The following is a 71808-nucleotide window of genomic DNA, read 5'->3' as shown; positions in this document are numbered from 1 at the left end:
ACTCTCCAGCAGAGGGGGTGTGGTCAGGGAGCCATCATACGTCCAGTAGTCCAGGGAGCCAGGCAGGATGGTTTTGGGGTCAAAGTTTGCAAAGGTGGTCTGCTTTCCCTGGGGGAGGAATTAGTGGAATTTAGAGAATCTTGAGCAAACTGGTTAGCTGCATACTTAAAAAATGCTCTTCAAAATGTAGATTTTGTTATTTTCCATACCTTTGATTTGATAGCCTCCAGACTATCTAGGACCTTCTGCAGTCTAGGGTTTGCAGCTCCAATCTAGCAGAGAGAAGATTTGACCCAAACTTAGCAACAAGCAGGTATTGTCATTTGATCTACACACTAGAATGCAAAAACTAGATTGGTGCTAAACCATCAGTGAGGAGCTTCCAATAATGTACCTTTAGAAACACGCCCACCACAGCCAGTCCGTCCGGTTGGCTGGCAGCTTCGCCAAAGCTGGGGTACTTGGTGTTCCAGTGAACCAGGTGGAGCTGGTTGGTGGGGGAATTACAACATCAGCACACACAGATACTGTAGATAGGATACATAGATACTCAGGCAACATCCTATACTCATCCCTGTTGAGATTATATGTGAGACAGGAGCTCCATATCGGGTACCTCGCAGGGGAAATTGATCCCATTGACGGTGTGCTCAGATCCCCGCTCATCACTGGCCCCCCAGTGGAAGTGGAACTGCCTCAGTCTGTAGGTGCCAGCGATGGGGCCCCCAGTCAGGGCTGAGGAGAAGAACAGTTTACAACACACACACAAGACTCAGAACACACACTCAATCCAACTGAGCATGAACAGTCATAGTGGGTCAGAGTATTTCCTCATACTAACAATTATAAGAACAGTGCAACAGGTGTTGATGTTTAAAAGCATCAAAAAATGGCAGTGGTCCCTTACTAGAAGTGTCGCCATCATCCACAAAGTCCACCTGGAAGGAGTGCCCGTTGTTGAGGATGCCCTTTGAGTTTGAGGGATCATACTTCAGCTTGAGAGGCTTCAGAGAAGGGTCAAACTGGGCCTTTGTTGGGAGGATGTCAATTGGAGACTGCCTTGGGCCGTTGGCTACGGGAAAGCCCTCTGCCCATGTACCAGGCCCTGCAGACAAGAGAGAAATGTGTGAGTGTGTGAGTGTGTGTGTGTGTGTGTGTGTGTGTGTGTGTGCGTGTGTGTGTGTGTGTGTGTGTGTGTGTGTGTGTGTGTGTGTGCGTGCGTGTGCTAATAGAACAGGTAGGCTGCGGTTTTCCAAAGTAAAGCAGCATGTTTTTAAGGGGCTTGTACATATACGATGTTCAGTTTTGACTACTTTAAGAGAAGTGTGTTTATTAATAATAATTCCAACCATTCAATATGCGAACATTTGTTATTTAAAATGGTTTTCAATAGTAAGCACTGACAGGACATTCATTCATTGCGGACACATATTTGAATTGTTTGGTTTTGTCCAATGATTCAGTATAGCCTTAAACAGTATGAATAGCCAAAGCAAAAATATCCCTTACCGTTACTTGGTCCATATCCCCAGGCGTGTGACATGTTAACTGATATGTGCTCTTGTGTAATTAATGGTATATTCCAAACTGGAAGGCTTGCACCTCAAAGCAAGGCTCTACAATTTTGTGGTGAAACCTTGGACAGCAAGTGTCAGGGTTTATATAGACGACCAACCGGCAAGTCTCACACCTCAAGTCGGTGGGCTTGGCCTCGCTGTCGTAGAGCGGACCAGTCATCAGAGGAGGTGCTCCAGGGCCATCCGTAGATGATCAGCGTCATATAGTCTTGCACCTCCTCATCCCCGTCCTCGTGTTAGCAAAGCGCAGACGGAGATGGAATGAATAAAGTACACTGTGGACCCTGTAGACCGCGGGCAGTCGCTGAGCGCATTCCAAACATGTATCTTCGCCAGAGCTTTGATGTTAAATTACACACGTCTGTATGTGGTTGCTTTAGCACGGTCTCCTTGGCAGGCGTCTTATTGCAATATCCCGAGAATAGATTTTATTGTATTTTGAGAAGAAGGCATGCTGGTGTCACTGACCTTGGGATGTTCCCTGATGTATTTAGTTTTAGGCAGATAAAGAGGATATAGGCTATATAAACGTGCATATCGTGCACGAAATAACGGAAAATCAGTCGGGTTGCCGCGTTGATTTCTTCAGTGAACTATATATAATGTGCCGCTTCCAGACAGCGTATAACCCATATCTTAAAGCGCAATCGCCTTTCATCCGCCAGCGTATATTTTTTAAAGGGGCCATTACATGTTATATTCATATATTTTAAATTGAACATACTCCGGTCAACACGCCTACAGATAAAAAGACTTAAATACGTAAAAAGACTGAAATATGTCTATACTATTATATCATACTATTTTACTATACTAATGGTTACGGTTACTATTAAAAAAAATACATGAATTTATATTTGTGTAAATGACCACCAGTCGGTTTGGGTCGGATGCAAGCACAGAACACCGAGGTACCCTACGCATGTTCTGCCATCTAGTGGTAAAACATGCTATATGCAGCACGGCTCCGATTGGTTGAGAAATCCTTAGAACCTGTAATGATGGAGAGCGCAACTGTAGTCTACACAAGGACATTTAATCACTGGATTCAGAACACTTTCTCTGAATGAATCTGATTGTGAATCTGATTAGAGCAGCAGTAGCATTCCCCAAAACATCTAAGAGCAGATGTCCTGTATTCACCTCCCCAGGAGACTATGTTCGCTTCTGCATGGACAAATCAGCCACAACATCTCAGGAGCCAAGTCAATCAGATACATTCAGACTTGTGAAAAGATGTAAATGACTCTTTCATGCCACAGATGTGATTTTGTCCCTGGCGTGGGGAAGGATAAGATGGGGGAGCTGACAGCTCAGAGTGAAGCATCATACACCATGCACTAGCACTGGGGAGGTTAGAGTGTGAAACTAGCTCATTTAACACTTCTGCTCATTCATCTCTCTGACAGGATGGGATATGACGTCAGGAGTCTTGGTAAACCAATGTTGAGGTTACCGGGGTTGTTGTTATTACAAGGTATTAGGCCAAGCACTGGCCGAGCATTGGGTACGTTTCATAAAAGCAGCGATAACAATCAGTCATATTCATTGGTGACCTAGGAGAATGAGAAACGCAGGGAAAATTATGTTCATTCCTTCAATTTAGTCATTTCTGTGATTGTGTGGCATTTAGATTGGTTTGGTGTATATTAAGCATGCAGCACTTATAAATTACTTTGATATTATGAAATGGGTTTAAAACCATTTGCAGGGTAGCTCCAAACTTCCCACCATACAGTAAGAGAGCTGACTTTGGAGAGTGTGCCACACAATGCGTGACCAAGATACATAATAAGGTTCTGTCTCGTGCACAGTAGCCTACAATGAAACAGTAGTGGGTAGGCCTATTAGACCTTAGTGAGTGACGAATAGGCTGTCCATCAATTTTAACACTAACCAAGAAACACTCAGTATTTTCTGCTTCTATTGAGAAACTATATAGACAAGCTACATATTCTGATTCAGCGTGAATCTGTGGTACCTTAAATGACCACCTGAATACGCATTTGTTTTGTTGACCATCAACTCAGTCCAGTGAGTTGAGTGGTCCTCAATCTCGCGCTGGTCTAGATTGAGCGCCGCTCTTGTTGCAAGAACCAAAATCTGACCTGGATCACATTTTATAGTGGCACAGGTATTAACTACTAGCATAATTGTATCGCCGTCGATACAAAACTCCACGTCGGGTCTTGTTGGTATCTTGATTTCCGCTACATGCTTCCTCTCCTCTCCGCGCTGTCGCGCTGCAGTAGCAGCAACAGAGCGAGCCGTCAGGTGCGTGGATGGAACGGAGGCTCGTGCAATTTGATATCCACATACCATCAGTCGTTCTCTTTCATCATTTCAGATTCGATACAGACGTCATTTAGGATTTACTCCATTTCTCCCCATTCATGAATTATGATTTGACAAGGAACTGACGGTAAGAAAACAAAATATTTCTGAATTTTGAACGTCTTTCGAACGCATAACTGTTTCAGGCTCTGAACTGTATTTTTATATAGTTATCCTTATATTGACTGACTGAATGGCCTTCAATCAGACAACTACGTATGCCTAAACAATTACATTTTTATAGCAGAATAGCAGTCTACCCCTAAACACCGCAGCCACAGCCATACTCTTGTGCTGAACTGTAGGCTACATCCTTTTGCGCTCCAGATAGCATTCACAGCGCTGTGTGAGTCGTTTGTGATGATTAACACAAATGCAGGAACACAGTTGGAACATTAGTGTTGTATCGGGATTTTGTGACAAGCTTATTCTCATGTTTTCTGTTTTTTTCTGCTGGGGTGGAATTTAAGTGGAGAAAACCCATCTACAACGGTACTGTTTAATGAGTGAGGCAAGTTGTGAGCTTCATATTTTGCTATGGGCATGCAAGATAAAAGGCAGGCTCTAATGATCAATTTTCTGTCAATGGCAACTATTTTTCAACAAGGAATTCCCAAAAAACATTTAAGTGATGGTTACTGTTGGCTGATGGAGTTTGTAAAACGGATGTGGGCGTTCATCGCGTCTTATTCACTTCCCTGAAGCTAAACCCTTAAAAGTGTAACGAAACGAGACACATTTATTACACACCCACATTCAGAAATGCCATGTGCTGCAACTATATGTCAGAGCATAGGCCTGCTGTTTTTCTCCTGTGTGAGATTGGAAGAGAGATAAAGAGACATTGTGTGCGTGTAGGTGTGTGTGTGTAGGTGTGTGTGTGTGCGTGTATGTGTGTGTAGGTGTGTGTAGGTGTGTGTGTGTGTGTGTCTGGTGAGAGATTTAAAGAGAGAGAAGAGACTCAGAGAGAACTTGGGACCAGTGTAAGGTTATTGCCTCCTGACAGCCAGCTTGAATTGGAAAGGTATTTGATTTATGAGCTTAAAAATATTACATTGAAGTGAGACAAGGAAATTGACATAGGGGTTTGAAGTTAGATTTCATCTTGAGTGCTTTACCTAAGGAGTATTGTACGGTAGACATCAGGCCAGCAGTTGTCAGTTGAGTCCTTGTACCTGATTCCTCTGGGTTTCAAACCAGCAACCCTGAACTTATTGGTCAAACTCTACCGCGGGACAGAGATCCACAAGTATTTGTAAATTCTTTAAGAAAGGCCGCATTTCTGAGTCAGTCTTGACAAAGCTGCATTAGTATCATGGAGAGAAGTCAGGCGTCATATTCATCCTCCGCACAGTCCCGCGCTCGCTCGCTGTGTGTCAGAATTATTTAAGGATTACAGAGATGTCATTTGGAGATAAAGATAGACAGCATACGTACACAGACTGCCCCCACAGCCAATATGCTCTTTTTGTCGCTCGATCATCCAACACACACACACAGACACATACACGTACACACACACACACACACACACACACCTACACACAGACACATACAGACACACACACACACACGTACACATAAGACACACACATACACACATACATATACCCATACACTCTAAGCCTGTATCCACTCCTACCGACCAGTACCGTAACATTACGTAAGCCAGTTGATAAAAGAGAAAGCTCTGAGTAGGTTACACACTTTGTTGGAGTTGCATAATGTCGGTGAGCAGCACACTCAATTCGTTCTAAGGAATAAATGACAACCTGGTTCTGGAGGGGGGAAAGAAACGAATCAAACTATTTTGGAGGAGAGCAGAAAGGGGGGAAAGAAATGGGGGTGAAAGAAAGAGAGAGCGAGCCGAGAGAGACAGCAAGTGGGAGGGAGAAAGGGAGACCGGGAGAAGAAAAGAGAGAGAGGAAGAAGAGGAGGATAAGACTGGATGCATAATCATATTCATTAGAACCAGTCAGTCCACTGTGTCAAGTCAACTGGCACAATGTCGTTTCGTCTCTGAACAGCATGTCTTCACTATGCTCAGCCCGAAAAGAAGCTACATAACAGTACAACAGGGAGTCAAGTGGCTGAGCGGTTAGGGAATCGGCCTAGTAATCACAAGGTTGCCGGGCCAAAATGACGTGTCCTTGGGCAAGGCACTTCACCCTACTTGCCTCGGGAGAATGTGATTGTACTTACTGTAAGTCGCTCTGGATAAGAGCGTCTTTTAAATGACTAAATATAATATAGAACAATGCAGAAATAGCCTAGTGGCTGGACTTTGATTCAGACCTACAACCCCCCACCAGGATGGAATGTGATGTTCTAAGATAAGCTCTGAAGAGAGAGAGAGCAGCCCAGGCGGACACATGCAGCGTTTCACAATGTAGTCCTTTTTTGTTGTATTATTTAGTTGTATTATTTCATCTGAGGAAATATACTGGAGACAGCTACTACTATTCAATGCAACCAATGACACATAGAGAGAGCAAGATCCTGCTGTTGAATTGCTCCAAGGTTTTCTTCTGTAGGGATCGTTTTCATTGTCTTCTCTCACAGCTGGGTCTCTGGTGTTGGTCTCCGTTGGTTATTGTAAAGCCCTTTATGACATGGCTCAGTCTGATACTTTAACGGACCTCCTTGTCTTTCCTCCTCTGCTCTCTGGAGTGAGCAGCTATTGTCTGCTCCAACTCACTTCCCAAACAAAAGGTCACATGGAGGTGTCAGATCAAGTGTGGGCCACTTCCCTATCGTCCACCGGGAGGTGTGTTTACCTGTCCAGGGTTTTCTAAGCTCACATGTTTGACTGCTGCATTATGGGGGGTGAGGGGTTGCACCTGGGATGTCTAGGGAATGGAGGGACATAGAAAGACTACGGTTGGTTTGTACTGTAAAAGGAAAGCACTGTACAGGATGAATTTTACTGATGAACGGTAAAGAGAATAAAGTTCATTAATAGTGCATTCGAAGCATTCATGAGTGTCGTGAAGTTACATTTATACGTAAGTTATGACATACTATTTGATGTTCTTACGTAAGTATTTACAACTAGGAGGACATATGAAAAATGCCTCCTTGCATTCAGTGTTGTTCAGTATGATGGCTCAAGGTCTGAGATGAGCAGAACATGTGGTTGATTCCGAGTGATTAGCATAACCCACTGCCTTTTGCATGAGGTGTTACGGTATTCCTCTTCAGAAGCTTGTAAATGAGTGTACAACAACACACATAGTACCACCGTAGCTCTGCCTGTTGAAGCCGTACTGCTGCAGCTGCCGGGGTTTCCACGGTGACCAGTGGGAGGAGGGGCACGGCGTGAACATCAAGCCCAGCTGAGAAGCAGCTTTCACTGCAGCCCATCCAAATGCTCCCCATGTATGTTGCCTCAATCAACCAAATGCACATTATTTCCAGTGTACTGAGGAATGGTACAGCATTGAAGCTTCGCTTTTAGAATGTACAGTAACTCCAGAGCAGGATTCCGTCTGATATGTTCTTCACATGACAGGCAGGGTGATGACTCATGCTATAACCCGTAACAGGCAAGGGCAGAGGAAGTCAGGGCAATCAGAGTCTCCGCTTCTTTAAGGATGAAAGCAGTCAAGTGAAATGACCCCCAACTGAGACTGTTATGAACCTTCGTTCATCATGTCTTGATGTTTGAGTGTGTTTGAGTGTGTTTGAGTGTGTGTTTGAGTGTGTGTTTGAGTGTGTGTGTCAGTGAATCGTCTTCTTATATTGAACTGTGTGAGTGGAAACATTCACCCCCATGCCCTGTCTTTAGCCTTTCTCTGTATTAGAGAGCCAAACACTTTGATCTGTATTAAAATAAAGGGATTTTCCCCAATTGCTATTAAGTTATTTAACTTGTATCTAACAATCATGAGCGACTTCCTTGTAGGCAGATAGATTGGGGGTCAAAGTAAAGAGAAACCAGTCTTTGACTATCGTGCACCAGATTGTTTAGTCCCAGTCCTAATCTAATACACATACCATTTGAGATTGTTAAAGTAATTGGTTAAACTCTATGAACCAGGCTCCATCAGAGTGCAGGAAGCCAACCCTGTATTTGTGTCTGTGGTCTGTGAGGAGGGGTTAGTAGGTAACTGACCAGAGGGACGTGTGGAGGTTTTCACTGCTACATCTGAATCACAGCCAGTCTGGCTGTCACAGAGTTCATGGTTTGGCACCTTTACTAGTCTTTTCAATCCGGTGTCTTGTTTTTCCTCAAACCTCTGCTATTCTTAGTCGAGGAGACAGAAACCCCAGTTCTCATTTGACAGGTTGTGTACTTGTGTGTGTGTGTATATGTGTGTGTGTGTGAGAGAGAGAGAGAGAGAGAGAGAGAGAGAGAGAGAGAGAGAGAGAGAGAGAGAGAGAGAGAGAGAGAGAGAGAGAGAGAGAGATGGGGATGTGATTTTGTGTCAGTTCACCGAATGTTCACGTTTCCCACGACAATGAGTTGAGGAAGGATGGTAATTATGTGCAGTTATCCGTGACCTGTTGCAGGAGAAAAATAATATTTTAATTTGAGGCTCGTTCAATCATCTGAACACATCTAGAGTTTAGGGCAGTAAGTTTACCATAACATATCTAGTATCTTCTGCTTGCTCTGTCTGTATCTCTCCATCTCTATGAATGAACAAAATTAAGACCTGAAAGTGAAAAGCACTCACCCTAACCCTGCCTGCAAATTGAAAAACTGATGATGTTGTTTCAACCGATAGAATCAGACATTTGAATAAGTACTGTACCAGTCTTATCCTCAAACGCAAAAGCACAAAAAGTACATAGGGTAGGCTGCACAGTATGTACAGTTGGCAGTGTTGTTTACATGCTTGTTAAACATTAAAAGCAGTGGGCTGAGTGAAAGACCACGAGGGATACACAACTGAGCTTTGTAGAGAACCGTGCGTGCAGGCGAAGGGTTAGGGGAAAAGAGAGAGAGCAGGAGAGATAGAGATGGGGAGAAACAGAGAGAAACTGAAGGGGGAGACATAAAGGAGAGAGAGAGTGATTGAGGGAGAGGAGAAAGAGAAAGAGAGAGATTTGAGAACCTTATCAGGCTCCTGACAGCCTGAGCAATGGTATGTGGTATGTGACCTGTTTAGCAGCACTGGAGAGCTACACCTCTCTCTCTCCCTCTCTCTCTCTCCTTATCTCTCTCCCTCTCTCTCTCTGTTTCTCTCTCTCTCACACACACACACACACAGACAGATACACAAACACACGCAGACATACCGGCCACATACAAACACACACACACACACACACACACACACAGAAAGAGACACATGCAGCATGTAAAGAACATAAAGCTCCCCTCTAGACAAACATGAGAAAGAGGAAGCACAACTGCACATTGTGTCCTTGAAGATGGTGCACACCTAATGAAAGTATCCTCAGAGCCAAGCTCGCTCATGCTCCTGTCCACTTCAAGTGTGCTATTCCTGGAAGGCTTTCCTGAAACCCCCACTTATGTTTTTTCAGGCATAATAATGTATTATTGAGTAGTAATATTATTATTATCCCTTACAAGGGGGGTCAGATGGCTGAGCAGTTAGGGAGTTGGGCTATTAATCAGAAGTTTGTTGGTTCGATTCCCGTCCGTGCCAAATTACGTTGTGTCCTTGGGCAAGGCACTTCACCCTACTTGCCTCAGGGAGAATGTCCCTGTAGTTACTGTAAGTCGCTCTGGATAAGAGCGTCTGCTAAATGACTAAATGTAAATGTACAAAGGAAAGCTTTCATATAATAATAATAATATGGCGGTGTCAAGTATTTAACCTCTCTGTGGATAATATTATGTTATATTCTATATCATCAGTGAATAATAGTTTGTGATCTGAAACTGAGTTATGCTTGTTACAGTAATATTGTCAGATTATATGGTCTAGTCCGGTCTTCAAGACTAGGATCACAGTCTTCGTCATTGTCTGGTAAACTGCCAATCTATTAATCATGGTTTATCACTTACTGTAATCCATGCCACATATCTGTTTAACCAATGAGCTTTAAAAGATAAGACTTTATTTATATAGCACATTTCATACAAGAATTGCAGCTCAAAGTGCATAAAATCAATAAAAACAATATTATAAGTAATAAAGGTAATAAAGCCCTTCTGAACACAGGCCACAGTCTCTGCGGTAATCCAGAACACACAAGCCGCAGTCTTTTTTAGAGCAGTCCAGAACCTATGATTATAAAAAAGGGCAGAAGATTTTATTAGAAACATCCAACAATTGTTTTTTGCTATTAATGGTAATGTGTGTTGTCATGGCAGACGGGCGGAGGGCAGTTAAACGCAGGTCAGCATGGGAATCATGTGTATTTATTTGGTCTAGAACGCTACTACCCAATCCTACAATGCAACAATCCAATACTACAAGCCATGTTCTATGTATGTCTGTATTTCAGTCATTAGAAAATAACCTCTTGACTTAAGCCATTAGAAATATTCCACACTATGAAAGATGCGGTTCTATATTTTATTGGCAGTGCCGTTAAATTTCCAGACAGACATTCAAGCGCTAACATTGGCTTTGCCTCACAATCCTTACATTGAAGGTGAGAGGAGGACCATGTCAGTAGCAGGAGGAAACGCCAGTGCAGCAGCAATGGGTAATGAATCCAGGACCATGGACAGCTCCTTCCTCAGAAGCAGCACCACAGAGCTTGTGCTAGCGATAGTACAGCACAGCTTTAGAGGAAAAGTCACAGCTGCATTATTGATGGGAAATGGCTGCCCACAGAGAGAATTTCGTTTTTTTTTCCATTCTCAACATCTTTAGCTTTGTGCCAATCATATTAAACGGTTCCTTTCTCATACAGTATCACACAAAAGTAGCTGTTTAGATGAATTTGAAAAAAATAACTTTTAGTTCATGTGGAATTGCACTGCCATATATAAATTATGAATACAATATACAGTACTTCCAAACTATAGGTATTTTTGGTGTCATACTGACCTGATTCTCTGTAGGTTGTGCTTGTGTGTGCATGTGTGTCTTTGTGTAGTCAGGAGTGTTTGTAGGGAAAAAGAGCAAGCTGCATGGATGCTTGCACACACACACACACAGTGAATAAGAGACATGGGGCATTGTGTGACGTCGGCAGAGTGACAGCCTGAAGGAGCTTCGGGCTGGAGGAGCAGGAGGAGGTGGAGGACCAGGAGGAGGTGTAAGAGATGGAGGAGTACTCATCTGAAGGCTAAATGAATCGAGATGAAGTAAAGAATGAGGAAAAATGAGGGAGGAAGCAAAGTGTGAGAAAGAAGAAGGGATGGGGGAGTAGGAGTAGGAATGGAGGAGAGGCACAACGTGCGAGTTTCCAGAACATTCCACTTAGTTCTGAAGAGTGGCATCACCATCAGCAATGTTGAGTCATTCCATCTGACGTTGAGATTCTTCACGTCATGCAGAAAAGGATTAAACACCCCCACACACATCTGGATACCCTCAAAAGCACCCATAAACACACGCACATACATTTGAGAGCTCAGACAAGTTGTGTAAACTGGGTCTCCTGTAATCAGATCAGTCACCCTATGATAATATCGCGACAGCAAATTATGCACCTGCGCTTCCTGCGAGCGAGCAGGCAGACATCCTCCCTGCACAGCAGGGAGTCAGTGAGGGACAGGTGAGGCGGATGAAGGGAATAAGAGAGTCAAAGAGAGGGAGAAGTGAGGCAGGTGGAGACAGAAAAAAGGGATGGAGAGAAGGAGTGAGCCGTTGATGGAGGGAGAGACTAAAAGGTAGCTGTGAAGACAGAGTGTGTGGCACAGACAGGGAGACAAGGAAGAAGGGATAACAACAGAAAACAAAAAAGAGGGAGAGTTTATAGAGAAAGACTGTTTGAGAGAGAGAAATTATAAAAGCTGCTAATCTCGTCAGCATGGGGCAGAATGAGGTAAATTGCGATAATTGTTTTGTCAGCAGCACCCATCATACTATCCACGGAGCAGCATTTAGCAGAGGCTGGGAGGCAAAGTGAATTCTGCAGAGAAACAATAAAGACAACAGTGCATCGATCAATAAGACATCATATTTGAGTTCACTATCAGCATGCAAGGGAGCAGTTTTCTGGCTAAAGATCCGATTATGCATTTTTCAAGCACTTCTAATCTTTATCTAGGACACACTGGGATTAGAAGATGCCTGGGTAAAATCCTGCTCAGGTTGTGGAAACAATCAGTTTGGCTAAGACTGATTTGTCACAGTGAACTTCTCTAGTAGGATGGAGCAGTGACGAGAGACATCTCTAGATGTCTTTCTGTAGTAGGATGGAGCAGTGACGAGAGACATCTCTAGATGTCTTTCTGTAGTAGGATGGAGCAGTGACGACAGACATCTCTAGATGTCTTTCTGTAGTAGGATGGAGCAGTGACGAGAGACATCTCTAGATGTCTTTCTGTAGTAGGATGGAGCAGTGACGAGAGACATCTCTTGATGTCTTTCTGTAGTATCCAAGCTACTGTGACATTTACCGCCTCTTTTGAGAAAGGTCACGCAAATCCCAGAGCTGTAGGAAGAATCTAGAGCCAGGTGGATGTTTCCTTCATAACCAAACACAGCAGAACAGCAGCTAGGTTCTCTCCGTGGTCACTAACACTGTCTGGGATGCCGATGACCCCGGGATGCTGTGCTGTTGTCCTGACTCAGATCGCTGTGGAGCTGCTGTCTGATCCGACTGGAGGGTGGGGAAGGAGTGGGATGGATTGAAGAGGATGCTTCTTTGATGGAAAAGTCTGCCACACCTGTTGGATGGCTGTAGAATTACTCTTAAATCATAAATTATAAATTCACGTTTTCCAAGCTTGGTTATGCTCTCGTAGTTCATTTAACCGACTGGGTTCAAACTCGAGTTCTCCCCGGGCTACGAGACTAGAGTGCTATCATGTTAAACTAAAGCCTGAGGAAGCTGATACACCAGTCTTCAGTTCTCAAACAGGATAAGTCATCAGGTTTTGTAATGATGGTGTTGAACAAAATCTTTTTAGTCACACATAACACAAATACCAGCTAGCTTTTGCCCTACCCTGAAGCATTAGCTAGTCATCGCTGAAATATACTCACTGACAGGCTGACTGAGTCAAGACACAGTTTGGACAAGCCCACGGAGGCTAGCTCCATGACCTGGTGATTTATCATTCTGACTGTGCTATTCTGGGTTTCATTAGGTTTTGCAAAGGAATAAAAAAGATTAATATCCACAAAGCTTTTTTTAAATCCCCAACATGAAAGATGAAATGTAGTGTATTTAATCTTCCTGTGACGTCAGCTACTACACATGCATTGCTCCATTGTTCATTTGAGAAACAATCTGAAATTGGGAACTGTGTCAAAATACTCAGCAGAATCATTTCAATTTCAATTAGTCTGAGCAGACTTTCATTTGTCTGGTACAATGTAACCAATGGCCCATCAAAAACATCCCTCCCCCACTTGATACTCCATGCAGACGATGTGGGCCCAATTGTTCTCATCTTACTGTATAGCTCAGGGATTTGATCCTAAACAAACAATTATTTGTAACTAAGCTAAGTTTGGACCAGTCTATGGTCGCCAGGGTGAGGGGATACCATGTTGAGGAAGCTGATACACATTGGGATACCCCTCCTTCTGTGCAGCACAGCCCTGGTGATCTGTACCGGAAAGCAAGCCATGCACCTTATTCATCTCTTGAAGACATTGTGTGACCAAAACAGGAGTTGATTCAAAGCTAAAGATACATTCAGTTACTGGAGAAGCAGAGTTGTTTTTTATTTTTATTTCAAAGACCTAACTCGAATCCCATGCTGGCCAACTCTGGGAGTTTTTAATGAGGATCCACATCCTGCATGTTTTCTCATTATTCCTCTGCTGGTTCATGATCCAAATTTAATCTTTTGACAAAGGCCAAAAGATCGTCTGAGGCCCACACACATACACATTGCCATGAGTCATCCCTTCGCTGGGCTAGTCTCCCCCACTCTCCAAGAGAAGCAGAGGAGAGGAGGAGAGAGGATCAAAGATCATGAGAGATTCTAGTCTCTGCTGCACCTGCTGGTTAGGTGATGAAGAGGGCTTCTTCCACGACCATTGAACAGATGGAGTTACAGGTAGAGGAGAACACATCTCTATACAGAATAAAGGTCATTTGAACTCATTTTGGATGCAATTCGTTGGAGTCAGTCTGTACTGGATCATGTTTGGGTTTGAACGGCTTCTTCTATTGGTGTGCAACATGCTGTATGAGTTCTAAAGGTTTGAGAACTGAATCGCTAGCTGTGCTTACAGAGATGGCCTGACTTATGTCTGTGTAGTATAGGTGGTTTGGAACCATGTTCTGTCATGGTGAGGTAGCCTTGAGGGCCCTTATCAGGTCATTTATTTAGCTCCAGATATTTCTTAATGGGGGACTATTGGGAGAATTACCTAGTCAGTTGTTATGAGGCTCCTAAAGTCCCTTCCTGTAATCAGGCAGACTAATGTGTTTAAGCTATTACGTTTTGTGTTGGTCAGATGGTGTGTATTTGTCTGTCTGTACATGAGTGTGTGTGCCTGTGTGTGCGCACCTGTGTGCATGTGGGCGTACGCTTGTCTGTGTGTGACAGCGTGCGTGAGCGTGCGATTGCTTACTTGTGTTGAGAGTGTGTGCTCGCTTGTGTGTCGGTGTGTGCGAGTGTCTGTGTGAGTGGAAGTTGTGAGGCATTTGTAATGATGATTAAGCCTCACGAGCATCTTCAGGGACCAGGGGGTCTTTCTGAGTGCCACCTCTACAGACTGTGTGTGGGGGGCTCAGTGCTCATTGAGATTCCTCCTCAGGAAGGGAAACGAGGCTGTGAGGGAGTGATAGAGTCATCCTGGATCATGTTTGTGCCTGTCTTTTTGTCTGTCTGCTTGTCTGTGTGTCCGGAGGATTAGGCAACAGGGATTCAGTAGGAGAACGTCGTGCCAGAACACCCACAATCCTTCTCACTCGTCCATCTTGCTCTCTCTCTCTCTCTCTCTCTCTCTCTCTCTCTCTCTCTCTCTCTCTCTCTCTCTCTCTCTCTCTCTCTCTCTCTCTCTCTCTCTCTCTCTCTATCTCTCTCTCTATCTCTCCACCGACTACAGGTTAAATCGAATAACCACAGTGTAGTTATCAAATGCATCACCCTCTCATGAGCCTCCTTGTAACATTATTTTGGTATCCATCTCCCAGCTACTCCTGTGCAGGAGGGAATATGCAATCATGGCCAGGCTCAGAAACATTTTCTGGTGGATTTATTTTTTTGCCGTGGTCCTTCCTATATTTGGCGGAGAGCTGGTGTTTAGGATTACAGAAAGCATTAGTTACAGATGATTAGCACCTTGCTCCAGGTTGGAAGGAACTGCAGTGAAATCCTTCCACATCCACTCAGCTAGGATGTAATTCTCGTTACCAGGGTGGGAGGGACTAAGTGACATCACTAGACATTGTGCTTATTACTTTCACATTTCCAGGGGAGTTGTTTTAAAAAAATGAAGAATGCATTAGACTAAGAAGAAATATGTTACATACAGACTCTGGTCAGATAAACTTAAACACACTGGAACCTTCACGCTTCAGTCACACTAACACGCTTAACTAGCTCCCACAGTGCACTATAACTTGTCTCCATGCCTCCTCAGCACCGTGAAGTAATGGACCTCCAGCGTTCGCTCTGTATGCTGAAAAATAATCTATAGAGACGATGGAGTATGGACTATAGAGAGTGATGTCATCCTCCTCACTGCTGTGTTTCTGTCATGGTTATGACAGTCCTCGAGAACAGCCTACGTACAGCGCTTCACTTAATCTTTTAGTACAGCTTTTTGTTTAACGATGAAACTTCAAGTGTTATAAACCCCATCTTGCTGCAAAGTGTTTTATTATTGTGTTTGAGTTGAGTGAGTCGATCTTGTCAGTTGAGCGGAAAGTGCTGGTTTGCTACTGCAAATTAGATTTTGATCAGTATGTAGTACAATCCCAACTGTCATTCACGTTCAAAACCTTCCCACTGGCAGGGATGCTGAGGTTTGTTTACTATGTTTGCTGCATAATATATTAATACCAAAGATAGAAAACAACCAGTTACTGTACGACTGTTACGGTTTTCCATATAATTCTTTTTCATTGTGTATTTGCAAAGCAGTTTGAGTCGTGAATGCGTAATCAGTAAATCTTCTCAGGTAAGCTCTTGACGAAATGTATCAAAGTCCTGAAGTAATTCCTGGTGTGTGTGTGCAGCTTCTAGGTGATGCAGTGATCAGGCTTGATTCAAATCAGCCAGTTTGTAATCGGAAGACAGCAGTATTGTCTTCCTAGGAGAAACAGGGGTACCATGTGTTCAGCAGCAGCAAAAATGACAAATCCTCTCTGACAAGCAAATTAGTTGAGAAAACAGCCTCACAAATCACTTGGCGATGAGTAAGCGATGCCTCCGCCATCCTGAACATAGGGGGGAACAACGAGGCGCGGTTCACCAGCATAATGACCCCCCTCCCCCCGCCCTCTCAACCAAACTCCTCTATCAACGTCTGACTCCCCTCAAAGTCTCAGTTTGACTTTCACCGTCTCGGTTTGTTTGTTTGTGTGGGGCCTAGTTTATCTGTAGGTCTTAACATTACAGCATGTCTGCAGGCAGTTCTCCTCTTCCTTTGATGTTCTCTGCCTTCTCTGCTCTTCATCTCTGCTCGCCTGGCCTTGTAGCTAATAGTCTAAAATTACTTTTTAATTAACTTTCAATATCATCACCCACCTTATGCTTTCTTTGGGCCTCGCTAAGGCTATCTTAAACCCTGTTGCCGAGGGAGACTCCATTTCAAACCCTCGTGACAGCCGGTGTGATGTCACCTGGTCATGTCTCCTGGGCCTGTGTACTCAGTGGAGGAACACCGTGAGAGAGGATTAAGATGATACAGCAGTTAATATCCAGCTTAAGCCAAGGGCCAGAGGAAAAGCGCCTCTGTTTCCTCTTTGCCTCCTTCCTTACTCTTTTTGTTGTTGGTCATGTTACAAGAGGAGCTTACACCACCTGTAAGTGTTTAAAAAAAACGACCCCCAATTTTTTCTCCTTCCTTCGTTGTTCTCCATGGAAACGTGTCTTAACTGTGGCATACGGAGGGTTCAGACAGACTGCTTCCTTAGCTGAGTGAAATTGAATCTCCGACGTTCCTCCAAATCTGAACATATTGCATTATCCACCCGTAGTCATTTGTTCTCTGTGCCTGAGGCTGTGCCCGACATCAACCAGCCTCTGTGCTTCTTCTCCTCCTCCCCAGCCCCATCCCCTCCTCCTCCTCCTCTCCATCCCCTCCTCCTCTCCATCCCCTCCTCCTCCCCATCCCCTCCTCCTCCTCCTCTCCATCCCCTCCTCCTCCTCCTCTCCATCCCCTCCTCCTCCTCTCCATCCCCTCCTCCTCCCCATCCCCTCCTCCTCTCCATCCCCTCCTCCTGTCCATCCCCTCCTCCTCCCCATCCCCTCCTCCTCCTCCTCTCCATCCCCTCCTCCTCCTCTCCATCCCCTCCTCTCCATCCCCTCCTCCTCCCCATCCCCTCCTCCTCTCCATCCCCTCCTCCTGTCCATCCCCTCCTCCTCCCCATCCCCTCCTCCTCCTCCTCCTCTCCATCCCCTCCTCCTCTCAATCCCCTCCTCCTCTCCATCCCCTCCTCCTCCTCCTCTCCATACCCTCCTCCTCTCCATCCCCTCCTCCTCCTCCTCCTGTCCATCCCCTCCTCCTCCTCCTCTCCCACCCATACGTGCCACTCCTCTACAATCCTCCATGGATTTTCTTCTGTTCTTGCTGTGACTAGTTTAATATTCTCTTACTTACTCCAAAGTCATGTCGTCTGGGGCTGTGTGTGAGTGTGTGCGCATGTGTGTGCGTGTATGAATGTGTGTGCTTGTATGTGTGTCCGTTTGTGTGCACGCACGTTAATGTTTGTGACTGTGCGCAAGCGTGTATCTGCATGTGAAGAGTGTGTGTGCGACACATAAATAATCTCCATCAATCATAGTTGTTGAGGCTATTGTTATTGTCCCTGGCTATGGAAGAGGCATAACAATAAGCACTGTGAATGGCTTCTCCCAGTACGCCTGCTGTCTGTGTACAGTCTGGCATGAGTGTGGCAGGCCCGGCGATGAGACACAGTCCACCTCCTCCAACCTGATTAGATCAGTCCCAGTCCTATTGTGGATGGTGTCCACGGTGTTGCAGACTAGCCATACCGAGTTAAGAACTATGAGAGATGAAATGGTGGTTTCTTTTTACTTCACTTTATCAATCCCTAAAGAAATTCAAGAATATCTTGATATTGTAGGTTGAAGTCTTAGCCTGCTACAGGATGTGAATCCTGTGTTTCAGTTATCTCATTCCTACACATGGGCATCAGGTAAACCTGAGACAAGTGACCGGTGTCAGCAGTTTGGTGTCATTTTACAGAAATCAATTCAGAATTGAAATGAAAAGGAAAAAAATGGTAGGTGAACCGTCTTGGTCCTGACTGTGTTAACACAAATTCTCTATTTTCTTTTGTATCGCCCTGTCACTCGGTCCATCTCTCTCGAAGTGAATGCCTCTGTTTCTGATTGTAGCATGTTTTTGTTGGCGGGTGGTGGTTTGGGAGCAGACAGAATCACAGCACACACCATAAGTTTGCCTCATCTGGGAAATCAGCCCTGCGTTAAGCGAGTCATTACGGCGCCTCTCGCCCCGCGGTTTACGACTCTGTGTTGTGGTGCCTCATCAAAGATAACATCTAATGATCAAAGCCAATGATGCTTGTCTGGGTGAGGAACAACACTAGCATTGCAGCCTGTGTTACCTCCCCAGGCTAGATAATGGGGGGAGGTGGGGGGGATTTGAGAAAGAGAGATAGGAGGTAGGGAGGGAGAGACAGAGAGGGCATTAGAAAGAGAGAGAGATCTTGGTTTAATCAGGGATATTGTCCAAGATGGATTGTAGGTCAAACAAACCTTTTCTTTATAAACTTTATAGTTTGCGTTGTTGTGTCTTCTCTGTCCACTTGAACTCAAAGAAAAACGTCCAGTATTTCCCATATCTGGTCTCTTGCAGCGTTTCACAAGCACCACAGTATCTGACAAAGGCATTGGGTGAGCAAACAGATTATGAATAGTTTAATTAACTCCATTCATCTGTTATGTTTCAGCGTTCTTCCTCTTAGTGCAAAGGATAGCTTCCAGGGATCTCCATGCCTTCCAGCCCTCTGCAGCAGTCAAACATGGGAAAGTGAGGTGGGTGAGTTTGGCCAAGGACTGTTTGACATCCGTTAGGTAAGGTATGCCTACAGTACAGTACTATACTACTGATTCATCTTCACACAGACTGGTCCTGGTGATTCCCTTGGGAACTGCATGTCCCAGTGTGACTCCAATACTTCTAATGTATACCTGCATTCAACCACCCCACCAGTACTTGCTTCTATAGTTAGAAAAAGGTGTTGTTTTAGTATCATAAAAGACCATGACAGATACGGGGCTCAGAGACCATAGCACACACATGCTCACACGCACACCCCATAGTCATCTTAGCGTAACACTCCCAAAACCTTCACGTCACAAACAGACAGAGAAGCAGAGCAGACAGGCAGATGGCTGACCTGGCGGTCAGAGCTGTCGCTTTGAGCCACTGTTCCCAGGGAGCAGGAGACAACAGGAGCAGGGTGACGCACGCAGGGCTGGGGAAGGCCTGGCCCGCCTGGCTCTTCACTGGCAGGCAGGAAGGCAGGCAGGCAGGCAGGCAGGCAGGCATAGAAGTTAGTGGAGGCAGTCGGTTCAACCACGCAAGCAGGGCAGGGAGACAGGCAGGGCAGGGAGACAGGCAGAGCAGAGAGAGGAGAGCAGGGAGACAGGCATGCAGGGAGACTGGCAAGGCAGGGAGAGGAAAGCAGGGAGACAGGCAGGGCAGGGAGACAGGCAGGGCAGGGAGACAGGCAGAGCAGAGAGAGGAGAGCAGGGAGACAGGCAGGGCAGGGAGACAGGCAGGCCAGCAGGGGAGATAAGAGTGATTATTTTCCATTGAGTTTGAAGACCACCAAGGAGCAATCAGACTACACCACAGCTCTCGCTCCTCTCCCTCGGGCCCCTGCTCTGGGTCTCCTGCTCTGGGTCTCCTGATCTGGGCCCCTGCTCTGGGTTTCCTGATCTGGCCCCCCTGCTCTGGGCCTCCTGATCTGGCCCCCCTGCTCTGGGCCTCCTGCTCTGGCCCCCCTGCTCTGGGCCTCCTGCTCTGGGCCTCCTGCTCTGGGTCTCCTGCTCTGGGCCTCCTGCTCTGGGTCTCCTGTTGACCTTGTTGTAATCTCCCTCGTTCTGCTAAATGAACAACATTAAACTGGTTCTGCTTCATATCTGCCTCAGCACTTCCATAAGCCTATCCAGTTTAGTTTGGAAGAGATAGAAGGAGGAGGAAGACAAATTCTCGCTTCCAGCGTTTGTAGTGGGGAGTTTAAGCATGTGTGTGTACAGTATGTGTGTGTGTGCGTGTATTGTGTGCGTGTGTGTTATAAGTGTACCAGAAGGTGAGAAACATAGTGCTGAAAAGCACTCACTTGCCTGAGGCAGAAACTATTCTCATTAAAAATGGATGATAAATTGTGTGGATATTATCTCCCCCCTCTATTTTGGGTGTTTTTGTAACAAAGGGCTTTGCTGTGGGGAGGAGTAGAGATCAGCTGGTACAGATAGTACAGATAGGTGCCATCTAAGCGCTCACCTGACTGTTTCATGGGATGATAAACACAGTTCTAGTCCCTGAACCACATTTGTATGTTTGGTTTGGGTTGGTGTTAACGCTACTTGTTTGTTTCTAAACATCCACACATTTCACAGCAGAAGTATACACCATCACATGCCTAACTGTGCACAACATCCTTGGTCATAAAGTACATTGGTTTAGAGCAGGGTTCTCCAATCCTGGCCCTCGAGGGCCGCTGTTGTGCATGTTTTCGATGTTTCCCTGCTCCAGCACACCTGTTTCAAATGAATGGGTCGTTATCAAGCTCTGTGGAAGCCGGGTAATGACCATTCATTTGAATCAGGTGTGCTGGAGCAGGGAAACATCTAAAACATGCAGGACAGTGGCCCTCGAGGACCAGGGTTGGAGAACCCTGGGTATGAGAGGATAAACACAAGCCTTAACAGACCCTGTGTCATAGCCAAGAACGGAAGTTCAGAGAACAGATGAAGTCACGATGCCTTGTTGTGCATTATGATCAGCAGCATAAATCTTGCGATGTGATCACTGCTCGTTGGACTCCTAATAACGGATGTCCCCCTCGTGATCTAGTGCCCACTTAGCGAGACGTATCAGCAGGAGGAAGTCTAAATCGGACCCACAGAGAGAGAGACGTAACACCAAGTGATGGGCCTGCTGCTGCAGTCAGACCACGGAGGGATGGAGGGATGTGGGATGGAGGGATGGCTAAAAGGAGGGAGAGTGGTGGAGACACAGGTTGCGTCGCTCTTGTGTCGTGGGAGATGACGGGAGATTGACGGGGGTGGGGGTCACCATCCGTGGAGAGCTCACAGCTGCAGAAAGGACAACACGAATTACCTGCGTGGATGAGGCCTGGCGTCATACTCCATCAGGGATAAAGGGAGTAGACATCAGCTGTGGGAGACCAGCCAGTCAGAGAGAACACACGCACACACACACACACACACACCCTAACACACACACCCTAACACACACACCCTAACACGCAAGCACACAAAAAGGGATTTCAATACAGGCAGATGATTATTAGAATCATTGTATGAACCTATTTCCATCAGCAGGTGATTAGTGATTCCTCGGAAAAGGATCAGAACAATGTCTCAGTGAACGACTACATCATAATGTGTATGTGGTCGATAGGCCTGTGCGCAATAGTGTGACCATGACTCAATGGCTCCAGGGAGGTTAGTCCACGGCTACAGCCTCCACAGCTTCTTACACGGCAGGCAGAGGCAGCACTGCAGTACAGTCTACATGGGAAGAGTCACGAGCCCGCCATGCTGTGGCTCCTGCCTATTGTGGTCCCCAGGACACGGTGTCTCTGCCATGGAGAGATAGTGGTGAACCAGCCCGGTGAAGTTGAAGAAGCCCCTGCAGTCAACAGAGATGAGAGGAGAAAAGGAGGAGCGAGGGGGGAGGAGAGGAGGGCTGCGTACGGGAAGCTCAGCGAGGGAAGGGAGGGAGGGTGAGAGGCGCCAAAGGGAGGAGGATGGAGGCGAGGAGGACGGTTGTGTATCGAGGGATTTGGTATATAAACATGTCCCTGTGGGGGTGTGATTGTAACTGGGTGTCCCCTCCCCTCTTCCTCCTCTCTTCCTCCTCTCTTCCTCCCTGAGGGAGTCAGGCGGATGAGCGGTTAGGGATTCGGGCTAGTAATCAGAAGGTTACCAGTTCGATTCCCGACTGTGCAAAATGACGTTGTGTCCTTGGGCAAGGCACTTCACCCTGCTCGCCTCGGGGGGAATGTCCCTGTACTTACTGTAAGTCGCTCTGGATAAGAGCGTCTGCTAAATGACTAAATGTCTAAATCCTCCTGGGTTTGTCATTCAGCTGTAATTAAGACACTAAAGGACTCCCGGGCCACATTAACTAAAGGTAACCACACACACACATACTTGCAATGTCACACACGTGTACTTTCACATGCACACAACGTAGCTCACACAAGCAAGCATGTCAGAATTTACAAACAGACACATATATCTCCCCCCTGCATGCTTCTAAATCTTATGCATGCTTATGCCTGGGGACAACTCTTTATTTAGTCCTTCAAAGAACATGAAGCGTTTACACAACAGGGCAGAGAGAGTACACAGTCGCTAGGTTTGCAACATCTAGCCAGAGGAGATGTTAATTATTATGCTGACCAGCGCAAGATTAAACATGGAAGGTTGCTCTCGTCTAGCTTTCTTTATGAACCACGTTCTGTATTTAGGATTATTCAGCATACAACTAATGGCCTCCTTGTTTGTTTTCCTCAAGTGCAGCATCGTACAGTACAGGATCTTATAATGATTGATTTGTACTCAGTCTGACTTAGATAAATCACTTCCTCTGTAATTGATAGGGTGGTACAATTTGTATTGAGTACCAGTTGTGGCCCAAAGGCTTTCGCTGTTAGCTGTTGATGTATTTCTAGTTTTGTCCTCCTGCTTGTGGTGTGTGTTCTGCTAACAGGCAGTGTAAACCAAACAGTATTGTGGCATCAGCCGAATGTGCTTGAGGACAAGAGGCTTTTGATATTTGCTGCTCTTTGTTTTAGTGCGGGAAACAAAACTACAGAAGTTCAGCGAAGCTTGAGTTTGCCCTTAGAGGATATATTAGAAGTTCTCTCTCTCTCACACACACATACTCGCAAAAAAACACACACTGACAAGTTGGAAAGCCCTCAAATCGAGCAATGTAGAAAGAGGAAGTTTGTACATCCACCGTAAAAACCCTGTCACTCCAGGGGGGGGGGGGGGGGTGATCCACGAGGGGATATATCTGACGTGGCTGTGAAGATAATTACGCAATCTATGAACCCGGTGTAAATCTGTATGTGTGATATCTGCGTCTCGCTCAGATGCTCATTCTGAGCATCCACCTTACACCTCCCACTAGCCATCCCTCTGACGCCAGCTGCTGCAGGAAATACATGCATATACTTGGCAACGATCTTAATAGGTGTACTGTGATTGAAACTGAGATCCATCACGTAACAAGGGACGGTGTGAGAGGGAAGGGGGAGGAGGGATCTTGGTGGAAGGTTGGGGGCTTGGGCTGGGACCAGCAATGAGGGCTAGGGCCGGAACCGAAGCAGAGGCTGAGGCTGGGTCTCATGTGGAAGTGATGCTGGCTCGAGAGGCTGGAAGGAGCGGGGTCTGAAAGTGCTGTTGTCTGTGTGAGGAAGGAGCCCTAACCCACGCTCTGCTCTACAGGCTGAGCTGAATCATAGGAGTGAGGGGGCGAGAATATGAATGCTCTCTCTCGCTTTCTCTCTCTTTCTAAGTCTTCCTCTCTCTCTCTCTATTTCTCTTTCTCTGTCACGCTCTCTCTCTCTCCTCAAAAAGAGTCTGAGTTTCTGACGTATCCATCTGTGATGCCTGTAGCAGATTGTGCTTCTTTTTTTCACACCGTCTAATTTTAAAGTGGTGGTCCATGTGTTATGGGATACCAATGTGACGTTTACTGTCGGAAGTGACGTCATTGTTGACCTCTGACCCTCAGACAGGACTTCCAAAACAGTGTAGACGCACAGCCCTGAACGCCTTTCCTCTCTGAAACTAAACATAAAAAGACTGGAACAAGCTGCCAGTCAGTGACTCATAGATTAGAGTAATCAGGGTAGATAAAGTTCATACTTTATCTTGCAGTGTGTTAGTCAGACAGTACATGGTGATGAAAACACCAGAAGGGCTGGACAGTAGGTGTGTAGTTCATTTGCAGGTGGCAGTGTTGGCAGGCCTAATTAAGTCATCTGGAATGAATGTTGCTGGTCAGGTCAGGGCTGTAATTGCCACAGAGTGGATCACAGTCTGGCTTTCTTATGTAATGTTAGACCTATACTGAAATAGAGAAAAGCCAAAGAGAGCGGGAGTGAGTGTGTGTGTCTGCGAGAGATGACTTTAGTGGCGTCCTCGTGTCGATGTTGTCCTTGTGGGATTTCTCGAGCCCACAGACAGATGGAGGAGACTTAGCTGTCTCTAGCCGGGTATCTATTCTCCTCATCACCTCTCCTCCCCTCCACCCCACTACTTCACTGCCCCGTATCCCCTCATCTCACTCTCCTCTACTGCTCTCTCTGGTCATCACCTCTCCTCCCCTCCCCCCCCACTCCTTCACTCCCCCTGGCCTCTGCTTATTTTCGAGTCAGTCCGTAAGTCGTTCCTCTGATCTCTCCTCTCCTGTTCTCTGTCTGTGTATGCCATCTCTGGAGGGATCAGCCCTGAGATTTCCTAGTGTTGGCTGGTTGTACAAGTGATACAGTGGCCTACACTCTGGTGGACAGTTCATAGGAAAACCTCACAAGAGCTCTCTTTGGAAAACAGCTAGCAGTAGAGTCACTAAGGACAATGATATATGTTTGTTTTGTTTTGGTGTTTTGGTATTATTGGAAAAGGTTTTGAGAAAATGCTGCCCATAAACAACACAAATGACTAGAGTTGGCCATTACAGAGTATAAGTCATGGACTTGGAAGGAAAACACAATTGTACAGTACCCTTCCAACTGTCGTGTCTCATCAGTGTTCTCCAAGTTCATTGTGAAAGAGGGGTCAGCAATAAAAAGGGAAGATGAATTGGAAGGCAAAGATTATATTATTCGATTATATCCACTTACATCATGTCTATCATAGTAGGGGGTAGGCTACTCCCTGGAAGAATGCGTTTTATGAAACAAAAAATAAAATCAATATCAAATTGTACACGGTCTCATCTCTACTGTAGATGCCACATTCTATTGCAGAAATACCGAACCACCTCAGCATATGCTACTAGCTCCACAATAGTCTTGAGAGCCTTCTATACCTATTCAGAGAAGATGAAAAGTGAGAACAGAAATGTGTATACTTCAGTTGTGATCCTGTTCTGTGGACATGTAAAGTTCAGTCAAAACACTCAAGTGATTGATTTCACCATTTATTCACATGAAAAAAGGGTCGACTTTGGCGGATTGGATGTACGTGGGGAAGCGCTGCCTTCCTTCGCTACAGCATGCATGACAATGAGGCAGGGAGCAACGAGTGAAATCCCATGACGGGAAGACCAAACAGACAACATAGGGGAGAAGGGAATGGTGGAGGATGGAAGCAGCGCAGAACAGTAAGATATCGAGGGCACGAGTGTGTGCATGTGTACTACTTCGTAGTGCAGCCTATCGCAGCTAAACCTATGGGCTGAGTACACACAGCGATGGGTGATATGACGCGTGCTGCCCGAGTGCCATGCCTGAACTAGACTTTGGTCAAAAACGTTTACATTACATGAATAGACGTACTGACCTTGTGACTTCATAAGGGATTGATTACATATTTAATATCAAATAACACATTGATTACGTTTTTCATTTATGTGGATCAAAATTCAACTTTAGTCCAACCTCTTCATCTATCTGTCTCATCTAGTTGTAAATTACTCTATCTCTCTCTGGTACAGTAGGCTATCTGTGCTACTCTATCGCTACAGGCTACTAGTGTGTGCTAAGATTAGCATGGTGCCTGGCTCCTCCAGCCCAGGCCTCATCCCTGCCCTACCCTGTCTGTGCTGACAGTGATGCTCACAGACAAGGCGGTCATGGGAACTCAGCTCCGTGGAAACGCTTGATCGCTTGCATTCCCATGAACTGGCTCTCAGACGCCCATCTAAGACGGCTTCAGCTGCGTCGGGGCGTCCTTGTTCTTGACTATGATATGATACCCACAGTGAAAGTGGATGAATCATTCATGGCCAACACGTTTCTGGAGACCGTCGTCCGCTGTAGCAGTGGGCTTGGAAGTAGAACCCTGTAAACGCAGGACTGATGGAGGATCACTGATGTCTCCAGGAGAGCATCCCTCTCTGAAACCTCCCAAGGTTTCTTCCATTTTTTTCTCCTGTTGAGAGTTTTTGGGGAGTTTTTCCTTGTCTTCCTTGAGGGTTTAGGTTGGTTGAGGGGCAGTTCTATGGGCATATGTGAAGCCCTCTGTGACATGCTTGCGTGTAAAAAGGGCTATACAAATACATTTGATTTGATTTGCCCAGAGCTTGATCCAAACACGCCACTGCTGAGGTGAAGCTGAGAGAGAGCGGCAGAGAGGGTTTTAGCCCTTCCACTGCCCAACCAACTACTCTAGCTCTACTCGACCATAGACTCCAGATCACTCAGGAACTTCCTCACAGGGAACAAGAGAGGAACATAAAGTCTCTGAATGAACATGCAACTTTGTAGTAGCAAGACTTTTTGGTTGTCTCCTTTATGTAAGGTACTGGGATATCCTTTTTTATTCAATATTGACATCACATATAGAATCACTTCAAAGTGGGAAAACAAACTATTTTTGTTCCATCTACCCAGTATGTAAGTGGTTTCCTGAGTGGGCTCTTCAGCACTGATTGTGCACAGAAGCCATGTTCTTCCAGTGTGTCACTGCACATCCATCCATTAACAAGCTGTTGGTTGAGGTTAAGGGAATGCTTACAGCAATTCTGTAACCCTTGTCTTGTTCTATTTCTGATTTATAACATCCATTTGTTACCATGGAGACACATCCTTCTTTTCTTTAGTGATATTCCTAAAGCAGCAGACATTCTAGCCTGTTCCACAGTGCACACACATGTGCATGCAGCACACACATACACACACACACACACACACACACACACAAACACAGTAAGCACACACAGATTTGTCTCTTGACAACAGCGGCATATGCTTTCAGCCCAGCTGTTCACCTCCAGCTGCACACTTCAGAAGCACAGTCACATAGTGTCAGAATGAACGCTTCTGTTACACCCTCCATTCTTGAAACGAGCTTGTAACAAAAACAAACGGTTTTCCAGCGCATGAAGCGTGAACAATCCTGACTGCAGCACTGCTGTCAATCAATAAAGATGCAGATCTATTACACAAACAAAACCTAGAGTATCTATGGAATGATTTCAAGATGCCCTCTTTATTATTCTTTATTCAACGCTTGGCCACACCACATTATGGATATAGGTTATATTCAATGTTTTGTTTTTTTATCTGTTGAAACTTAAGTTTCCTACAGGTCTAATGATAATCTAGGGCTCAGGTGAGCAAGAAAATCAGAATAAATTTGATTCACACCCTTTACACACACCGAATCTACAGACAGTAATTCACATTAACACATGCTGGGATTGGGGCAGCAAAGATCATACATAGAGCAAACTTGTGGAATATGAATACAGATGCCAGTAAAGAGAGTGTGTCATCTCTCCTCCTGCGCTGGCAAGAATCTCTGTGACTCAAAAAACCCTTTTGTTTGCAGGTTTCCTGACTGCCCAAAATAACCTGATCTGAGCTGATTTTCTATCCTCCTACACACACATCATCAAACTGCCTGGCACATGAGCCTCTGAACAGAGAGAGGAGAGAGAGAGAGAGAGAGAGAGAGAGAGAGAGAGAGAGAGAGAGAGAGAGAGAGAGAGAGAGAGAGAGAGAGAGAGAGAGGAGGGGAGAGAAGAGAGGGAGGGGGGAGAGAGGAGGAGTAGAGGGGGATGGTGGATAGAGGAGAGAGAGAGAAAAAAAGGGAAAGAGAGGGAGGAAAGAACAGAACAGGAGGGTTTGGTTGTCAATCCGATCCGTTTCTGACGTCCTCTAGGGAGATGATTGTCCAACACTAACATGCACTATGTTGTGGTGAATAGCTCTTTTTGAACAGTTATGTAGTGTATGGGATTGTCAGTTTCAGATTCAGTTGGTTTTCTGACCCCAGACGTACTGTAATAACAACTCAGACCTCTAACAGGGCTTACAGTTCTATCTGTCTCTTCATCATGCCAGAGGCAGCAGCTTACTTTGGCTTTTTGGAATCCACAAAACAGAAAATCATGGATTTTTCTTTCCTTTGCCCGGAACCTTCAGAGAAACACACTGTGCGTGTGTGTGTGTGCGCGCGTGTGTATGTGTCTACACGCATGTGTGCGCGTGTGTCTGACTGTCAATAATTGTGTGAGTCTTCATCAACACATTGAAGGAGCAGGAGTGTTGGGGCAGCAGTCTTGGTACTGTGTGTGGAGCCTGTAGACGATAGATCTCTGTCACTTCAGAGCACACATGGAGAGAGATCCAATTTCCTTGTCCAGTGACTTCCTGTGACAGCCTAGATATAATGGTTGTCATGATTCGCTCACTGGTGTTTTTTTTTTTTTACTTGTGTCACTTCTATAGGTCATGCTTTCCAGAATGGGGTAGATTGTGTCCACGGTGCTATTTGTAGAATCGGAATACCTACAAATGGCAAACAGACCATTTATTTCTGTAGGTTTGCCCCTGGCAGACGGCAACATGTACTGTCGAGTATTCCTTGATGTTTCGATGCGTGGATAAGTTGCTCTGTATGAATGATCGGTCCTTGCTCCTGACTGAGGTCAATGGTGGGGAAGGCGGTAGAAGAAAAGAATGGTTTCCTCCCTTCATTTCCAGTTGTGCATCAGCTAAATGCAAGTGAGGCCAGCTGTCAGTGTAGGCTTCTTTGTCTCCCTGTCAGGCTGTCATGTGTGAGCGGGCGGTGAGAAGAGGTGAGCTAAGCAATACGAGACAAGAGCTCAAAGCAGCCGGCGAGCATGAGCTCCACTTGAAACATAGTCTGCGTGCCTCTGTCTGTTTGTCTGTCTGTCTGACAAGGCTGTAATACCGCCTGCCTAGCAAGCAGACCTCGCCCCTCCCTCACAGAATACTGGTCCAGAATTAGAATTCCTCCATTGTGCTTCTTTCGAGGGCTGTTTTGAATACTTGAGTGTGTGTGTGTGTGTGTGTGCGCGCGTGAGAAGTTTTGTGTGGCACTAAAGCCACTTTTTCTCTGCCCTCTCTCTCTCTTTCTCTCTGTCGTTCTATCTTTCTTTGTCTTTCTATCTCTCACACACATGCGCCCTCCTTTTTCTTCCTTTGGCTTAACACTGATGTGTTGGTGTGCATCTAGATGTGTGTGTACATCTGTGTGTGTGGGTGTGTGTGTGTACTTGTGTGTGTAGTGACCCTCTTCCCTCAGAGACTAATTACCCACCAACCGTGACCACCCTCATTAATAGTTATGAAACAGACAGATGGGTGACTCTCTCACCACCCCTGTAGTGATTAAACAGAATGTTAGCTAGCTACACCTTGCTCTCAACAGTAAGGCCTACTTGGATTACTAAAAACTGAGTTTTCAGGTTTAGTTGACAAGGTTCTGATGTGATAATATTTTAGAATATGTAAAATTATAAATGTAAATTAACTGCAATTCAATTCAGGTCACTTTAATAACCCCAAAATAAATTCAAGTTCAGGTAACTCCATGTGCAGTTATAGAATAAGTAATCAAATAAGTAGGGCCTAACAAAAACAAAGGTAACACAATATTACTGTGTATAAATAATATATACACAATTGCAAAACTGACAATCAAAAAATGAGGCCACTGACCCTGCTTTGGAATAAAACGTTGTAATGTTTCTATAAATATAGGTTGAATTAAAAAACTGATTGTATGCACTGTTGTTTGAGATATACTGTATATAGTTACAGAATATCAGCCAATGCCTGCTAGTTTGGTTACAGTATGTGCGATATTGAGTTTCTTGGGTTCTGGACTAGTAAACACACAGTCACAGAGAGGACTGTGATTACCCTGTGCTGAGAGTGTAGAATGATGTGCCATGATGAAACTATTGAATTGATTCTGGTGAGCAGTGTTTTTCAGTAGCTGTGCTTGGCAGGCATGGAAACACACACCATTTAGAAACAATCACTAGAAAACCTCTCAGCAAAATTCTGGACTAGATTAATGACTAACTCACTTTGCTAAATGACTTTGCCTTATACAAAATCGCTCTATTTTAGTATCTGTCATAACATCATTTTTTTCACGAGTGGTTGCAAAACAAAGAATAATTTCAACATTACTGTAGACAGTTCTCTGCAACACTACGGATCTAAGACATTGAGATGAAAAGAAACATATACATTCAACTTTCCTCCTTTTTAGCCTAAGATGAGCGTTGGACTTCCTGCACAGTTCTGAAGCTGAGGAGCCTAGCGGTAGGGCTGAGGATGCTAGCTCCGCTGGTTAGAGTCCCCTGTACCAGTGGAGCTGTCATGTGATGTTAAGCAGCTCAGAGAAGGCCAAGTAGGGCAGGGAAGCCTGCGCTACAATACTCCCCTGGTGCTCCTTATCAGTGAGACATGAAGACCTGAGATTCTCTAACCTAGATTGTTCTTCTGCTGCCTAGTGGATCACGGGAATGCTCTCGTGGTAACTATATGATTTGAGTTCTATTGAATATAGCCAACTACCCAACTGAAGTCTGTTGATGGAGGGTGTCTTGAGAGTTACGCTTAAAGCCCTAATTTGATGTTGATAAATGAGTAACATGCCACTCCAGCTAAGTCTAGGTTCAATCTTTAACCTTGGTATGTCTGTTGGATACTGTAGACTTGTAGTTGAGTGTTTTATGACTTTGGGTTCTGTTGAGCCACCCCCTGACAGCACTTAAAATCCTGACGTTTTAGGGTCTGTGTTGGTACCGCCCCCTGTGCCATTAGAGTATCACATCAACCAATGATAGACCAGTAATTACACCATGGCCAATAATAGAACTTTAATGACATGGCTGGCTGCTCAATCTCTCCACCACCCGTCGAGCCCTGCCTCTTCCTGCTGCGAGGGCCCCGCTTCCGGTCGCATGTCACACAAGAAACACACACAGACTTTTACTCAAATATACACACTCACGCAAACACACAAACAGCTGAATGAGGGGACGTTCACCATCAGCAATTAGCCTGCTACCCGCCTGGCCTTTCAGTGAATCAAGCAGCTCTGAGCTGTGAAGCTGGTATTCATCCGGACATGCCACTATCCCATTGAAGAGAGCATGGCTAAGTGCACAGCACAAACAAAACACTACAAGAAAACAAAACAACCTTACAGTTAAATGTGAGGAGAATAACATGGCCTGTTCTATGTTGGAAGAAAAGTTGTTTTGTTGGTTTTCAGAAGTGCAGTTTTCCTTTTTCGAATGTTTTTGTCCAGTCTCTCCCATACAGAAACTTTTCTCTTTTACCCAGATTGGTGCTGGTTTAGAGTAATAACATCACAGCAGGAACATATTTGAACCCACAACACAAAGAAAATCAATCTTCAGTTCATTCCCTGCTTATTTCAGGATTGTGTGTGTTTGTTTGTGTATGTGTGTGTGTGTGTGTTCTCTATATGGGTTAAAAATAGCTCACTCAATATTCCTGAGGAAGTGTGAAATGAAGGCTGATAAAAAGAGACTGCCTTTTCTCAGTCTGACCATGGATGAGTCCTAAATAACCAACCCTGACAGGTTAACGGGAAATCTGCATACACATACATACACACACACACACACACACTTAATATGGATCTCTGCATTTCTAGTACTGTGTATGAGAATAGACAAATGACAAACCCAGAAGAGAAATGCTGTTTTCAGTTTGTGAAATGAGCTTAGAGTTGAACATGTAGATCGTAATAGTGGATCGGAATAATGTTTTCTTCTTTGTCTTTGTTACACAGAGTCTGCACCTCTCGTCTCAGGACAGTCACCTGCAGCAGTCCGCCTGCCAGCCGTTCGTCCGTCTGTCCATTTGTCTGTCCCTTTACCTGTCAGTCCGTGCATTTCTCCGTCTGTCGCCATGAAGGGCCTATCCAGCAGTCGGAGTCACCACCACATGATGAACTATGACCCCTCTTATGACGCCCTAGCCCACCATCCTGACAGGAAGCCATACCTGATTGGCCAGATGGACATGCCCATCCCCATGCCCCTCCCCCACCCATCAGACAACCCCTACTACACCCAGCGCTCAGGCTACCAATCAGAGAGCAGCGTGGTGCCCTACGGAACCTTCCCCCGCCGCTATCACAGCTCCTCCCACCAAGAGCTGAAGGACGAATGCAACGCCGTCGTGCCCTACGGAGGGGGGATGGCCCCCAACAAGGTCCCCACCCGCCTGCCCATCAGCATCATGGAGCAGTTTGAGCGCCAGCCGTCGTTGGCGAGGGACGGCTACCACACGCTGCAGTACAAGAGGACAGCCCTGGAGCAGCGAGGTGGCGTCGGAGGCGTCGGGGGGTACGGGGGGATGACTTTTGCCGTGGCGGGCGGGAACAACGACAGCCCAGGTCGAATACGTCACCTGGTCCACTCAGTGCAGAAACTGTTCACCAAGTCTCACTCCCTGGAGGGGACGCACTTACAGTCGACCAAGGGCAGCGTGAACGGCAGCCGGGCCAGCACGGACGGCGACACGCCCACCCTGCGCCAGCGCAAGCGCAGCAAGAGCCGCGAGCGCTGCCGCTCGGCCGAGCCCAAGCACCGGGGCCACGCCTCGGGCTACTGGAGCTCCGACGACAACCTGGAACGGGATGCCTACATGTACCGAAGCCCCGCCCCTTCGCCGAGCGCCATGACGATGGGCCGCCTGCACGGGCCGGACAAGTCGCAGTCGCAGTATTTCATGGATGCCTACAGCTCGCTGAGTGAGCAGGCGCTCAAACCCTCGCGCAGCAACAACGACGTCAAATGTTCTTCTTATGTACCATCCAATAGCCTGGTCCCCCTGGGACTGGATGGGCCAATGGTGAAGAAGAGTTCGTGGTCGTCCAGTCTCACGGTGAGCAGGGCTCGTGAAGTCTACCAGAAGGCCTCGGTTAACGTAGGCCTAGATAGAGCGCTAGTGAAATCTAAGGCTTGTCAACAGGAGCGCTCATGCCAGTTCTTGCAGGTATGCATTCTTTAAATTAACCCCCAACCCCCCCCCCTCTAAACTACCCCCCCCTGTCTCACCTCCCTCTCTCCTCCACTCCACTCCACTTACTCGCACGCCCCCCCCTCCTCCCCCACCTCCCGTCACCCCTCCTTCTGGAAAAGACCTTCAGTTTAATTTGAGTTGAGAGGAGAAGTAAGTGCAAACGCAGTAGTGGCCTTACTTTCTTAACACATTTGATTTGATTTGACCCATTTCCTACTGGCATTATTTCCTGTTTATAAACCTTTTTGATTTAATACATTTCCCAGTTTTCGGTTTCCTAATTATTTCTCAGTGATTTGACTTGGTGTGTGTGTGTGTATGTGTTCGACTTGTGTGTTCTCTTAACAGGCTCTCGCCGTTGTTCAGTGAGGTCAATGTTTTTTGCCAAATCAATTACATCTGAAATTCTACTCTATAAACACAGTTAGCATAACACAATTTTGAGCACTACAGAACTGCAATCACTCAAAGTGTCTGTTATCATTTGACAATATTTGCATAATAAGCTGTAGATTATTTTATTGTTCATAATAGGTACATCAATATTGATCTAGTTTAAAAAGGTCTCTGTCTGTCTGTCTCTCTCTCACACTACTCACTAAACTGTCTAATCATAGCTCAAGAGAATTCCAAAATATATATATATCAGATTAGTAGTAGTAGTAGTTAACAGTAGTAAAACCATATTTGTTATGTTCTAGAACACAAATATGTGACGACTCTGTTAATGAGACACATCCTCAACATGACGTCTTCTCTGTTGTCTCTCTTCAACATGGAAAACAACAGGGTGACGTATGTAGACGTATTGTATTCAGTGTTCACGTTACCATAGTAACTGCTGGTGGCAGTCCTGGATTGTGGGTTGGAGATAGCTATGTCATTACACCGAATAGATACCAATTAGAGGTCTTTATTCAAGTGCCATGAAGGAAAATGTTAAAACATCCCTTTAAAAATATCCTTTCATATTTCATATGAGTGGGCGCTTTGAAGGTTGAAACAGAACCGGCCTTGGCTCATAGAGAGGAAACTAGCGTGCAGACATGGGTCTATTTAGTAGCAAGAACTTCACACACACGTAACACAGCAACACAGCAATACATGTTGACTGTGTTGGTACTGTGGAATTGACAATTACAAACTACTGTTTGTAGTCTATAGGTCTACTGTATAGGTGTGTTATGTGGTATAGAAACGTGTTGAGTCTATGGGGTGTATAATATATATATATATATATATATATATATATATATATATATACATAGGTAAATGCACACCCTCTTTATATATGCATACATGAGAATATAGAGACAGAGTGTTGGTAAACCTTTGTGTGTGACGACATAGACAAAGTGTCGTCTGCGTGGGCATGTGCTGGGCGCAGCAGCCACTTTCTAATGAGTCAGACATCCTCCACACTCTTCCTATACTGTCAACATGCTCCTTCCTAGCTCTCTGACGTCAGACAGCTTCCAGGGCCAGGGTCTGGGCCAGGGCCTGGGCCTGGGTCTGGGCCAGGGCCTGGGCCAGGGTCTGGGTCTGGGCCTGGGTCTGGGCCAGGGTCTGGGCCAGGGTCTGGGCCTGGGTCTGGGCCAGGGTCTGGGCCAGGGCCTGGGTCTGGGCCCCCATGCAGAGCCAAGCAGCTCCCGGCCCCCTACTCTGACTCATGTAATTACGCTTACATGAGTGGGGTTCACTCTTTAGAGGGTTGTTATACCAGGAGTACAGCTAGAACTCTCATAGTTTATACATGGTGAATGTACCCTGGGATGCATCCTGGCTGTGCGGTGGACAAACCACCCTCTGATCTAAGGATGGGAAAGCTCCCACTGAACTGAATCCAGTTTGAATTGGACTGCTTCATTCTGGCATAGGATCTTTTGATTTGATGAAGCCATCAACCCTGCTTGTCTAGATAGAGCACATCAGATCTAGACAGAGCACCGTAGATCTGGATAGAGAACAGTGTTTCAACATAGAGCACAGTAGATCTGGATAGAGCACAGTCAGCAATCCTCTGTGGGGATCTGTTTGATAAAGCTTTGCTCCTGGCAAACAGATGCCCAAGTTGCCAGGGAAATTTGTGTGGTGTAACCAAGCGAACAAATTCATTCCAACCTCTCTGTTAATTAATATACAGTATTTCCATGAGAAACAGAGGGTGAGAAGGAGAGACACACAAAGAGAAAGAGATTCAGAGACAGGAAGACGTTTTCTTCTAATCCTCCCGTGTGTGTTTGTCGGATACTCGGGGTGCGCTGGATGTGGTTCGACGGTGCGGCCCCCCCGGGCGGGAGGACGGAGCCTGGGAGGTTTGACACGCAGTCCTCTATGGAGGACACGTCTGACCCCCCACTGTCCCCCCTGCCACTGCAGGTCCCTCAGGATGAATGGAGCAGCTTCACGCCCCTGGGGAAGGAAGACGACATACCGTGCCGGCGTATGCGCAGCGGCAGCTACGTCAAAGCTATGGCCGAGGAGGAAGACAGCGGGGACTCCGAGGGCAGTCCCAAACCCTCGCCCAAGGTCCAGGCTCGCCGCGCCAGCTACCTGAAAGCCACTCAGCCCTCGCTGACCGAGATGACCACACTACAGTACGTATGCTCTCCTACCCTCTGAGAGAACGGTGCCATAAAGGAACCGTGGAACCGTGAAGCGTTATTTTATTTAGGAGACCTTTAAGAAACCCTGCAAGAACAATTCAAACGAAGGATTCTAGCTACAAGATATAATTCTCATAGTTCTCTACAAGTAAACAAAACCTTCTCGGCTTTTGAATTAACTGGGCAGGTGGAGCCATGGGGTGGGGTGAAATTGGTCTGGATCTGACTGTTAGGGTGATTATCCTGACAGACCTCAGTCGCGCTATTAGTTTCAGTTCTGTTGGATTGCATTACCACTGCAATCTTTACATGCACTGCTCATGGTCAGACTATCTAGGCTTTACGCTTTACTTAATTTAGAGATGAATCACAGCACCACTTAAGTGGCAAAGAGCCAGCCCAATGTCTGACTATATGATTTAACCCCCTCTCAGTTTGAGTCAAGATCATTAATCTTTTAATGTTCATTTGATCTGGCATTTAAGCATAGTTTCATTTGTTTCCTTCATGTACAGGGGAAACTGCACAGTATATAACACAACTCCACTCTTAAGTTAACGTGTGATAGTATGGCATCTAAAAATGACAGGCTGTTTGGAGTTATTAGCAAATAAGACATAAGGATACCGTATATCAGGTTTTAATAAAAATTAGGACGGCTCACAAATCTCCTTCCACAGTCTCTCTCTCTCCGGTCTCTCTAAGGGTCTCTCTCTCTCCTGTCTCTCTAAGGGTCTCTCTCTCCTGTCTCTCTAAGGGTCTCTCTCTCCTGTCTCTCTAAGGGTCTCTCTCTCTCCTGTCTCTCTAAGGGTCTCTCTCTCCCGTCTCTTTAAGGGTCTGTCTCTCCTGTCTCTCTTCATCTCTGTCTATCTCTGTCTCTCAACCTCTCACTCTCTCCTTCTCTCTCTATAGACAGACTGACAGTGCACTCACTAGCTAGCTGCCTAGATTCTCCCCAGAAATACACCACGCCGCTTACTAATTAAAGACCTGCACTGCCATAGAAGGTATGAATAATTACATCCATTAGCCTGGGGACTGCTTTAAAAGTGCCTTGCTGCTATAATGAAACTCCATTTCCCTACTGTTTCACGGTAACGCTGCTGGCAGCTTGGGCCTTGTCATCGCCCGGCATTCTCCTACAGCATTAATCCATATCATCCTGGTGTTACGATGATTTTTGAAAGAAGTAAGATTGTCATTGATGGGTGTTAAGTTTGTTTTGGATGTATATTAAATGTGCTACTGTATTACTGTCCAGAATCCCTGTATTACAGCATCTACTGCAAGTAATTTCATGCCTGTAATGCATGTTAATGTCGTGCCATACAATAATCTAAATATAAAAAGGTTAACAGCACACATGTCCAGAGAGACCACCCTAGAGCCAACTTTGAGGAATGCCATGTTGGTTTATTCCACACCAGTGACATCACACATAAACAAATCCCTTAAGCTTCCAACTATACACTCTCTCTCTCCTCCTCACACTGTCTTACTGTCTCGCCTCGCTGTCCTCCTTCAAGTGCTTAGTCCCAACTTCTCTTTGTTGTGTGGTTGGAGCTTCCAGCGGGCTTCCAGAGAGTGGCGGGGGGGTTCAGTTGGAGGTTTGGTCCTAAGCTCCTCGACGAGCCTGCAGGCTTTCCTGCCCAAGATCCAGAAGAAGACAGCCAGTTCCCAGATGTTGCGAAATCGAACTCTTTCTGCTTGGCTGTACCGTTTTACCCCACCGAGGCTCCAATCGGCCTTAGCTGAGGTGTCTGTCTGTCTGCTCCGCGTCTACGCAGCCTCGCCCAGCTGAGCCAAGACGATCCCAACCCTAACCTCCCCCAACATTTCCTCAGCCCAGCTCCATCCTATCTCTCCCCTGCCCAGCCCAGGTGAGATGTCTGTCTGTCTGTCTTCCCTCCTACCTTTCTCCAATACAACCCCAGTCCAGTCCCATCCTGCCCCCCACCCCCCCACCCCCCCCCCCCAGCACACACCTCGGCCAGCCTAGCCGAGGTGTGTGTCTGTCAGCAGGCTGGGACAAAGTGCGTGGGCGGTCTTAAGTGTGTTTAGCTGTTCCTCCTTAGCCCTCTGGCCGCCCGACCTGCTCCATGGGAGAGTAGGCATAATCAAGTTGGTGTTGGCAGCTGTGGCCAGGGGCTATTTTAGGAGTGGACTATGCATTATGCACAGTCCTGGTGTGGAGTAACTTGAAGTGAGTCAATCACAAAAATATGCTGCTCAGCAACCAGGCTACTTCATCTGTGTTAGGCTACTGAACACACTGGTCTGCTGTGAGATATGTTTACATGTTGGTGGGTTAGAGATTTGTCTGTTCCGACTAAACAGGAATTTAAATTGATGAATAATATTAAAAGGGGTTAACAGCAAGATTTAGAGGTTACACCTTAAATGATATTCCGAAGTACATTTTTTATTTGAGGTATTCTTGGATTCTACTTTTTTCCTCCGTCAGGGAACAGAGAATGTGGCTTATATTCTGCCTGCTTCTTCTACCAGTCCCAGAACCTTCCAGACTGTTCCTCTAACACGTCTCCTCTCCCCCTCCCATGGCTCCTGTGTCAGGATCTCCAGTGAACACTCTCCCAAGCTGCAGATCCGGAGTCACAGCTACCTACGGGCGGTGAGTGAAGTTTCCATCAATAGGAGCCTGGACACCCTGGACCCCAAAACGCTCCTGGACCCCAAAAGCCTGCTGTCTTCCCCCCAATACCGCTCACGAAACGAGAGCTACATGAGGGCTATGAGCACCATCAGTCAGGTTGGTGCTTCCTCCGTCTCCACCCCATCTCTGGTCAGACCTGGGTCAAACACACTGCTGACAAATCCTCCCACGGCTCACTGTTTAAATGTTGCAGGGTTTGTGGGGGCCTGGTTTTCATCTCAAACCGAGGGAAGAAAATCCAGTGCGCCCAAAGAATTTGACTGTAGATGGTGTTTGCCCCAGGCCTGTCTGTGATGTCTGGTACCTGTACGTGCGCCCCCTATGGGCCGTGCAGGGGAGGAGAGTCATGTCAGAGTCACAGTCTCCAAATCAGTCATGATATTTGCTACAGAAAATTCATCCGCCCACTGGTGAGATGAATTTCGGTTCAGACGTTTGTCAATGTTCTGCCACAAGCCATCCAGAAGCGACTTGTAACAAAGTCAACAGACACTACCACTGCGTCTGCATTGTACATGATACTGTACATCCATTAAATGATAGGACACATCATACTAGTAATAGTACCGGTTCTAACCAGGTTTTATCCATTGTCTTTGTACAGAACAATATAGCTATATTACGTAATAGCAAAGCATTATAATAACAAAAATCATCCATTTCCCATTACATCAAATAAACATGCAGCTGATTAAATTCCAGGCTGATAGATTTAAGAGCAGCATAAACAGCAAGCTGCAGGCTGAGGCAACAAATAGTTATCTTAAATGTTATTTCCAATGACAAGCTGTCCACATTTTGCGCTGTGATATCCATGCATACAGTACTATTTAGACCACTGTGAAAAAGTCCTTTTAAATTGCAACTTGAGTTAGCTGAGTCTCTCTAGCTCTCGTTTACTCGTGTTTGAACCACCTTCACCCTAAGCCCTCAGTAAAGCAACCATCCTGAACCTGGTAGGCCCATCTCTCTGCACCCTCATCCTGCCTGTCTCCTCCCTGGGCCTCCGCCATGTCCTTGACCCCTGGATGATACCTCCACACTTGTCTACATCCTCCTCACCCTCCTCCTCTCCCACCCTATCTGACTCTTGCTCCTCTTGCTACTACTTGCTCCAGGGCCTTGTCTGCATGCTCTAAAAATGCCTCCTCTTTTTCCTCCCCACCTTGAGAGGGTTTCGTATGTTACATGATTGAGGGGAAGGTTTGATTTGAAGAGTTTCCAAACAAGTCCCTGGTTTGAGATCTCTCTCTTGGGGCCGATCTGGGATCAGCTTAGCCTTCCCAGCTCCCCCTCACAACCACCGAGGAGGATGTGTAACGCTGACCCTAGATTACCAAGGGGAAATCTCAATCCACTTCCTGGTTCCTACTACTTCCTGTTGCCTCGTGCTGCTTCCTGTTATTCTTTACACTTCCCGATGATGTCAATGTTTACCCCTCCCCGTCATGCAGGACAGAGGTAAGTCATGTGTAGACGCACATACCAGGAAGTGAGACTAATGTCTGTGTTCGGCTGTGCTGCTCCCCTGTGCCCTCTCTCCCCGCGCGGCCCCACACCGCCACCCTCCCCAGGTGAGCGAGGTGGAGGTGAACGGGCAGATCGAGGAGGTGTGCGCGCAGGTCTTCAGCGAGATGGAGTCCCAGGCCATGGACGCCCTGGACCTGCCCGTGCCCGGATGCTTCCGCATGCGCAGCCACAGCTACGTGCGCGCCATCGACCAGGGCTGCTCCCAGGACGAGGAGGACGGCCTGCTGCTGCCCTCCTCCCCCCCGCGCACCACCACCACGGTCAGGACCATCCAGAGCAGCACGGGTGAGTCAGCGCGGACAAACGATAACACGCGGAACGCTACACAACACGAGCGCCGTAGCCCTGATTCGTCTCCACACGGCGCAGGCCAGTGTTGTTGTCAGGCGTGCCTCAGCTCTTCCGCCATTACTCACTCCCAGAGAAGTTTGCTCCACATAACTCCCAGTTATGACCCACTCGTCCACCATCTGAGGTGCCTGTTATGACTCAGGTCAGGTCTTTATAGTGCACTGTCAGTGATCAGGGGCTAAGCTGGGTCTATCTTTAGAAAAACACCTTCGCTGTGACTTTGATGTTTACAACACACTCCATCGTGCTGTTTGTGAGACGTTCGTTCTGATGCAGCTGGGAGTGCGTGGGTCTATGGGTGCTGTACATGTTGCAGTCACTTTGAATGCATTGGACTAGCAGTTAGCTCACGTAGGTGAAGGATCCGAAAGGACACCAGGAGGTTTTTGCGCGTGCGAGCGTGTGCCTGAGAGCGTGTGTGTGAGGGAGAGCAAGCGGCCATGGCAGTTTAACTGGGAGAGTGAGGGACTTCAGATGTGGGAGCTCCCCACCCACCACCCCATCCCCCCGTGCTGTTCTCTGCCAGGGGCTAGCCAGGGCTAGTCAGAACATATGGGCTGAACCCGCGGGAGAAGAGATGCCGAGCTAGAGAGAGAGAGAGAAAACAACAAAGGAAGACGAGGAGGAAGGGTAGGGACGGAGGGAGGTTCCTTGGCTAGTTAATGTTTCAGGATGTCCCGTGGGTGTGAGTGAAGACATCAAGCTGGCGTGCGAGGCACATGCTCGGCCCTCAGCGGTCCTCGTCATCAGACACATCAGCAGAGGAGAAACCAGAGATTCATCACTGCACCGTCTCTGCGAGGCTCGCTACGGGATGGATGAAACACAGGATGTGTGGAACGTGTTGCGGCAGTGTGCCACTTTGTGTGTTTCCGTGTTCACAGACGTGTTTAGTAGGGCCAAGCCGTGGCGTGGCTGCCGGTGCATTGTGCATTTCAATCGGGTCCTTTTCTCCTTTGACATTGTGTCCTTGGTTTTTTTTTTAAGGATAAAAGGGTTCTAATGAGGCCTGAGATGAATTAGGCATAGCGAGTTAGAGGAAGAGAGAGAGAGAGAAGGGGAGCGGGTGGATCAAGAGATAGGAGGAAAGAGAGAAAGAGAGAAAGAGAGACTGAGATAGCGATGGAGAGACCGGGGCCTCGAAAGAGGTCAGTCTTCGTTAAGAGCTCAGCTCAGACATCTAAAGCCATGCTAATACTCCCTCTCTCTTATATTCCGACTTATCAACTTCTTACTTATCCCTGTTTCCCACCACTAAACCCTTTCCCACCACTCTCCGAAAGACATTCGTGACTATCGTTTTTTTGATAATTCATTCTGCGTATTAAAAGGAACAAAGAACATCGTTTGATACGCCTGAGTGAGAAATCAGCAGTAAGAACTGGGGCTGTTCTTCACTCAGGCTAGACAGGACGAGCCGAGCCTAGACGGAGGGGTGCCAGATATTGAGATGGTACCCAGTGAGAAGTAGCCAGACAGGACTAGACGATGGCAGATCGCCATGATGCTGCTGGGAGAGAAACTGGCGTACGTGTGTGTGAGAGAGAGGGATTGCTTGTGTATGTGTGTACTTGTGTGTGAGAGAGAGGGAGAGAGTATAGCAGACCCAGGTCCATCCAGATGCCCTCTCCACAGAGAGACATGGGCAGGAGTGGTGACATAGGGGAGTATTGATGGGGGGAGGGTCATCAGGGGGCGACAGGTAGAGGGCACCTCTACCCACTCGGACATGGCACAGAGCGTGTTCCCCGAGATGTACCATCTGCCCCTGCAAGCAAGAAGCATGGTGATGATCACAGTCAGACACAGGCACACATCACTGCCCTCAGACAGGCTCAGCTTGCTCAGGTGAATATCAAGCACTGGCTGAATATGCAGGATCTAGCCCACCTGCACTCCATTTTAAGGAGAGAAATGAGAGAAATCTTTTTTTTTCCCCTTTCCAGTCTTCCTGAAATTAGAAAATCAGCAGCCAAGAACATTCCTGTGGAAAATGGTTTCGTTTCATTTGAATGCGTTTTCCTCCTGCTTCACCTCTGTTGTCCTTTGCCGACATTGTCGAACAGCACTCTCACACGTCTTTTCCACCTGTAAGTTCTGACCCTGATCAACAACACTAGGATATTCTGCTGAACTGAAAGCTGCTGACAGCGGCAGATGAAGACAGAGGAGAATAATTATGTTGGACCTCATTTTCGTAAACACAGTAGCTATCCTGTCCTGATTTCCCCTTTTCCTTTGTTAGAGGAAGGACAAAGCTTTGGAGTATTGGACCACCTAAGGAAACCTCCTGAAAGCAGATGTTTAGCCTGTTTCGGCCTTGTTCATGTCTCTGTGAGCTCTGTGTCACCCCTTAGACACCCTGAATGATTTGGGTCTACCGAAGGCGGCAGTACCTCGCAGGAAAGGACGCCCAAGCTTGCACAGCTCAGAGCAACGTACAATAACAAAGCACCAGAGCACAGAAACGCCTCCCATGTCACGAAACAATCGAAAGAATCCCCAGCCTAGACCAGACAGTGTGGGGACACTGCACGCATTTTAAAGGAGGAAATGCTGTTGATCTCACATTCATCTGTGTTCCAATGGTGTCTGTGGTCCACTGAGACTGTGTCTGACTGGTGTCTTTACACGACCTGCCTTTGTGGATGGATCTTGAGCTCGTTACTGCTCCCATCACCGCTAATCCCAACCACTCGGGTCCTCATCCCTACAGGATACATGGGCAAAGTGCTATTCCTCAGGGGAGGTGTGGCTTGTAGTCTTGCTGGTGCAACAACAATGGCGCCAACCTTGCTCTGTGCAGATTATAGAGCGGGGTTAAGGTAGAGATTAGTGTCAATAGTTTCATCAACATTTCATTTGAACAGGCTGTTGTTGTTGTTGTGGTTGCTGTGGTTGTTGACACTAATTAGATACAGAGGAACATAACACCGTAGGCGGGCTGCTCATAGTTAATTAATGAGCTCACACCCCGCTAAAGGTACTGTAAATGCTACTGTATGTGAAGATTTTCCAACTTCATCCTACTTATTTTTACCTGCAAAAATGACTACAGGGCTGGGGTGGAGCCACAACGTGTGGTATTTGGAAATTAAAGAGAAGGAATGGACTGAACACTAGACGAAATGTATTCCATGGACCTGCATTGTAGACTTGATGTAGACTGCAACATAGCCCTGAAGTAGAGTGATCAGACAGATATGTGTCGTTCTCTGGTAGTGGTTGTTTCATTCCGCTGCCAGACACACCTCTCCTCCTGGGAAGACTCGAGTCTAGTCTGCACCACAGGGGAGAGGAGCTGCCATAGAAATGAACGGAAGGAAAAAAAAACTTTGATTTGATAATTGGTGTCCTAAAACATGTCGGTGATGTTTCAGCCTACAACAGCCTTCACCAGAAAAGCTTAGACTGTGTAGTAGCAGGAAGACTCACACCTCTCTCTCCTGTTCTCTAGTGTGAGACACTGCCAGTCACACAAAGACTGACAGTCACACAAAGACTACCAGTCACACAAAGACTGACAGTCACACAAAGACTGCCAGTCACACAAATAATGTCAGTGGCACATATAGACATAGACTGACTGTCTGGGCTGAATTGATTGGATGGTGTCACTTCATCCTATCTTGGCTGTGCTGCTCAGCAGAGGAAGGAGAAGCTGTCAGGGGGTTTGGACGGGGTAAGTTGACCTTTTTCTGGCAGAGGATGAGTTGGGGGGAGGGAGGACAGGAGAGAGGAGGGGAGGTCAGCAGAAGGGAGGAGAGGATGGATGAGAAATGGGAGATGAGCAAAGGGGGGGAGGCTATAGAGAGGGTGGAGGAGGAAAGAAGAGATTAAGGAGTTATGTGTCTAGGAGAGGGGGAGTACATGATTAACGTGACTGGTAGGTGAGAGCGGTGAGAGGTACTGTAGATGTTGAAGGGTGGGTTGATGGACATGTCCATGAGAAGAGGGAGAGGAGTGCTCTTTCGGTGGGCTCTGACTAGGGCCACAGACAGCTGACGCTGGGGTTAGGGGATCTGACTTGGTTTGACTTTTTGAAGAAAAAGAACCATCTTGATATGTACATTTGGTATGAAAATGGAAAAAAACTAAGGACAAAGAGAGAGATGGACCGACATAAAGAGAGAGGGAGAGAGAGAGCGTCTGGCATAGAGTGATTGGCATAGATAGAGAGATAGTGACAGAGATAAAGACAGAGCAAAGACATAGAGAGTTATAGAACGACTGGTATAAAGAGAGATAGTGACTGACATGAAGAGAGGGAGAGAGCAACTGGCACCGAAAGAGAGAGAGAGAGGGAGAGAGAGAGAGAGAGAGAGAGGGAGGGAGGGAGGGAGGGAGGGGAACAGACATAAAAAGAGAGAGGACAGACATAAAGGGAGAGAGAACGACTGGCATAAAGAGAGACAGACAGAGAGTGTGGGTGTGGACTCTGTACCCTTGTCTGTAATACCGTCACTGAGAAATTTGACATCCTTCCATGTAATTGGTGGATTCACATAAAGAATTTGTAATGTCTGTGTTTTGGTTTCTGTTGTCTGGTACTGTGTGGGTTAGCGGAAATTCAGTCCTGTCAGTTTGGCTGTTTAGAAGCACTTGTCAAGGCAGACTTAGGTCTGGGCCAAAAGAGTAAAATCTCTCTCTCTGTCCTTTCTGTCTCTCCTCTCTCTCTCTAACCCCCTCTCTTTCTCTCCCGCTCCAATCTTTCTCCCACCACTTCCTGTTCTCTCTCCTTCCCTCTCTCTGGTTATATCAAACATATCCTATAGCCAATCACAGTTAGGACCTACCCAGTGGGTTGGAACCTTCTCACTTAAAATATAATTTACTGATTATGTATGAAAAAAATCTACTGAGTGAACATTTTCTCTATGGAACTCAGAACAGAGGTTTTAGTTCCTCTGCTTTAAGTAGTAGATATCCATGGAGGGGATTGTTGCCAGATATTTGCCAGACTAAGCTGGTTGAAATGTGAAGTAATGAATAGGAGAAGATTGGTGTAGATGACATGAAATAAAAATAGAAACCATCACTGTGTTTTTCTTATGATGGTCTTGACTTCTGAAACGTTCTATCGCATTATACAGATTTAGCATGAAAAAAAAGCTCCTTTGGATTCCATATTGTCAGCTGTGTCAGGGCCTCCCTTTGATTCCCCACAAACGCTGCTGCACAGCAACACACAGAGACACAGAGGAAGGGAGGGTATTCAAATTGGTGTTGCATGAATTACCATCCCCTCTCTGTGATGTAATCATGTGGCCTACTTCCTGGTGTGGGAGAGAGATGAAGAAAGAGAGAAGAGAATCCTGCCGCACTCTTGTTCCTCCTTCCTCCTCTCCCCCCCGTCATTACAAGTAAGAGACATAACCAGCCTTGACTAACTAGCCGTGATACCTCGGTTACTTTGCTTCCTAAAGCCATTCATTTGAAACCATCAGGTGCTATGATGAGCTGCCCCCTCTGATTGATTGTGTGTGCGTGTCTGTGTGCACGTGCCCGCATCACCACGCACACAGCCCCCGCAGTCCAAGACCCGGACAACTTTGAACAACTATCAGAGACGACGCCTGTTCCCTTCCCTCCTCTCTCCAACAGTGTCCTCCTGCATCACCACCTACAAGAAGACCCCTCCCCCCGTACCGCCCCGCACCTCCACCTGTTCCTCCTCCTCCCCACTGGCGGCCCTGTCCTCCAAGCCCTTCATCTCCATCACAGCCCAGAGCAGCACAGAGTCTGCTCAGGACGCCTACATGGAGGGCTCCGGCCACCGCGGGGACATGACCATCCAATCAGCCCTCAGCAACTCCACGGAGAGCATCGACAGCATGAAGGCGCTCACGGCCGCCATCGAGGCCGCCAACGCACAGGTGCGGAGGGTCGGGAGCTTCGAAGCTTCGGCTGTTATCGAGTTCTTTCTTCGAGCTCTTTCGCGAGACACGTTCTGGAACCAACCGTTGAGGGAAAAGGTGACTGACATCTGGAACTTCTGTTGTCGTGTGGTTTCGTGTGCCGTGCAGGTCCACGGTCCGGCCAGCCAGCACGTCAGTAACAGCACCATCACCATCTCCACCACGGCTGCTCCTGCCCTGGCCAGAAGCCCGCAGCTCTCTGACGACCCCAGGAAGGAGGCCCTCCACAAGGGCAGGTGCCTCTCCATCGGAATCCAGGTCTGTGCCTCAGCCTTGACAGTAGAGTAAAGTAGAAAACAAGACAATGCCGTACAATATCTTCTAATGTTGTGTGTGTTATGAGACTTCCCCCTCAGCCTTTCCATCTACGGGAATTATATTCAGCACCATCCTACCCCCTAGTGGTATTTGTTGATATTTACGATAAAGAAGACATGCTACAGCTCTGTGGGGGAATGTGTCTATTTGCGTCCAGGCCTTATATAGAGTAAACCTTATCTTAGAAATAAACATTTGCTGTCCATAAACATTCTACTTTCGGGTTGGGTTCCCAGGTGGACGGGCCAGAGGAAGTTCTAGACTTGGATGACCAGTCCAAGTTCCAGTCTGTTGGGGTGCAGGTGGAGGACGAGAGGGGGTAAGTCTGGGGTTTGGAGCCCATATCCATAGGTACCTCTGTGGCTATGGGTTCAGGATTCATGCAATAGGAAGACATAGCCAACCAGACGTCACACCTGTCACACCACTACACAGCTCTCATGGAAGCAGCAGGGGAGAAGATATAGACCATGTCTATGATTAACCGCAGTGGGTAGCACCAGGTCTGTATAGTGTACTACTGAAGGTCAGAAAGAAATATGCCCTCCATAGCCTTTTTCAGGGCCTAGCTCAACGGACCAGTTGAGTTGCGTCAGGTGGGGACAGATCTGGAGCAAGGGGGTTGTTTCCAGACAGGGTTAGTCCAACTGTAACTGTGCTGTTTTATATTATTCCGGTTCCGAAGAGCAGTTTAGGCAGATAAGCTGTCAGCAGTGTTGGGTGGTGAGTCATCCTCCGTTCACCTGTGGTAGCAGACTGACTCTGCAAACGCCCACACACACATTCACTCTCGCCCAAGGGTATCTTTTCTCCCTTCCAAACGGAGGACTGAGTTTGAGGTGTGAGAGGTTGAAGGAAGATTGGTCGAAGAGGCTGGCCGACTCTGACTGACTGCAGCTTAATGTCACTTCCTGTTCTTTTATGTATTGAATAGATGTTGTCCAAACTCAGTCCGTTTTCATAACATCGCTATGGGGATGCCTAAGCATTTTGAACTTAGTGACTTTCACTATTATAAGAACAATATGCCATTTAATTTTGTTTTAAGCAACAATTTGACTTGACTGTATTTTTTTCAAGCCCTAATAAATAATAGTACGACATAACGAAGCAGTAGACCTTGCAGTTTTTAATTGAGACCATACTGTCAGTGTCTAATGATGAGATGGCTGACTCGATTATGTGGATAGTATGGCACGAGTCAGATCTCTGTCCATAGGAATCACCTCCCAGCATTTCTCAGCGGCTTGCTCTGATTCCAGGCAAGGGCTTTTCTGTACACAGGCTCTGGAAACAAATATAGCCTCCTATTCAGAGGCGTTTGCAGGCAGTACAGTGCCAGGGTCTGGTGTTCGCATAGCCCAGCTGTGTGTCAGGAGACAGAAGGGCATTTCCTCCAGGAAGGCTGGATAGGAGTGGGCGGTGTGAGCGTTCCAGGGAAACACTCAGCTCAGCCGCCTGCTGCTCTGCTAATGCTGGCCCTTGTACTCTTCCTCTCTCCCTCCCTCTCTCTTCCTGCCTCTCTCTCCCTCCCTCTCTCTTCCTGCCTCTCTCTCTCTCTTCCTGCCTCTGCTTCTTCCTACTCCCTTTCTTCTGTCTGTTTCCTTTTCTGTCTCTTTGTGACCCCATCCTTCTCCCTTGCTCTCTCTCTCCTTCTCTCTCTCTACCCTCTCTCTCTTCCTCCCACGCGACAGCTCCTTGCGTAGGATGTTCATTCACTGTGCTCTGGAGAGATGTGGTAGACTGCCTATCAGAATGTTTTATTCAGTTTCCCCGGCATCCTTAATCTAAACAATGCTACCGATGACACACATAGACAATGATAACCTGATTCTATCGGGTGTAAATCAAGAAGATTTTCTTTTGATCCCGTCAGGGAGGAAAAAAAGCTATTGTGAACTGTATCAACATCGTTTTCTGTTCTAATGTGTTAACAGAATGTATTATGATGTTTAATCTCTTGTAGGTTTCCAAATGTCTAGCATCACTTTCACCACGTTGCTGTGTTTTGTGTGTCCACCCCTCTCCCTTTCTGCCTGTCCATGTCCGTGTGTCTCCATGTCTGTCTATCCATCTGTCTCCCCCTGGTGGCCAGATACCGCCGGTTCATGCGCTCCAACAGCGTGACAGCAGCGGTGCAGGCAGACCTGGACTTCCCGGAGATGCTTGACAGCCCCCCTCTGCTGGACTCCCCTGACACGGACCTCCCCTCCCTGCCCTCCTCCGGCTGCGTGTCACATCAGTACTCCCGGGATGCCGCCACCTCCACCGTCAGCATCCAGGGCTCGGGGAACCACTACCACGCCTGCACCTCGGACGACTACGAGGACGTGGTGGGCTTCGACCCCTCCATCCTGCCCCCGCCGGACCCCTGGATCGACAGCGTGACCGAGGACCCCCTGGAGGTGGTGCAGAGGGTGGCACAGGTCAGAGCCTGAGATCTGAAGAGTCAAGACAAGCAAGCGGACCAGTATAGGATAGGCCATTTCACAGTAGCTGTTGGAGACTACTCTAAACTACTTCTTTAGTTCAACCGTGGATCTTACTTTATCAGTAAAGGGTCAGATCACAATTCACTTGTGAGATAGAATGTGAATTTGTGATATAATTTCCTTTTACATAGAGTACCATTCCTTGACAACATCTGTTTGCTTATTACCTGGGAGATTACCAGCTATTATATTAGGATAAATTAAGGCTTTGAATACTTTTTGAATATGAATAGATAAGCCAATGAGTGAGTGAGCGAGTGAGTGAGAAGGTCATAAATAATATGTCTGCCGTGCAGGTGTGTCAGAGGGACGGCCGCTGGTTCTTGAAGCTCCTGCAGGCAGAGACAGAGAGGATGGAGGGCTGGTGCAGGCAGATGGAGGTGGATGAACAGGAGAACGACCTGCCTGACGACAGTAAGTGTGTGTTATTGTGTGTGTCTTTTAGTGTGTGTGTGTGTGTGCTCTGATGCATGTATTTAGAACGTGAACATGTGCCTGTCCTCTCCAGTCCTGGGGAAGATGAGGAGTGCAGTTGGGAGCGCCCAGCTCCTGATGTCTCAGAAGTTCCAACAGTTCAGAGAGCTGTGTGAAGAGAACCTGGTGAGTTATCCAGCAGTTCATCTTTCCAACTCGACATATCTGAATCCCATTCAGGCATTATACACAGAGGATTGGTCTTCTTCCTCCTTCAGTCATATGAGAGCTGGAGTAAACCTCCGACTTTAGGCTTGGGTCTCATCATGACACCCCATGTTACATTGTAGACAAGGAAAATCTCCCAAATGTCCAGTTGTTTGTACCACATGTATCACATTGTCTCCTTCCTGTCTCGCCTCACTGATGCGGGCGGGTCAGAACCCCAAGGCCCACCCGAGGCCCATCTCCCAGGACCTGGCCGGATTCTGGGACATGCTCCAGCTCTCCATCGAGAACATCAGCCTCAAGTTTGACGAGCTGCACCAGCTCCGAGCCAACAACTGGAGACCCCTGGACCCCCCCCCGGAGAGGAAGGTAAAGCAGGTGCCCATCACCAAAGCTCACCCTGTGGTGGTGACTGTGGACCGGACATGGTCTCACTGTGTATCCGTCTGTCTGCCTACCTGTCTGTCTGTCTGTCTACCTGCAGACTCAGACATGCGTTGGGGACGGTCTGTCCTTCCAACTTCCTGTGTGTTTATCTAGCAGTTGTAGGGGTCTCCCAACTCCGAATATGATCATCCTCAGTCTACGGTGAACCGTAGATGAAGCATGATCTTTGGGCTCGGAGCAGAGTTGAGACCCCTGGTATAGAGAGTGCTCTGCTACAGTTGCATCCTCAGACATACTTCATCCTGCTGAAACAGAACAGGAGCATCCTAATTTCGTCTGCATGCCTTGCAGTACCGCTGTTGTAACCCCATGGTTATGATTTACACACATAAAGTATTAGTGGTCTTATTTCATGGTCGCAAGTGACTTTTGTCTTGAGGATAGTCCATTTGATACAGTCCTCGGTTGAATTATAGCCACTAAAATAGTAACTTTCCAATTTTTTGGATTTGTAATTAGTTATTTTGCCCTCTTTTACACCCCTTAGAAGGGTGTGGAGGAGTGGAAGTACAGTAGCTACTACAGAGGGTTAAAGTGTACACTTTCAAGAGAAGGTTACAGAGAATCAGTTTACAAGAGCGCCACCTCTCTTCTAGAAGGGAGAGTCCATTTCTTCCCCAGGTCCTAGCCCCTTCCTACCAAAAGTCTATCATGTGATCATGGCTTAGCATTCTTTTCTGGCTTTTCGTTCTCCCCTGATGGCTTCTACATGTGAGTTCTGTTTCTGTTGTTTTCTGTGTCGACAGTGAGCTGCTTTTCAGACGTCATTCCATCTGGCACGCACCACACCACAGGGCCTGACCCTTCTGGGCCACCGTACCTCCATGCCGTTCGTCCGTCTCTCTGCCCGCCACCGCCGCCGCCGTGTGTGTGGTTGTCTGTCACGCTGTTCCGTGTTCAGGTGTGCGCATGCTGTCCACGCTCCCACCCTGTCCTCCCTCCCCCTGCTGGGAGGGAGGGGCTAACAACTATTTGTCATCCCTGTTCAGGAGAGACGGGTCCCTCCCCCTGTGCCAAAGAAACCCCCTAAAGGCCACCCGCCCCTGGCCCGTGATAGGTCGCTGGAGAGCTCGGAGAAGCAGCGCCAGGACGCTCGTAAACGTCTGATGGCGGCTAAGCGGGCGGCGTCAGTGAGACAGAACTCTGCTACTGAGAGCGCAGACAGCATTGAGATCTATATCCCTGAGGCCCAGACCAGGCTATGAGCCCCGACACACACACACAAACACAGCATGCACACAATCATACACGCACACTGAGGGAATTAAGTCATATCACAAATAGGGTATCTACATACTTTGTGTATAAAATACACACATACTCGCAGATGCACACCGTGAAATCACAAAAATATATTCACACAAAAACGAAGGCACTTATATCACACGCACACACACACACATATACACACACACACTTACACACACACACACATATACACACACACACTTACACACACACACACATATACACACACACACTTACACACACACACACATATACACACACTTGTGGTGGTGTCACCTATACACCAGTGGGTACGTGCAGGGTATTTGTATTATAACCACGTAAGAAGATAGAGACATGTCATTGCCCATTCTACTTTTCTCTTTCATTCTCGCTCACTGGTTCTATCCTGATCCTGACTCCATCCACCTGTCTTCCCCAGACCCTCACCCGAGGACCCGCTCATATGCCATTCGTTCTTATAGAGAAGTACACCACTAGTAGAGATCCCACCTGTGTCAAATAGGCCTTTTTGCGAAATGTACAGCCTTCTTAATCACTTCAAACAAAGACAAGTGATAATGTCTTGAAAGGAAAGCAAATAAGTATGTTTGGCTATTGGTTCTGTGAGTGTTTGTGATTTTATCTACTTACGGACCCGACTGATTCCCTTCACTTGGTCTCATGGTCATCCTTCTCTTTTATTGGTTCGGTTGTAACATAATTGGTACATAGAAACAGGGTAAATGATGCTGAAGCAATATTCCTCTGCATTATGAACAAGTGACCATGTCAACAGCTGTTCTTTGAAACATACGTTTTTTTTTTCTCATTTACGAAGATCAGTGATTGGTGATTCAAAAGGATGCCTTGTTCTTCTCCGTAGCCATATCTGTGTGTTTAATATGATGATTCAGTCCACCTGTACTTGTGAAGACTTATCTAAACACTCATTCTACAGAAATGTTTTGGATTTCGGAATATTATATTGATTAATGGGTCAACCAGAGACTAATATATCGTTTGATACATGTTGATGAATTCCATTCAAAATGTTCTTCTGTTTAGTTGAGTGGGTGTCTGGAGTGGGTTTGTATAAGTGATGATTCTTGTGTCTGTTTATGAAGTACCAAAAGAGACACAATAGACACCTCCTAAAGGCAAGTTTTCTTTATTGTTTTCTTACATTAACAATTTATTTCCAGTAGCAAGTTCAGTGGCTTAATTTTCTTAGAGAACTCTGTTGACGTTTGCTAGTCCAATCCTTATTGGGTGTGATGCTGCTGGAAGACCATGTGACCTGCTTCGTCCTATCACGTGGTTGAGCTGGCTCTGTGTTATTTCTCAGGAAGAGATGGGGAATTAAGTTTGTTAAATCAGGGTCTCCCAGTGCTGGTGGTCTGTGTGTGTGTGTGTGTGTGGGTGTGCGTGTGTCTGTGTGTGTGTGTGTGTCTGTGTGGATGAGTGCAGGTCTCTTAAAGTGCTTCCTATTATCCTCGGTTGTTATGTTGGCCTTTCCTCAATACGGTCAAGTAGCCTCATGGACACACTGTACAGAGTCAAATAGCCACTTGTACTTGAAAATTGTCATTTGTGTTTGTACAGAAATCATCAATGAAAATATTCCTGTACGCATGCAGGCACAATATTAGTATTACAAATCTATATATAATTTCCACTCATGTATTGGTTTGTATTTATTTTATTTATCTATTGATTTATTGATTTTTTACTGTTTGGATTTAAGTGGTCTGTCATGCTATTTTGACTTTATGTTGTATTGTATAAAAATGATTGTGTGCATATGATCAACACAGAATAAAATGATATTAAACTCACTTTTGGCCACTCAGAGATAACTGTGTCTTAAATGGCATTCAAAATTATTGCTGATAAAACAAGCTGAGCTGATATGAAAATTAAGTTGGATCACCATCTGCAGTGAAACCCTTGCAGCTATTAATGGCAACCACCAGAGGTCGTCTCTGAGTTCAAACACGTTGTGCTTCAGAGATGCAGACCACGAAGTGCAGTATTACAAGTGCAGCAGACGCAGGGAGAGCGGGAAAGGAGTGTGAAATTGTATGTGTTGGTGCGCCTTGATCTGCCAATCTAGCATGATATGATGCTGTTTCAAATGCGAATCCATGATCAGTTCCCCCTGCACGAGTTAATAAATAGCCTAAGGCTACAGATTTTTTAAACTAATTTTACATTTAACAAAGTATGAACGGGAAATTTAAGAAATGTTTACATGCTTTATCCCACTTGCCTGCGCTGACTTCGACCATGACAACCCCTTCTTGGTTTTAATAATCTACATATTCATCTTCAGGTTACCGGAGTAGGCTTTACTCAATATTAAACTCGATATTAATGAACCGAATGCACCCATATGTCGATGGATAGACTGAGTTATTCACTTTTCATTTATTATATGGATAAATTAAATTGACTATTGGCCTAAACATACTAACCTGCTTAGGGAAACAGCTCGACAGATAAAGAGGCTAGTCCAGCCTTTCCAGGTCTCCCGCATTGTTTTAAGATTTGTAGGACGCTAATATCTCTCTAATCTCCCGGCAGGCCACAACAGCCCCAGGGCTTCGTCCGAAGAGATTCAGATTAGCGCTGAAATCAATTAGGCCAAGGAATAGTGAATCAATAGGTAATCTCCTTAATCTCACCACTATATGTGTATATTTTACTAAGGCAATATTTATGGTAATTGGGTTGTTCAGACTGATACTTGAGTCTTGGAGTGACATGTCTTTTTGCTGCATTGTGTCAATATGAGAAAACATATGCATCATCATAATTTAAATTATTAATGTCAATCAATCCGAGATCCCTACACGCTTTACATTGTGTTAACATCCCATAGTGACAAACTGTGCCGGTGACAATATATTAAACAAGAGATTATTTAAAGAACTATTGTGTGCATTCATAGCTATCAATGAGCCAAGTCTCTGTAGACCGCGAATCGTTCTAATTTGTCTGGCAATCTGGAGAGCGAGCGCCCCGCGCGTTATAGCCGTGGCCAGGGCGCATGTGGCAGGATTCCCAGGGATCCCCTGTGTCTGGTAGCTCACGCTCCCAGCCAGCCCTGACACTCTGACCCCTTCAATAAGGCCATGAAAACGCATGGTTGTGGTCGTCAATGCCACTTTACCAGCAAAGGCTTTTCAGGTACCAGGTCACTAAAAATGTGAGATGAAAAGAAAAGCGTGCGGATACAATAAAAGCAACTGCGTGGCACAATGCTGAAAGTGCGTCTGTTTGGTGGTGGGGTCTCTTCTTTTGGGTCTCGTGCTGGTAATGGCAACATTTAAGGTCTTGAACGGAAAATTAGTAAGGCGCATTTTTCTAATACATATAGGCTATCGTTTCATAAGATGTTTAAGGAAAATAATGAATTAAATTATATTATTTAACTGACATGATTTGTTCATGTTTACATTTACATTTAGCAGACGCTCTTATCCAGAGCGACTTACAGTAAGTACAGGGACATTCCCCCTGAGGCAAGTAGGGTGAAGTGCCTTGCCCAAGGACACAACGTCATTTTTCACAGCCGAGAATCGAACCGGCAACCTTCTGATTACTAGCCCAATTCCCTACCCGCTCAGCCACCTAACTCATGCTGATAGCGTCCACATTTTTCCTACATTTTTGCTACATTTTGCCAACCTGTGATTTAATTTATTTACTACTTCACACAGTCACATTATTGCAGAACTTCGCAGTATATTAAGGGCTTCACATTTGAGGTTAAATGATCAAAGTGTTAATCCAAATGGATTAAGCCGTCACTGTCCCTTAATCCGTTTATTTGTCTTTTTCATAATCTATTTGTCTAATCCCTTTAGCGCCGAAGATTACACGGATTTATGATGGAGTTCCGCTGGGAGGGATTAATTTACATTACATTACATTATTGGCTACTTTTCGCTTTCTGAGAACTTTCCAAGTCTTCAACATATAGCCTTAACAACGTAATAGGGTGCTATCTGGACTATATTTAAGATATATTTCCACAACACGAATAACAACAGTGGACTATCTGAATCTAAGGAAATCATGCGAAACACTATGGTCCTCGTATGAATTGTAACACACCATGACCTTCGCGGTAAGACGTCTCATTTATTATGTCCACCATTCTACCGTCTGCTCCGAAGAACCAAGTGTTGCTATTCCCATGCCAGCGCTCGCTCTGCAGCGTCCCCTGGCATAGAGATATGTCACACATCTGAATTGATCGTGTGACGCTGTTGGTCACGGTCTTGTCTATTGGAATCGGTGAAAGGGTTCGCCTGCTTAACAACCGGCCATTCGCAGACGACAGGTACCAGCCCAATACTCGGTCCGGTATACGAAACGATCAAGTCATAAGTTTATTTTTTGGTTTAATCAATCAGTCAATCAATGCATCAGGCAATAAATCAAACATAGTTCATTATAATTTTAAATAAACGGCAGGCCAAATTTATTGCACAAAATGTTAATGTAAAAGTTAGGCAATTCCCCAAAGCACGCACACACAGTGGAGGGGGAGACGCAAGCTGCATGCTCATTTATTACTGGACAAGTCACATTGACTGGAGAGAAGCGCAAGTGGTGTTCTTCCCACGACTGTGCCCCATGTTGCAGCTTGCGGCGAGGTGCAATAGTCCCTGTATTACAAGTCTTTGTTTTCTCCTTCAGCTAACAAAGTGACCCCCTCCATCTCGATTTGAATAGGAGAGAATACGGGCTTGCCTAAAGAGACCGACCAGTCGGTAGTTCAGGTACCGGCGTAATTTGTTGTGAGGTGTTTGACAAACGGCCTCTCAGGCCACCACTGTGATGCCGGGGAGCCTTTCTCCAGATACCAGTCTGCCCATAATAAACCCGTTCTTGCAGTCAAGAGTGGCCTGCCGCCTCATTGTTGGTTTATTTATTTACGTTGGTTACGTGCCCACAATTGATTTAAGGGCTAGAAGTTAGATACGTTTTGTTGCAGGACACTTTATTTCAGACGGACTTCAGTTTGTATTTCTTTAAGCAAATTGTCTTTCATTAACTCCACATGAAAGATACTGTAAGGGTGTCGCTCCCATATTATTCTTTAATTTATTTTTGACCATTGAGGTAAACAGACTACGTTTTCCTTTAACGGAGAACAATGCTTCATGGACATTGGTGCATGAAACAAGCCACCAATGTTGTCCAAAATAGCCTATAGGTCTATGCGCCACAATGCCTGTTGAAGCAACAATGCCTTTAACAGTTAAAAAACGTATTATTTCACTGAAATCAAAGCATTTATTTTCCCTTTACAAATAAAAAGCCAAATGTCCCTCGTCCCTAGTTTTGTCATACACATTGAAAATGTTATGGTTTACGGAGCTGATTATGAGGATGTTCTGTTGTCAGTTGTTGTTTCAATTACAATTGTATGTACCTAAGAGCGTCGACTATATGTTGTTATTGATGAGCGAGAAACACCCGCGCTTTGTCAGTGAAGTGGTCTCTTACTCTCTTTTTTTATTTCTCGTTGAGTGAATATAACAGAGTGTCCACATGTGTTGCTCGGCGGTCGGGCGACGTAAGGCCGATGATTGATGAACACATCATTATTTCCCTCTTGTCTATCTCCAAGATGACGTGTCATTTCTATGACATTGTTCACAACCCACTGCTTGCTCTGTGGTGTATGGGCCTATACGAATTAGTGGACAGACTAGTAGTGCATGGTGGCCTCATAATTAAGTTCTCAATGGAGAGGTCCACGAAGGGGGCTGCAGGCACGAGTGGTCGGTATTGAAAGGATCAGGTACCTGTTTTAAGATGTGTCTTTAGAAGGTGACAGGTTTCTAAAATATTGTGTATATGCCTCTTAAACTATCGTGTTTTGTTCACTTAAAAAGGTATCGTCATGGGCTACACGGACGACTCAGAGGGCATGAACACAAAAAAGAAAAAAGCCCTTGAAAACCCTCTCCAAAGCCACATAATGCATCGAAGATCTTGATGAATCTTGGAATAGGCCTACAATACAAATAGCCTATAGTAGCCTACATTCATTAGGGAGAATGTCAACTCATAAATTGTTGAAATATTTTAGTCAGTCAACAAAACAAGCAACAACTATTGTCACACGATAAAAGTAACCTATAATATAAATTAGGTTACGATAAATTAACACAAAGGCCTGCATTGGATCTGGATCCTGTTGTATCTTTCCATTCAATCAAACTGCACGCTGCTCGTTAATACGGGTGCTTGCTATGCAAGCACAAATGGAAGACAAGATGCTTCAATGTGATGTCATCCCTCATATGTTGATGCAGGGGCAGCCTTATGCGTTGACTCTTGTGTTGAATATTCAGGTTAAGGTTTAGGGCGACCTAAAACACAGTAGCCTTGGCTATGACGTCTTAGGACACAGAGCAGGCTTCACGAGAGAGTTCATATGATTAAAGTGCACAATAACACTAAAACAATGTTGAATATTTAGGCTCCAACACATTTATAAAATAAAAAAACGACAAAGTAGGCAAATTGCGTACAGAAATAATGGTGTAAATGATGTGTGCAGTTATATTTTGCCTAAAGGATCCCAATTTCACACTTGTAAATATTGTGTTGGCAGTTTAGTCCCATGCTGTTTTCCTATAGCACAGGAGCAGTGGGTAGATGCCGACAAGGGGGGCGTGGTGGTACGGGATTATCTTTGGAGGTGCACCCTCTTTGAGAGCCTGCAGTGTACACTTGTCGCTGATTGGTTGGCGTTCCTGGTTAATGGCACGCGACTATGGATGTAGTTATAAAGAGTCCTCGCGTGCCATACTTCAGTTGAACTAACACTTGACCATCCAAAAGACAGCGCAACAAGCAAACTCGCTGTTACTGGGCAACACGAAAAGACAACTACAAAAATGGACACTGTCTTGGATCCGTTTACCGGGCTGGACTCCTTTTCCTCCCCTTACTTTGACGACGACGAGTTCTTTACAGATCAGTCCTCCAGAGACCACTTGGACACAGACGAGTTTTTAGATGACGATGTCGACTTTCTCACCAGTCATTTCCAAGATTACTACAAGGACAGCAGGACAACGCATGACGGGGACTATTGTGACATTGGCAACTTTTCCTTCTCGTCCTCATCTTCTACATTCTCGTATGGTTGCGCAGACAGCACTTCGGAACTCTCGCCCCAAATGGACGGAGAGGCCCCGCTCCTGAAGAGGCGCAGGCGCATGAGATCTGATATGGAAATGCAACAGTTGCGGCATGCTGCCAACGTGAGGGAGCGACGGAGGATGCAGTCCATCAACGATGCCTTCGAAGGGCTCCGGTCACACATACCGACCCTGCCATATGAGAAGAGGCTCTCCAAAGTTGACACTCTGCGTCTTGCCATTGGCTACATTAACTTCCTCGCGGAGCTCGTGCAGTCTGACATGCCCATCCGTAACTCCAACAATGACGCACTGAGCCAACCCAAAAAAGTAATCATATGCCACAGAGGAACAAGTAAGTACAATTTACCTGACGATGATAATGATGATCACGGCGACGACGTAGTGGGTTCAGTAACACTATATTTGTGTACTTTAATTAATCGTTGTTTTATCGTTTTTCTCCCTGCCAGGATCTCCATCTCCAAGTGACCCTGACTATGGTCTGCCTCCCCTCGCGGGACACTCGCTGTCATGGACAGACGAGAAGCAGCTGAAAGATCAGAATATCATCAGAACAGCTAAAGTGTGGACCCCAGAAGACCCACGAAAACTCCACAGCAAATCGTCTTTGAAAAATATTGAAAACGAACCTCCATTCAGTTTAATAGCCTAAATGTTATACTTTCATACACACACATTGTAAATGTGAATTTAAGTTATCCATATAAATGGATCCATGCAATGCTACGTATGTTGGTGCTATGTATCTCGTTTAAATTGCTGTACATATTTATACGTTTTTTTAATTCAGGCAACTGGCAATCATGTAGCAATAATGTATTTAAATGTTTTATGATTACATAATATATTTGTATTTAATGTTGATTAATAGGCTGTTGCAAGAACCAAAACATTTTTATATTGAGTTGTAAGATAATTTATATTTATATGCAATCTGCAAATAAATGCTCTTAATTATGAATACACGTTGATTGATGGACCCCTCCCCGCCCCCTCTTTCTCTCCTCCTCCTCTTCCACGTACACGTAGGCTATACACAGACACAAACAATCACTGAAAGGACTAAAATTATTTGTAATTATATAAGCAATCATAAATACATTACTAATACATTACACAAATAAAAAAAAATCAGGATCTATACAACTTCCTATACGAAACACTGTTGTTTATGACAGTTATGTCATGATTTAACTCAAAGGCTTAATTAGCCTATAGTACTTCATTTCTAAGTAGGCCTATGAGTATAGGGCTTGTTGGCTAATACAGGGAATACGGCAGGCTTTCGGCTGTCTATAATATTGCTTATCAAATCTTAAACTATGTACGTAATGCTTAATTTAATTAATTTAATCAAACATAAAAACGTATCAGACGAGGAAATATGTGTTAAAACCATAGATCATGTCGCCACGTAGCCTACTTAGTACAATTGGGGAACACTGTTTAAGGGGGCATGGCTAGAAACTGCTTGTCCTGCCAGGTGCTAATGGCCAGAATTTTCCCGTGGTAGCGGCATCCTTCCAACACAATCCCATGCCACGTTTACGTCAGGCTGATCCCAGTTTATGTGGAGGTAGCCCACATATATGCGATTGCCCAAACTCGCACACAGTCATAGAACTCGGAGCATTTTGCATTGCAACTTTTGGATTGCTGAGCAACATTTCAACGTGCTACAGTAAGGTATATAGGCTATTTTTTACCCTAGCATGTTGGATTATATTTCTAATTAGATTATGGTTTCTACTGTTGATCATTTGTCATTAGCAATGATATTAGCCTAACAAAAACATAAATTATAATAACACCAATTAATCTTGGCTATTAATAATGCTGCTGATAGTCATTATCTTACTTGGATAAATTACAACTTATTTTGTCATTATGGCACATTACATGTGTTTTTAACCTTCTTTTCATCATTTGTAAGGAGTTGATTTCTAATTTGATCTGCAGCTCAAAGGTTGAAGTGTTTCGTTGGTGTAGGTTATTTTTGCACCTCTAATTTCATCTCGCTGGTATCATCGCCTCATTACCGTTGCAGTTATCCGCCTTCTAGACACGACTCTGGAGAGCATGTAATCCGATTACATTCATTATGAAGTCAAATGTTAGCAAGTCAACCGAAATATAATAAAGAACCTAAGTCTTGTACGGGTTTCGTTCATATAGGGCAACATTTCAATTGAATTTAGTGAAGTTGCAAAGGACAATAAAACAACAGTAGCATCATTGTTTACTTTGCACCTCTTGCTATTGAGAGATAGCGCTTTTTGTGTGCAAGCACAGCACAAAACCCCTCAAAACTTCCTTTGGTGCAACACCAATCAAGCGGAAGGGACATGCTTAAACAGTGAAACGCTCGGGTCTCTTGTCACTCTATTCGGTCTTGGCAAGGCATTAAAGAACACCATTTACAGTCTGACAGGTTTTATTCCTTTTCTAAGTCCGCCTAAACCATTGGAGAACCATGCCAAGCTCCGGTTTGGTTCAGCATAATTTGGCGCAGCTGAAAGCGGCGTAAATTCACCACGTTTGGAGATCTCTGGCTACCTGTTGCAGACTGTCGAAGGTGCTTTGGTATGCGCGCAAGGAGAATTATGGTCAGATAATGTGTCAGGAGGATTAGTTAACAAACAGCCAGGCATACTTTATAAACTACAGTATACTACACATCCCTAGGTGGATATCATCGAATAAGAAAATGTCTGTCCACATGAATATATTTGGTAATCATTGACTTGAGTCTTGTTAATTTCATAAAACGTTATTGTTGTATTTGATTTCACATTTGAAAAGAAACATGAAAAATATTTTTTTAACACAATTATAGGGCAAAACGGTTCAAATGTGCTTAAAAATCAACAGTAAAATACGTTGCATCAGTCCGCAATAGCCTATACTTCTTTTGAAGCAGTAATAGAATAATTAATAATAGGCCTATAAAAGCAACATACTTTTTCCACAAACATTGACTTCAAGTTGTATGCCCAATGACGAGTGTATAAGACATATGCAAATATTATTCAATTATCCTAAATAACCGAAAGTATAATAATAGTCTCCAATCGTTTTAATGCTATAAGATCCGTATTGAGCTTATGGTAAAAACACTGGGAAGGACGCCTAACAAGATTCTCATAAGCTGCAAATCTGCTAATACTTGGATTATCGCGCTTTAAAATATGGACCCCAGAGTCTGTAAATCCCCTGAACTCCCGCGTTATTTTCATTAAGCTATCCCCACGGTGGCATCGGGGTACCAGCTGCGAGGTTGAACAAACACCAGTTGAATCTGCCCGACTATGTCAACGTCCTTGGGCAAATCACCCGCACACCAAGCGCCGAGACGTCCACTTGGAGAGTTATATCTCGAAGTTTGCGCAAATAACAGGGGTTATACCACAACGATTGTCTTTTTTGAATGTTAGTTAAGCGTGGCTAGCCAACAGGTGTTAGGATTTGGCCCACAGAGAAGGGTAGCAGAGACCATGGAAGAAGGGAGTGCAAGGCTGCCAGAAACGCTTACTCGCTGTCCAGGCGCCTCGCCTTTACACGGCGTGGAGGCGCCTCACAATCCAAATGATATCTTTATTGCTACTCCCGTGTCCTGGGCTGTAACATATCCATCCCCGTCGAGGTTCTCTGGGTTGCACCTGGTCTAAACTTGTTCTTTTTGTGCCTGGAGTCCTGGACAGCAGCTGCTTAAAACAAGCAAAGAGAGAGGCCCTTACAGTGTCTCCAAGACGTTTTGGCACGGCTTTCTCGTCTTTAATGTTCCATTAACCATTGTCTTTATACAATATGGGAACTGTAAAGCAAGACTTTTTGTTATAATAAAACACATTTTCAATGATACACCCGGTTGAATGCTCTGATACGAGCCAGCCAAACATTCAATCTCGTTTTGTTTCTCCGCAGGCAATTAGACCATAGTCTTTTGCTGCGTCTTGATAAGCCAATTAAATTTATGTCTGCAAATTTTTCAAGTAGAGAAAGAACATGGTGCTGGGTCCTTGGGACATTGATTTTCTTTCCATCACCTGGCTTTCTCGGCTTTATTTACTGGGGGAAATGTCAACTGTTTGATGGTACATGTAGTACCATACGAGCTCTCACCATCCGGCCCCCGTTGTTTTATCTGGCTAATAACTCATTACCGGGAATTGACAAACCCACCATTGCATTTGCCTTGTGTCTCCCATATTTTGATCCGTAAGATTAAGCAGATGTTACGATTGAAACCTGAAAGCTCTAGGGCTACTCCTGTGTGAAAGAGAAAAGCGAAGTCCATGCTCAGTGAACAAAGAACCCGGGAGATCTTCAGAAAAACATTTACGACCAATAAACAGACTTCAACCTGCTCTATTTCAACCATTGTGTTGTTTGTGAATAATTAATGTTAATAGGAACAGGTTTGTGTACTCTCAATGCCAAGGCCACAGGTGCGTGGTGACAGCATGAATGACGTGCCAGATTTTTGCCAAACTCGAGGGCCCTTCTCGAGGGCCTTCAAGCTGATAGAAAATATTGTCATTTATTTAATTCACAGCATTACTTTCACTGAGGACAAAGAAGGATGATGAAAAGCTTATGCTGCAATCAAACACGACATGGTGGTCGCTTTGCTTCCTGAGAGAATGGGAGAGTCAATGCCCAGGCGCGCTATGGTTTGTGCGCAAGTACTCCATCTAAATCAAATAAAGGACCCTTTCCAACTTTTAAAAGACCGCGTTTTACCTTTATTAAAGCCTCGACGGCTGTATCCATTAAGCATATGGTGCTAAGGCACTAGTCTTTTGTACTCTAAACCCCTTCAGATGGTAACTTGTGTGCTTCTCAACTTGTGTGCCTCTCAATAGCCGAACTTGATCTGAGGCAACAAGTGTACCGAGGCGCGCGCGCAAAATGTTATACAGTTTGTTTTTTGCTTTGTTTTTTACCCCAAAAAAGCATTGTGGCTCACTTTAAACAATAGCTGTTAATACAGAAAATACAATAGTAACTGTGGTTCACAATGTTTATGTATAAAATATTAAATTCGTGTGCTAAACTTGTTAAGACAGTTAATCCAAAACGAGTGTCCTTTTTGCGCATGATCTAACTTCGGTTATCTATGTGGATGGATATATGGACAGGACCCGTGTGCGCATGGGTCTCATCTCTATTCTTTCCTCTCCAAAATGCATCAAGAAATTCTTTAAATAAAAAAAGATTAGGAAAAGTATTTTAAAAGTTTTAGTTTGTTCAATTTTGGTCATTACGAAAACTGAATCGGATACTATTATGTTCCTATCGGAGAAAGTTGATAATAGTTTGTTGTCGAAATTTAGAGTGTGTCAACGGGAGAGGGAAATAAAACAATTGTTCCGAGTTTGTAAAACTGAAATCAAGAACAAGCTTCTTATGGATGCTTTGAGTAGCCATAAAGAGTGGGAGCATTGCGGGGTAAACGGGGTTCATTGTCTCGAGTGCGCCTTCATCATTAAGATGTTTGAGACAATAAATAGTCTTATAAAAGATTTGTATAATAATTGGTCTTGATAATTACATTTTTAGATATTAAAAATGGAAAAATACTTAAATTGTATATAATTTAGTAATCAACATTTGCAAACGCCGGATGTATCATTCTTTATTCAGCAGTTTATTGTGCATTTCATGAAATAGACCTAATAATAACACTAAAAGACTGCACGAGAGTTTATGAACAAGCTATTGCCCAAAAGGCTACAAAGATCTCAGCGTTTATAGCCTATAATTCAGCGGTTAAATTACAGATCTATGATAGCAATATATTACAAGCATGGGAGTGCTTTTTCCTCCAATAGTTGGACTATGACAGGGACATCTGGCTGGGACTTGGACCTGAAAACCCCCCCTTGGCGGGCCCAGCCCAGATACACTGACCTTTCCACGGGGGAACGGGAGATTAGCTTTTGACTGAATTAGCCATAAAGACGTCTTGCTATGATCATTGTTGGGCTGATATCGTGCTTAATATGAGAGGCATTGTGCACAGCTTTTGCATGCCCCAAATGAAATATTACAGTCCTTTTATTGGCTGTCGTTGAATGCGGACGGTGCGTTACGTTTGAGTAAACTACCAAAATGCAATGCTTTGATTACAAAACTTTGATTGTAATGAACTTACAACAATTATCGACAGTTTGCCAAGCAGCCTACAACTGACTCTTGTACAGCGAAGTGAAATAAATGAATACTATAAAGCCTGAAAAGCGTCCCATTATAATAACCTAAGTGATCTGACATTTTAATATCAAATCCACACTTTTTCATCACTGTATTTTGCGCCTCCTTGGTGGCCTGCGGGCTTCTCCTTCCTCTCATTGATGATTGATGTACTTTTATTTAGTCTACTTTTCTACCTTGCATCACCAAAGAAAAAAGTTCAACGAAAATGTGATAAATTACAAATATGCTAATTTCTTTCATCGCCGTTGTAAGTGTGTCTAGCTGAAAGTGAATAACGCCTTGCAGTCAGTCTGCGCGCGCTAGGGGAGCAAGGGACCCCAGGGCGTCGATCAAAGCGACCTATTCTCTTTCATCCCCGGTATTCTCTTCCAAACTATTTCGATACAATATGTTTCCCTGATGCACGTCATGTGCCGGGGACACAAAACTCGTTGCAATCCAGCTAAATGTGTCCAGCTTCTTTTGTTCTCCAAGATGGACTTCTGGAAAGTTTTTTTCCTCTTTTCTCCCTCAGTTGCCAGGATTCAGAAGTGTAAAAGCATGCATCATTTTTCACCACGTCCCGTTTTCATATTCACAAAAGGAAATCTATGAAACAGGCCCTTCACTTGTTCACTGGCTTGAACTTCACTGATGTCCGACTGATCTCTTTTCCTTTTCTAAGCACCACACAGCAGGGATGAATTTGCAAGACAAATGCAGCTGGGAGTCAAGTGGCACAAAACATTTCAGTTAGAAAGAATAAATTCAGCTTTATTTAAATACAAAATCGTTACATTCAAAAACAAAAGCTGTGGCATGACGTTTGTAATAATATATTTGTTAATATTTGGAAACTTAAATTGTGATTATGCCATTGAAGTTTGCTGCATATATCATCCACAATAATTACTTTACAAGTTAAGTATTAAGATAATATAATTAAATCTTTATCTCAACTAAATTACAATTAGTCCCTTGAAGCCATAATTGGAAACATAAAGGACTAAACTCTGATGCTGTTAAAAATAAGGTATAGCCTGTGCAGACCGACCATCTCATGGAAAGGGAAGGATTGAAGGTAGAGCGAGAGAGAAGGAGGGAGAGAGAGAGAAACAGAAAAAGAGAGAGAGAGAGATACAGAGCTGGTTGAAATGGCTGAGAGCCAGTAGGGCTGGGAATCTTTCCAGCCAAAAGTGACTGTGATTAACCTAGTACTGAGACTCACTGCAGGACACCAACACACCAGCTAACACTGTTTATCCAGCTTTTAATGAAACCAATTACTTTGTGAGTCACTCCCACAAAATGTCCCCTCTTCAGTTGTTTTACAACCCAAAGTAGGATGTGTGAAAGAGAAGACGGACATGCAGCACGAGAAAGCCCTCTGAGACCCTTTGCTGGGCTGTAACATATATCTAGCCCGTTTCTATGACAACATGGCATTACAGCCTAATTCAGTTTTACTCAATGCCTGACAAGGATGTTTAAGTGTCTTATTACGCTGAACTGTTGAAAATAACAAGACGTTAATGCAATAAACAGCTCATGTCTTTGGAGAGGGCGCTGTGGCACAGTCGAATGAATCGGTCATATCCAACAATCATCCCCTCTAGATGACAAGGAGCAGAAGAAGGATTGGGTAATTGATTATAAGCCTGTCGTCTGAAGCTATGAGGGCTGATGTGAACAGGGACAGATTGGGGCGGGGGGGGGAGTTGGGGGGCGTCAGTGTATGGGTTGGTTTCTCTGGGAGAAGCCCAAACACACCCTGGGAAAGTCAGAAAGAACGGTCTCCAATTCTTCTAGCCGCCTAACTGGTGCACCAGTAATCAGGCCATGACGAACATGCAAACGAGGTGACTGTACAGTAGATTAAGCCTTTTGGGAGAGTGAAATAAATAGACTGGAGCCAAATGTGTACATTTGTAAAGAGAGAGAAAAAAAACAGAATAAATGGTTGTTTTTGACCCTCTCATTATCCCCAAGTAGAAACGTAACAGCCCAGACCGAATCACACGTCCTCAATCCTCATTGTGATGTGGCAACGTTGCTATTGATGGTTTCTCCAAAGGCCTGGCATTCCTCTGGTTTTGTGCGGTACGAGGCAATGCATGCATGAAGCTATAGAGGTTCCACAGAACTCTCCACTCGGCTGGCTAACAGTCAGTGAGCTTTTCTCTATTCAGGCATTATGCTACCTGTTCAAGCTAAACTCATTCAGTTTATTCATGATGGTAAATGAATGGCAGTTTGTTTGATGCCAATTCATCAAGATAAATGCGGTTTTCGTAACAAACATGACTGTTGTGGGACTTGTTGTTTCCCTGGCTAAACTAAACTAAAGCATGCACAGAAAATCAAGAATAAAACTAAGAGAGGAAGGACAGTAAATATCTTTCTCTCTCATCTGTATATATTGGTATAGCACTTCAATTGTATGACACAAAGCACTTGAGGAGTGAGACAGATATGTGTGTGTGTTTAATTGAGTCTACTGAGGGGATGGTTTTACTTGAAGGGGACGTTGACAGCGGAGGTAAGGGAGGACGTCTGTCTGGCCAGGGATGAAGGATGAGGAAGAGGAAGGATCCCAGCCAGCTCTTCCTCCCCACCATCATCATCATCATCATCATCACCTGACTCCAGCTGGGACTCTGCAGGGACAGCAACACAGCAGATGAATGGTTGTGTCGTGTTCGCTGTTTAATATAACCAAGTGGATTTGAATAGTACGTTCGTGGACGACAATGTGATCACCGCATCAACATTATAGTGTCTGTTCCCCGGACTCCTGACTCTGGAAACTGTGTGGGTCTACCTGTGGTTAAAACCATGTTTTACAAATGCCTTTCAGTGGTTTAAATGGAGAAAAAATTTTCTGCACAAACTCAATACTGGCTGGAAATGGGAAATCAAGTACATGCCTAATGTGTTTCTGAATGTGAATGTTTGTTAATAATTATGATTTGATTAAAGAGTAAACTTAACAAACAATACATGGACTTGTTTCCTTCATACATTCTAATGAAATCAGAAAGGACATGATTACTATAAGTGCATTCATAGACATGTTATCTTTTCTTACAAAGATCAAAGTCTTAACAAGGCCCTTCTGTATCCCCGCCCCTCCACAACGTGTAAGCTAGTTGATGATTTGTGGATTAGAAAAGCAGTGGTTTCACCATCTCAAGTCATCTTTTTGTTTCCAATCAAGTGAATGTGGGGACTGCCCATGGGAGGGGCGACATGACATTTCCCCGGCTGATTCTAAACAGGTCACGGACGCTGCATAGACCCCAAGGCGGTGGGAGGGGGAACCTCACCAAAGCGTGTAACTGAATCAAACCAGTGGTTACCCCCTTTCAGCAGTGTAGGAATGGCCTCAACAATACCCTTCACATCCCATCCCACCAAAGAGGACATGGGCCTTATAGGGACACTGGCTAGCTGACTGGATGCAAGGCTTTTTATCACTGAGGAGGCCTGGCCTGGGATTCCAAATAAAGCACTTTGGGGATCTCTCTCAGTATTTTGTTTGTTTTGCTTGATTCGTATATTTTTTTTTGGGGGGGGGGGGGGGGGGGGGGGGGGGGGGCGGGATTGTCAGTAGACATTTAGATATGAAAAATGTGGCTTGTGTTGGGACTTGAGAAATGTGCTGGAGAGAAAAGGGCTGGAGAATGGAGGCCTGAGTGGCGAGCTGCCCTCACACTGACCTGGGGCTTTCAGCGGGCTTGAACACATCACATATCCCATTGTTGGAGGTGATTAATTGAGAGTGATAACTTACCATGAACAGAGATTGTTATAGTGCTTTAATGCGGTAGGCCTGGGTTTGGAAACGCCCTATTCACGTAGCTTTGTACTCAAGCATATGGGCCCAGACGTATTCACACACAAAGACGAGCAAGATTTATCACGCTTGTATGTCCTGCTAACAACGTTTTCTTCCTACTAAGATATTTCGATAGCAGTAAAGAGTTTGAAACCTGCAGATTCACACATTGAAAGGTAAGAGTACTGAAAAATGAATCAGATTATAATATAGTGATGTCTTAACTGTCAGCGTTGCATGGTGTCAATAGAGAATGTTAAATCTCTTGCAAAAACATTGTTCTCTGAAGGGACAGTCCACCACCCTCCACATCTCTCCCCTTGGCCTTCCCCGAGGGTCCGGGCCATTCCGGGAAAGCGACACAGAGGAGCAAAAGTGCGTAGCCCCTCAGCCCAGCGCCAGCATCATTCACACCACCTCAGATTACTGACCCGCAGAAGCAACCCTAACCTGCCGTGTGACTAAACCAGTTTACACAGGCTTTTTTTTTTTACAAGTGTCAAGACCCACGCCGGCCACACTGCCTTATCACCAAAGTGGGGGCGGGCCAAGGCAGGGGTCACTGCCCAGGGCCCACTCGGACCCCAGTAAAGACCAGTGGCTTTCAACTCTGTCACCTTCCACCACGCAGCCTGTCAACCATGTTGACTTTGACTTGATTGCACCCGAGGCCCTTTGGACCCCTTCACACAACACACAAAGCTGCGTCCTTGTCAGCCAACGGACAGAGGCCAGTTACCAAACCTCCCACACCTTAGAGAGATATGAAACAAATAACTCTGCATGGCCAATTATCAAAAACGACAGGATGAACTCATAGCGTCCACCATTAAGATCAGAGGCCTCGTGACATATTACGATGCCTTGGTGAAGCTACTCCCAAGGATAAGAGACAGGGGCTGTCTATACTCTCTCTCTCTCTCTCTCTCTCTCTCTCTAACATCAGAGCAGTGTCCAGACAGACAGTTTCCTACTAAGCCTCCTTGTCTGTGGTTACGGGCTTGTTGACACATTTGAGGAGGACAGTAACGTAGCCAGGCAGACTAATTGGTCAGCTACTGTGCACCGGATAGTTCTGTCTGACTCTGTGAGCATCTATATTGACAGAGAGAATTAAGTCTCCTACTTATCTGGCCGCGCCTCATCATGTCTGCTAAGCTCATTAGCACAGATCCCAATTATCAGAAAGTCAATAGATGTCAAATACACAGAGATTAAAGGGAGCTTAGCATCTTTAGCCAGGTTGATCTCTGCTTCATCAGTGATTACACCTGATGTTTACAAATGTTTCAAACAAAGGAGTCTGTTAGCAGGACCATCCCAAAGGCTCCTATGAGTCTGCATAATTCTTATAATTATGACAACAATGGATCTTTAATCTCCAGTGCCTGGCAACAGAAAAGACAACTACATACCGCTTTAGTAGTATCCAGACTTTTTAAACAATACAGTGTATGTTCAGAAATGATATACAGTATGATGTATAGTATAGATTTTCAGTAAGATAACCAGTAGGTTGCATGATGTAGTCTCTGGTCTGGATTCAGGGAGGGTTAGGGAACAGCTTGCCTGAACAGGAGAGTGCATTAGTTCCTCTCCTCCCATCTGGCACGACCATGTCCCTCCTCTGACTGGTACAGTTCCTCTTATGGTGACCTCCAGCTCCGATGTTTGGCTAACACATACAGTACAAACAGACACATATACATACAGACACACAGCACAACCCCCCCCCAACACACAGAGGGGGGAGGGGGGATTTGGTTGAGGAATCTTTCTATAAGATGAAAGCATAGCTACAGTGGTCTATCATATTCTCCTGTGGTACTGACCAGGGGCGTGCCTGTGGTATAACCAGGAATTTTGAACCCATTGCTGTATCCACCGGTACTCTGGTGATAAACAGGAGTGTCCATCTGTAACAGAAAACGTACACCGTGAGACCAGCTTGGACTTCATGCATTAATTCAAGAGTGAAGCAAGATAACCAAGACTTAACTGTTCCCTTAGTTAACAAAGCACGCCATGCTGCTAGTATATGACATTGAACGTTTCAATCCCAAACATGAGGGGCGCTTGTGTGATGTGTGTAGCACAGCACTGCTACTATTCAGCATCCTGGCCAGCAGCAGACGGGTTCTTAAAGGAGATGTTTAGCTTTCTTTCATCCTCATTGTTTCATTGATGGTTGACATATCCTGAACAACCATGAGTGGAAGAAACCACAAAAACACCGGGGCCAAAGGCTATGAATATTCATGAGCAGCGACACCAATGGAGGGCCTTGATGAGAGGCTTAATGATGCTGCACCTGTTGAACTCTGATCTGTTGGCTATAGTCTCTGGAGAACAACACGTTCAGGGCTAGTTTTACGAAGACCGGCGAGGAGTGTGTTTGAGTGCGTGTGTGTATCTGTGTGTGCACGATATGTTAAAGGTTTCAGTTTAGGTTGGTGGCTGAGCCAAACAAACTTCTGTCCTAAATTGATTTCCAATAGGTCCCTTAGCACCGGTTAGAAGCCTCTTCTTTCCACTCTGCTTTTCATACCATCACAGTAGCAGTACACACATCCGTTTAAAGAGTTTTGGATGTATTTAAATGCTTTAGAAGTGCTCCATTAAGTCCTCCTAGCACAACGGATGGGTTGGGTTTGAAAGGTTTGGGGCCAAGATGAATTAAGGTTCAAACTGAAACCTTCATATAACTCTGCCAGAGCCTCCATGTTCTGCCTACACACCTACCTTCCTCCCTCCATTTACGCTCTCCTTCCCATCCGCTCCCTCCCCCATGAGCGCTCTCCCTCCCCCCTCACCGTGTACGTGACAGAGGCGTGCTGGAGCTGGGCTGCCTGGCGCTGCAGTGTCTGCCTGAGGAACATCTCATCCTTGATGGCGTGGAAACTAGTAGACAGGAGGCCAGAGCATGCCACTGTGAGAGTCCAATCAGAACGGAAATTGTCTTCGATTGATGAAAAAAAAAAAAGA

At 45.5% G+C, this 71808-nt stretch overlaps 3 protein-coding genes across 4 annotated transcripts in view; 2 read left to right on the top strand and 1 right to left on the bottom strand.

The window, feature by feature from the left end:
* cahz (carbonic anhydrase) overlaps positions 1-2198 on the bottom strand; it is a 4671-nt gene extending 2473 nt beyond the window's left edge. The window contains 6 exon segments of the mRNA XM_067252509.1: positions 1-108; positions 210-272; positions 395-487; positions 617-735; positions 908-1105; positions 1510-2198. The exon segment at positions 1-108 is cut by the window's left edge and continues 48 nt beyond it. Of these exon segments, the coding sequence (XP_067108610.1) occupies positions 1-108; positions 210-272; positions 395-487; positions 617-735; positions 908-1105; positions 1510-1543 (615 nt within the window). The 5' untranslated portion in view covers positions 1544-2198.
* A 30069-nt stretch (positions 2199-32267) lies between these two features.
* On the top strand, positions 32268-51569 carry dlgap1a (discs, large (Drosophila) homolog-associated protein 1a). 2 transcript variants are annotated; one of them, XM_067252766.1, is made up of 13 exons: positions 32268-33359; positions 35766-35983; positions 38567-38762; positions 40241-40481; positions 40540-40569; positions 46152-46423; positions 46574-46723; positions 47020-47102; positions 48879-49203; positions 49572-49689; positions 49784-49875; positions 50131-50286; positions 51354-51569. In XM_067252766.1, the coding sequence occupies exons 1-13, from the start codon at positions 32268-32270 to the stop codon at positions 51567-51569; spliced, it is 3189 nt and encodes a 1062-aa protein (XP_067108867.1). The 2 variants fall into 2 exon arrangements, with proteins under 2 accessions (XP_067108867.1, XP_067108868.1); XM_067252767.1 differs by lacking the exon at positions 40540-40569.
* A 6948-nt stretch (positions 51570-58517) lies between these two features.
* Positions 58518-59439, top strand: ptf1a (pancreas associated transcription factor 1a). The gene is made up of 2 exons (XM_067253895.1): positions 58518-59118; positions 59237-59439. The coding sequence occupies exons 1-2, from the start codon at positions 58518-58520 to the stop codon at positions 59437-59439; spliced, it is 804 nt and encodes a 267-aa protein (XP_067109996.1).
* Positions 59440-71808: the final 12369 nt, after the last annotated feature.

The sequence above is a fragment of the Osmerus mordax genome, chromosome 16 (genome assembly GCF_038355195.1).
Source record: "Osmerus mordax isolate fOsmMor3 chromosome 16, fOsmMor3.pri, whole genome shotgun sequence".
Taxonomy (NCBI): Eukaryota; Metazoa; Chordata; class Actinopteri; order Osmeriformes; family Osmeridae; genus Osmerus; species Osmerus mordax.
Note: the sequence above shows the minus strand (reverse complement) of the source record. Positions and strands in the feature narration are given on the sequence as shown.

What these genes read in the sequence shown, in the direction of transcription:
- dlgap1a (XM_067252766.1), top strand. Translation starts at nt 32,268, where the DNA reads ATGAAGGGCCTATCCAGCAGTCGGAGTCACCACCACATGATGAACTAT. An exon ending in GACCATCCAGAGCAGCACGG is followed by an intron (nt 40,482 to 40,539) that starts GTGAGTCAGCGC and finishes CGAGCGCCGTAG; the next exon opens with CCCTGATTCGTCTCCACACG. An exon ending in GAACGACCTGCCTGACGACA is followed by an intron (nt 49,690 to 49,783) that starts GTAAGTGTGTGT and finishes TGTCCTCTCCAG; the next exon opens with TCCTGGGGAAGATGAGGAGT.
- ptf1a (XM_067253895.1), top strand. Translation starts at nt 58,518, where the DNA reads ATGGACACTGTCTTGGATCCGTTTACCGGGCTGGACTCCTTTTCCTCC. An exon ending in CATATGCCACAGAGGAACAA is followed by an intron (nt 59,119 to 59,236) that starts GTAAGTACAATT and finishes TCTCCCTGCCAG; the next exon opens with GATCTCCATCTCCAAGTGAC.